This window comes from Cajanus cajan, chromosome 2, assembly GCF_000230855.2.
Source record: "Cajanus cajan strain Asha chromosome 2, NIPB_CcT2T_4, whole genome shotgun sequence".
Taxonomy (NCBI): domain Eukaryota; kingdom Viridiplantae; phylum Streptophyta; class Magnoliopsida; order Fabales; family Fabaceae; genus Cajanus; species Cajanus cajan.
Window position 1 is genome coordinate 24065416 of NC_138518.1, and position 72089 is coordinate 24137504.

The 72089-nt window shown below is 39.8% G+C and overlaps 1 protein-coding gene and 1 pseudogene across 1 annotated transcript; both read right to left on the reverse strand.

Annotated features, from left to right (window-relative positions):
* Positions 1-30719: 30719 nt before the first annotated feature.
* On the reverse strand, positions 30720-31253 carry LOC109794060 (uncharacterized). Its single transcript, XM_020353524.2, has one exon. It carries the CDS (start codon positions 31251-31253, stop codon positions 30720-30722), a length of 534 nt encoding a protein of 177 aa, XP_020209113.2.
* An 11762-nt stretch (positions 31254-43015) lies between these two features.
* On the reverse strand, positions 43016-43519 carry LOC145954846 (secreted RxLR effector protein 161 pseudogene; annotated as a pseudogene).
* Positions 43520-72089: the final 28570 nt, after the last annotated feature.

Genomic DNA, 72089 nt, shown 5'->3' on the forward strand with positions numbered 1-72089 from the left:
CACTAAGGTGTCTTTGTTGGAGTCTTTGGAGCTTGTCCATCAACTCCCTCTCAAAATATGGAGGAATGTGCCTTCTCCTTAAGGCACTTCTAAGCTCATTCCAATATTGAATTGGAGGCTCATGATGAGTTCTTCTTTCTCTCTCGAGGGAGGTCCACCAATACATGGCATACCCTTGAAAGCTTAGGGTAGCCATGGGAACCTTTCTCTCTTCACTCACATTGTGGCAAGTGAAGAGTTGTTCAACCTTCATCTCCCAATCTAGGTAATCATCCACATTATCTTTTCCATGGAAGGGAGGAAGGTCAAACTTAGGCTCTCTAGAGGTTGCTTCATGCCTAGGCCTATGATGCCTAGGGGGTCTTTGATAGTAGCCATCATCATGGTGACTACTATGAAACCCTTCACTTGTTGATGAGTGAGTGTGTGAGTGATGGCTTTTGGGCCTAGATGACCCATCATCATGTGTATGTTTATGGGACCTAGAAGGCCCCTCTCCATCATGTCTCTTGGGCCTAGAATTCCCATGTCCCTCATTGGCATGGGGTTTGCTAGCTTCACCCCCCACCACAAGTTTACTTAACAACTCTCTAATGGTTTCATTATTTTTTTCATTTTCTAAGTCTTTTTTCCTAATATATTCCCTAAGTTTTCTAAGCTCATCTTTAGTGCTCTTATGACTCTTAGGGGAATGATGACCATGCACACTACTCTCATGAGAATGATCACTCATTTTTGCAAGAGAAAAGTTTTTCACAAATCTTTAAAGAATTTTGCAAAGTGAGTGATTAAAATTTTCACAAAGAGTTTTTTTTTTCTTTTGGTGTAATACTAAGTACTTGGAGGTCTAAGTATACAAGTTGCACTATCAAGGGAGGTGAGCTACAAGGAGCCACTTAATAACCAAGCCTTTTCAAGTGGAAATTACTAAACCCCTTTATACTTTTCTTATAAAACAAAGTTTTCACACAAGTAAGCAAAATAGTTGTGTGTGTGTGCACGAAACCCCTATTAGGCAATGGAAGCCTTCTAAACGAACTTAGAAGTGTAGACCCCTAAAATTGTCCGGGTCGGAAATAAGACTCGAAGACTCTCAAAGACCGAAGGAAAGTCAGCCAGAAGGACTCCTGGAAGACCCTAGGATGATTATCTGTAGGTTTAGAGGTCTTAGAGTAGCTTAAAATAAGGATGTGGGAGAATTGAAGCTCAATACGGCCTCTTAGAAGTTCAGTACGGCCGTACTGAATAATTTGAACTACAATACGGCCGTACTGAACCCAAAACGGCCATACTGAAGTTTTTGAACTTCAGTACGGCCGTACTGAAACCAATACGGCCGTACTGAAGTTTTTGAAACTTCAGTACGGCCGTACTGAATTCAATACGGCCGTACTGTAGTTCAAATCTTCAGTACGGGCCGTATTGATGTCAGAGGCCGTACTGCGCCTCACTCCTATATATAGGACGTCATTTGGACGTCATTTCACACTTTTTCCAGACTTCTGGACCCTCTTGCTGAGTATTCTGGGGTTTTTGAGCAGTGTTCTGCCCTAGAATTCTCTCCGAGAGCCGATCCGACGAAGTTCTTGAGTTCTGAGCATTTAGCTTGAGAATTCGAACTAGTCGAAGGGAAATCTTTTTGATTTCCATAGTAAAGATTAATTTTTAGGGAAGGAGCGAGCGAGCGTGTAGTGGGAGGGAGTGCCAAAAAGCCTCCTAACATTTGAATATATAAAAGCACGCTTCAAAGGTTTCTTCTTCAAAATCCTTCCTTTTACTGTTTTCTGATTGTTGCATCGCATGTTTAAATTATTCATCATGTAAATATTTCGCTTATAATCGTTTCTAATAAATAGGGGTAATTTAGTAATTTTACACTGTTATTTATGAAATAATCCGTCATAGGGAACCCGAAAGGGGCGTTGTGGGGTGCTAACACCTTCCCCGCACGTAACCGACTCCCTTACCCAACTCTGGTTGTAATGGCCAAGGTTGATTTGCGAAAATCAATTGCCTTATCCCTTTTTCCAATGTTTTGAGTAAAACATTGGTGGCGACTCCAAGAACCCTTCTTTTTGCGAAAACCACTAATCCATGGAGGGTCCCGCTTGGGATTAACATGGATTGGTGAATCATTTAATAAAATTGTTAGTTCGATGAGGTCTCAGTTTGAGAATAAGTCGTTCCAACAATCCACCACTTTTCAAAACTTAAAAAGAGTCCGACCATCGTCGCGAATGCCAAGGTCCGTTTCGGCGGGTGGCGACAGATGGCGACTCCGCTGGGGAAGCCTCGAGAGTCAGTCCCATTTAGTGATGGATTCATTTCTAAAATAATAGTTTAAAATTACTTCATTACCCCTCACTTGTATGATAGCATGTTTTATCTATTTGGCTTTAATAACTGTTGTATGTTTAAATTTCCGCAATTGTTTGAAATACAAACTGCACACGAACCTTTGCACACAACAGTTCCCTCTATACCCGGGGGCATGAGTGGTAAGCCATAGGGAGTGGATGTTAGTACGGCCGGTTGTCGAATGGGTCCAGGTGCCCGTAGACCGTTGTCGGAAAACATCACTCAAGGTGATAACCATGAACTCGAGTCCGACAGTGCGTTGGAGCTTTCCATCGACTTACGACGAGAGGAATTGGGTCCCTATAATGGGGGCACCTTGGGGGCCTCAGACCGGTGAGAACAATTAGAACCACCTTGAATATGCATTTTTCTGCAGGATACCCCTACCTCGTGATTCGCTCGTGACTGTTCATGGATGAGTGAATTGTTTGTGCATTGTTTATGTGACATTGTTTGAGCATACATTGCATTCTTTAAACATACAACATTCCTTTTTAAAATAAGAATAAATAGGAATAAGAATCTTCCGTTACATGGTGTTAACATCTACCTTCATCACATTCATATAGGTAGTTTCCATTTTCACCCAAAAAATACAAAAAACAAAATACTCAAAGAAAAATATCCAAAAAAAGATATTTATCCAAACCAAGCAATATCATGCATCATCTTAGGAGCATCCCGAAAACATGATAATGCTTAGTTGAATAAACACAATGCATGCATATTCAACGTCATCATCTCATATCATGCATTCTTATCAAAGATCATGGAGGGATCTAGGTTTGCATTTCATACATCCCTCCTAGTAATTCATTAATAAACATTAATAAAAAGAAAGAATTAAATCGATGCGTATGTTCAAAGAATGGATCGCACGCCGTTCGTTATCAAGTGTAAGCCAACAACCGCGCCAAGCGAACACACGTCAACTCCGTTGTTGGTAATCAAGACGAATAAAGGGGAAGGTCCGACACCGTTAAGGATCACTGCTCCAAGACCTTTTCCCTACGAATCGAATAAGGCTGTGCCATGGATATACGACATCCATTCTTCTGCCGACAGCGATATCTCTAACATCGCTGGACTTGGGGGCATGACTAGGAGTGGCAGGATCTACACTCCCGAAGATCTTCATGATAAAGCTCCCAAGAATAAAGGGAAAGAAAAAGAAGAGAAAACCGAGGAAAATAAAGAATCCGAGGAGGAGACTAACGAGCTGTTAAAATATATTCGACAGAGCGAGTACTCCATCATGGATCAACTTCATAAGACGCCAGCAAAGATTACTCTGTTGTCGTTGATCCTATGCTCCGAACCGCATCGGCAAGCTCTGTTGAAAGTCTTGAACGAGGCATACGTGTCGCACACTATCTCCCAAGACAAATTTGAGGGGATTGTTAGTCACATCACGGCTAATGATCACCTCACTTTCACCGATGAAGAAATCCCCGCTGAGTGACCAAACCACAATAAGCCCTTGCACATCTCTGTAAAGTGCAAGGAATACCACATCGCTAAAGTCTTGGTGGATAACGGATCTTCCTTGAATGTGATGCCAAAAAGAACGCTCAATCAAGTGGCAATCAAGGGAATCCAAATGCGCCCGAGCAACATGATCGTCCGAGCTTTCGACGGTTCTAAAAGAGAAGTGGTGGGAGAAGTCAATCTCCCAATCCAAATTGGACCCACCATCTTCAACGTCGAATTTCAAGTGATGGACATTACTCCCGCATACAGCTGTCTCCTCGGCCGACCTTGGATTCATGATGCGAAAGCTATTCCCTCTACGCTCCACCAGAAAGTCAAATTCATAGTGGATGACAAGCTGGTGACCGTACAAGCTGAAGATGACATACTCATCAGCAAGCCATCTGTCATACCTTACGTGGATGCAGCAGAGGAAGCTCTAGAAACCGCCTTCCAAGCATTGGAGATTGCCAATGTCGAAACGTTTCCCCGAGAAATGAAGAAGGTAGCCTCCATGCTCACCAAGAACGGATACTTTCCGGGACAAGGACTTGGCAAGGATTCCCAAGCTACCTACTATCAAGGATAATCCGGGGAAACAAGGGTTAGGATACAACCCTAATAAAGATCAAAGGACGAAGAGGAACCAAGATCCTTCTCGACGTTCTTTAAGCCAGATCTTTAGGAAGGCCGGTTCACAAGCGTTAAGGCCGGTCGTCGTCGTCAAGTGTTTTTCTCCTTCCGATAGGGATGTATAGACCTGATGACTATTAGAGATTACTCCTCGGGGACAGCCCGACCCCCGAGCCTCGATAGGGCACATGTTTCCACTATGATTATAATAAAATCATTCTTTATTATTTCTTATTGCTTCTTTTCTTGCTTGCAATAAATCTCTAGACCGCATTATTTTTAACCCTGTTTGAATAAGCATGAATGAGGTTAAAATTGTCTTAATAACAATAAACCCGCATCATTTTTATGTGGAAGTGTGTGACAACTTGGAGCACCTTTCCTTGGCCTCGACAGGTGCCATCATGGATAAAAAAGAAATCCTAAAAACAAAAAGCTCGGCAGGAAACCCAAAAAGGGGGCTGCGCAAAAATAAGAGCAAAGAACCCGCTAGGAATCCCACAAAAGGGTGACCTAGGCAAAAATTAGGGTTGCAAAAAATAAACAAAAATAAAGGTCCGCTAAGACGCCACAAAGGGGTGTTTTAGGCAAAAATAAGGACAATCAAAAAAGCAAAAGAAACCCATGATGGTACCATGAACCAAATTCAAAAAGAAAGGTTCAAGGAAAGCTATCTAAGTTGTCAAAATCACAACGTCAATAACAAGATTTTCTTAACTTCATAAGTGTTTAATCAAACAAAGCCTAAACACATAAGCCTACCTTGGCCAGCCATTCTTACAAAAACCATTTTCGAAATAATAATCCCCTCTAAAACACAAACTTCTGAACAAAAAATATCTTTCCTTTCTTTTCTCTCTTGTCCCAAACGATTTTAGAATAATCTAGTGGAAACATGGAGATATAGTGGTCAATAGGAGGGTTGACATGTCTTCTAAAGGAAGGGAAGGATCACTTGGTTGATGATACCAATCTCGATATAACACGCATCATTCCTCGGTTACATAAATCGGCAGCGCACAGCCCGTCTAGAGGAATGGCAAAATCCAAGCAAAGAAACGCATCGGTTAATTCTTTTGAAAAAATAAATCAAATAGAATTAGGTGCATCATACCGCATACATGCATACATATGATAGGTGTACTGGAAGATCACTTATTCTCTGTTTATTGAAAAAACAAACCAAAAAAAAAAACAAAAAAAACAAAAAAAACAAAAAAAACAAAAAAAAACAAAAAAAAAAACAAAAAAACAAAAAAACAAAAAAACAAAAAAAAAACAAAAAACAAAAAAACAAAAAAACAAAAAAACAAAAAAACAAAAAAACAAAAAAACAAAAAAACAAACAAACAAAAAACAAAAAAACAAAAAACAAAAAATATAAACTTCAGAAAAAACAATGCGCCCGTACCATGTTCAGTACACCCGTACTAAAATCAGGGTTATGAACAAATTTTCAACCCAATACGGGCGTACCGAAATGAATACGGCAGCATTGGCCATAACGTCCACACCAATACGGGCGTATTGAATTCAATACGGCTCGTATTGGCCCATTCTCATTCATCACAACATCTTCATTCCTCTGCATACTTCATCTGTGAGTGTGTTTGAGATCCTTCCGTACAGAAAAAGCCAAAAATCAACAAAAAAGGCAAAAATACAGAAAAAGCAAAAAAGGCAGAAATTCAGAAAAAACAATAAATCGTACAGAATAACTGAGCCTGGAGAGGCTTGCCGAAATAATACTCCCCAATCGTACAGAATAACTGAGCCTGGAGAGGCTTGCCGAAATAATACTCCCCAAGAGACATCTCAACTTGCACTCTTGGGCTGAACAGAAAATCCAAAAATTGTACAGAATAACTGAGCCTGGAGAGGCTTGCCGAAATAATACTCCCCAGAGACTTCGCAACTAGCACTCTTGGGCCGAATCCCCAGTGAAAGCTATCAAAGCAAGATCAGTAAGATTCCCCAATGGAAGCAATGATCATCCAAACTCAATATCCGAGTCAAAGGACTCAGACTTCCTCAGTGGAAGATAGCTTTCCAACTCAAGCGACGAGTGAAGCTAAGCCTGCAGAGGCTTTCTAAATAATACTCTGGGATACATAAAGTCCTCAAATCCCCATTCGCCTACTCAGAGGCATTCTTTCAGAGAAAATCCAAAAAGATCAATACCCATTCCCCAAGCGGAATTTGGTATTCAACCACATACTGAACGTCAAGATAATCCGCCTAACAAAAGAGGCTAATCAAAATTAACGACAGAATCCCCCAGCGGATAACAGCCTACACAGAGGCAACAAAACCAGAAAATCAAAAGAGTCACCCGAATAAGGATAACCGGGATACTCCACCAACGTCGAAAGGATGTCAGCCAACCATAAGGCACCGCTCACATCAGAAAGAGCATCTTTGTGTCTGCACCCCCAAGGAATCAGAAATTCCCCAGTGGGCACCAACTACGCAATGGAAAGTTGGGACACAAGAACCTATGAGTAACTGCACATCCCCTAGATGGATCCCTACGTTATCCAGCCCTCAGTGGCACAAAAATCAAAAACAATCGTCGAAGCAGCATCGTGGACTGTGGAGACAAAATCATCACAAATCCCTGGAGAGGGCAAACTCACACTGCCACCGTCGTCACAAACACGGAGGTATGCAGCTTCCGGCTCGAAGGCCGAGCGAAGCTAAGCCTGGAGAGGCGGTACTCACGCTACCCCCGTCGTCACAAACACGGAGGTATGCAGCTTCCGGCTCGAAGGCCGAGCGAAGCTAAGCCTGGAGAGGCGGTACTCACGCTACCCCGTCGTCACAAACACGGAGGTATGCAGCTTCCGGCTCGAAGGCCGAGCGAAGCTAAGCCTGGAGAGGCGGTACTCAGCTACCGAGGTTGTCAGAAGCACCGAGGTATGCACGAGCCTAGAGAGGCGACGACTAATACTCAACCTAGAGAGGCTACTCAACAATTTTCCACCGGAAGACACTACAAGTCGGAAGGATGGCTTATTCCCCGGACAATTGGGTCAACTCCTTTACTTGTCAACCGGTACACCAAAAAGCCGTTTGACTAAGTAAAGGGGGGGCAGCTGTAGACCCCTAAAATTGTCCGGGTCGGAAATAAGACTCGAAGACTCTCAAAGACCGAATGAAAGTCAGCCAGAAGGACTCCTGGAAGACCCTAGGATGATTATCTGTAGGTTTAGAGGTCTTAGAGTAGCTTAAAATAAGGATGTGGGAGAATTGAAGCTCAATACGGCCTCTTAGAAGTTCAGTACGGCCGTACTGAATAATTTGAACTACAATACGGCCGTACTGAACCCAATACGGCCATACTGAAGTTTTTGAACTTCAGTACGGCCGTACTGGTTTCAGTACGGCCGTACTGAAGTTTTTGAAACTTCAGTACGGCCGTACTGTAGTTCAAATCTTCAGTACGGGCCGTATTGATGTCAGAGGCCGTACTGCGCCTCACTCCTATATATAGGACGTCATTTGGACGTCATTTCACACTTTTTCCAGACTTTTGGACCCTCTTGCTGAGTATTCTGGGGTTTTTGAGCAGTGTTCTGCCCTAGAATTCTCTCCGAGAGCCGATCCGACGAAGTTCTTGAGTTCTGAGCATTTAGCTTGAGAATTCGAACTAGTCGAAGGGAAATCTTTTTGATTTCCATAGTAAAGATTAATTTTTAGGGAAGGAGCGAGCGAGCGTGTAGTGGGAGGGAGTGCCAAAAAGCCTCCTAACATTTGAATATATAAAAGCACGCTTCAAAGGTTTCTTCTTCAAAATCCTTCCTTTTACTGCTTTCTGATTGTTGCATCGCATGTTTAAATTATTCATCATGTAAATATTTCGCTTATAATCGTTTCTAATAAATAGGGGTAATTTAGTAATTTTACACTATTATTTATGAAATAATCCGTCATAGGGAACCCGAAAGGGGCGTTGTGGGGTGCTAACACCTTCCCCGCACGTAACCGACTCCCTTACCCAACTCTGGTTGTAATGGCCAAGGTTGATTTGCGAAAATCAATTGCCTTATCCCTTTTTCCAATGTTTTGAGTAAAACATTCGTGGCGACTCCAAGAACCCTTCTTTTTGCGAAAACCACTAATCCATGGAGGGTCCCGCTTGGGATTAACATGGATTGGTGAATCATTTAATAAAATTGTTAGTTCGATGAGGTCTCAGTTTGAGAATAAGTCGTTCCAACAATCCACCACTTTTCAAAACTTAAAAAGAGTCCGACCATCGTCGCGAATGCCAAGGTCCGTTTCGGCGGGTGGCGACAAGAAGCTAAACAAGTAAAAGGAAAGCAAGTAAAGCATATACTAGTCGTAGGGTCCTAATGTGGAAGTCCAAGTGGCACTTGAAGCTTTTTGGGACACTTCCACAAGTCTAAACGAATTATGAAAGCAATAAAGCTAGGCGTGTCCTAATGGAAGCCCAAATGGCACTTAAAGCCTTTGGGGACCCTTCCACATGTACTAACCGAGTATATTAGACTTTATTTAGAACTATTTAGGAAGTGGTGGAACTTAAACAATGTTCCAAACAACCACTCCTAAATGTAGGTTTGTATACAATAGCAAAATTAAACAAAACTAACCCAAGGTAGGGTTAATGAGTTACAAGACAAGGAAACTAAACAAAACAAAATCTTCTTGAAGAATTTTCCACCAAGGGCAGCTAGGACAGGTTTGGAACAGCCTTGAAGTCAAGGGGAAGCTTCCCAAATTGGTCTCCACCAAGCCTTCACCAAGTTAGCCAAATCCGTCACTAATGGCTTCAAATCCGTCACTAGTTTTGTTTCCAAATCCGTCTCTAATTTGTGACCTAAAATGAAAACAAGTCTTGGCTGCAAAACAACAAAAAAATTAGCCTATCCAAAGGTGTTTCACTCAGGTTGGGTGTACCTCAATCTCCTTCAAGTATAAACTCCTTTGAGATGATCCAATATGTCTCAATTAAGCCTTCCTTCCAAGTGTGATGGCTTGAAGAAAAATTATGTCTCACAAGGAATAGCAACCAAACAAGAGAGAATAGAGGCCAATGAATGAAAACTGAAAAGCACAATTTAGAAAAGGCTATACTCTAATAGGAATTAGTGTGACAAAACAAAGAGAGCCAAGAAGACACAAAGCAACAAATAAAGGCAATTTTCAAAGGCTAGCACACAAAGGATTAAACCTAAGAATGGCACTAGAATGGATTACAAAAATTAAAACAAAAATTTGTGCAATGTTTTGATGGTTTTAAATTCTTTTTCCAGCCACTGGACAGCAAGCAAACCTTACAAAAATTCACACAAAAATTCAAGGCCAAGTGCTACAAAATTTGCTTTGTTTTCACTTTAATTTTTCTAGATTTTCTCTTTTGTTTTCTTTTCTTTTCCTTTTCTTTTTGTCACTTTTCTTTCTTTCTTTTCTTTCAATACAGAGTGTAAGCACTTCAAACAGAGGCCAAACAATTAATAAAGAGGTTTCCAAGTGGTGGAGAAAAGAAGAACAAGAAGAGTAGAAGTGTAAGTGTACTAGTCAAAAATTTCAACACAAAATGTTACTAGTTTTAGTACTAGTTTGTTATCTTCTTTTGTACACTTTAATTTTCGTTTTCAATACACTTCTACCTCTGTTTTCTTTTATCAAAACAAGCACAAGACACACTAGGAATTTCTGGTCACAAATTGCTAAGAAACTATTAGCAAAAGAAGTTCACAAAAATTGACTCTAGAACATGTTAGGTCTAATAACATGCATTGGAATCTTTTATGAGCACTCTAAGATTTATTTAATGTCCAACCAGCAATAACACCATACAAGAACAGAGGTTAACACATTAAGATTCAAAAAGAAAAAGGCACAACAAGAATTTAATGACAAGTAAAAGAACTACACATGACTCTAAGACAAAACTAGTAGATTAAGAAATATAAAAAGCTTGTAATCTTGTTTCTTTTTAGGAATTTTTTTTTATGACCGAATATTATAGGAGTCCAAAGAAAGATATAAGCAGTCCTAAAACAATTAAAAAGACATACAAAGAATACCTAAGGCACACACAAATATTGATTCACAAGAAATTATAAAATGAATCAAGAAAAGCAAGACAAAGTGAGTGTGTTCTATAGATTTATGGTTGTGACACAAGAACCACTCAAGGCACACAAACTCAAGACTCAAAAAGGAAATACATGGAGGAACAACAAAGACACATAACAAGATGATATTGGACGAACAAACACAAGACAAAAAGCATAGGAACGAATTTACCAAGGAGACCTAGCTCTTGATACCAAATGATGGAAGACTTGTAGAAGAAACCCGGATTGATGTGAGTCTCCTTCAAGCTCCTCCCTAGACCTTGAACTCCTTGATCCTTCCTATGCTTGGTTAAGGCTTCCTATGGAGGAGGAAGCCTTAAATCCACCATGGTTGGTGGAGGAACACTCCCAAGAGGCGCCACTCCTTGAAGAAGAGATAAGCCCCTTCAATTCTCACCACACTCTTCTATGGAAGGGATAAGAGAATTGGATGCACTCAAAGAGGTTTAGGGACTTTTGGAAGAGAGAAATCTGAACTCAACTCAGAAAATGCAATCTCTAATTCATCAAAAGTGTCTAACAAGGTTAGGTTTACAAGTATATAGGAGTAGGAAGCTTAGAGAGCAAGCTAGTCTTGACCATGGTTCACTAGGAACCATGGTTGAGTCTAGCTATAACCGTCCAAGTTAAGAAGGCTTGGAGAGAAAGCTTCTCACTTGGCTTGCTTGGTAAGCTAACCAAGGAGAAGCTTGTGCTTCAAGCTTCCAAGCTAAGAATGCCTCAAGCAATTCGGCCAAGGAACCAAGTGTGAACACAAATCCGGCCAAGTGTGAACACACTCCAAGGTGGGCGGCTTTTTGGTCTTAAGTTACTCCATCCATTTCTAAAAAGGTTAATTTGGTTTAGTTAGGTTCATCCAATGTGAATGAAACCTAGCTAAATCAAATCTATGAAAAATTAGGAGTAAAATGAGCCCAATATTAAAATTTTAGCCTAGGACCACCTTTGGCTAAATTGCTAGGAGCACACTCTAGCTTACTAAGGACACTCTCTATTTTGCTATTGCCACTCCTACTAGAAAACTAAAAAGGAATGTATTTCTAGGTTAGGTTAAATGGAGTCAAAGTGTCCAAGTAACCTACCCTAGAATCTATGTACAAAAGCTACTAGAAAAGAAAACAAAGTGCCTTACAAATACAAAGGCAAAAATGCACCTATACAAGTATCTACTATATACAAGGTACAAAGAGACAACTATACAAGTATATACAATGGAAACTTAAGGGACTAATAAGAGGAACTATAATCAATGCTCATGATGAGCAAAGGTCTAAGAAGCACCTCCTCTTTAGAAGCCTCCTCTAGCTTCCTAACCATGGACCTAGTCAAAGGTCCAATGGCCTTCAAGTGTACATCTTCCTTGGATGGTCCTCCATCATCTTATCTCCTCGTTAGAGTGAGTTTAGGGATACCTTGAATGGCCTTCACCTCCACTTAGTGAAGAGAGCCAACTAGAACACCCAAAACACCATCCTCCCTTCATTTCTCATATTCGCCCAAGCCATCACCATCTACGCCCACCTTCCTTTTTGCCTCACCCTTGAAGGACATCCACCCCCTAAGGTCACCATCTTAGCCTTGGCAAGGAGCTCCTCTTCACCATTGACATTTGTTCATCCCCTTGGTGGAAGGAGTCCATCATAAACTCCTAGAACAGAACATGAAACTCCTAAAAACATAGCACCAGCCAAGCATGTCACTCCGAATCCCCTTGAATTCCCAGCTGAGTACATGGATAGGTCCATCCACTAGAATGAAATTTCTTGTTATTCTTCTCATTCTTCCTCATGAACCTCCTCTTGTTCACTTTCCACCACTCTCCTTACCTCATCAATTTGTCCATTCTCAACTAAAATTAAAACCCTCAAATTCTTTTATGGACAACGATGACTAGGCCCATATGCTAACCCACATCAGAAACATCTGCCCTCTTCTCTCCTTTTCACATACTCAAGATAAGATAAATTCCTTGTAGCTCCTTTTCTTGACCAAGAATTCACACTTTCACCTAGTTTTGTTCTTGAAGACATGACCATAGCCTTACTTCCTCCTTGTGCATTATGAACCATTCTATTAGATGCTTGAGAATTAATAACACCTCCTCGAAGGCCCACTCGTGACACAATCCCCCCTCCTGCTTGGTACCGTAAACCTGAATTATTGCGATTAAAAGGACCCCCATACGTGCGCGCTTCTTTCATCGCCTTTTCCACATCATGCGCTACCTCCATGGCACATGTTAGATCCTTAAGGTTGTGAGGAAAAACTTGACCCCTGATGTCTTTATGTAGTCTTTCTAGGAAATAACCCAACAACTAATCCTCTAGTGTAGAAACTTCTTGTGCTACTAAGAGTTCAAATTCTTATACATAATCGTCCATGCTCGAAGTCTATCTTAGTGCTATCAACCTTTCATACACCGTGCTACGACCATCCACCAAACCTCCTCAACAAAGTTGTAGAAAACTTCTCCCAAGAAGGGTTCTTGGACTTTTGGCGCCAAAAATAGAAATAATGAACAACATTCCCTTCCATCCTTATGAATGCCAGACGCAATTTCTCTGTAGGTCTAACTTATTTCACCTAAAAATTTCTCTACCCTTGCTGATGGAATCATGCTTTGGAGTGCAAGAGGTGACATACTCAAAGATCCAAGAGGAGTTGGCTAGACATGAAGGTTTGGGCCAGCCAGGGCCCAATGGGTCTTATGGGCCTGGGAAGGCCCAAGTTGAACTTTTCATGGGCCATAGTTTGTTATAGCTATTTTCATATGTTTTGTATACATCATGTTAGTATAGGTATCATATATTTTGGTCTTGTATTTTGGACCACATAGAGTAGCATTTTAGGTTTTAGGCTAGTTGGGCCTAGTTTTGGGCTTCATGGGCCTTTGGGCTTTTGGTACCCAATATTGGGCTCATTTTCATTCTTGTAATTTTTCCTTTCCATTGTAATTGTTGAACCAATGTAATTAGGTCATTAGAATAGGAAAATACAAGGAATACTAAAGTAAGCTAATTAGGTTAAATTAGGTTTCATTTGGAAGCCATTTAAGTTACATTTGAGTCACATGTTTTGCACCTTTGGTGGCTGAACATGTGACCTCAAATTAACCCTAAATGACACTCCAAATTACACTTAGATGCACCTTAGGTACCTGAATTTTCGGAGTAGCACATGGGAGCCAAAATTTGAATTCAAATTTCAAATTTGAATTCAAATTTTGGGCGCCACATGTCATCTTTTGATTTAGGCGCCCAAAGAGTGCAAAACCGTGCTTACTTAAGTGTTCTTTCACATCTTTGTATTCACTTTGAATGATTAATGAAATTTGTGAGCCATAGTGCCGTGTTTCCCTCTCAAAGTCTCCTTGAGTTCAACTTCAAAAACCTTAGGAATTCACCTAGAATCCTTCTCTTTGAAGTGTGCTCTCCATTGATGCTTGAGCTTGGATGCTTCCATCCAAGTCTAGTCCTCATTCCACTCGTGTTCCTTCATCATTCCAGAGTTCTCCATCTTCGGATTCAAGCTCCTTGAAGAAGATCCAAGCCTAGGTGAAGAATAGGAGAAGAACAACATTCACTCCTCCTATCTTCTTCCATCACTTGCTATCCTCCTTAGAATCATGTTCTTTCTTGTTCATACTCTCTAGAATCAGCTCCTTGATTTGTTTCATGTCTGGCATATTGTCTTTAATGTAAACAATGTCATGCTTCAACCCTGTCAATTTCATCCCCTGCTTGCTGGTCAACTTCTCCAAAGCTCCCACTTGATTCTCCATCATGTTCTTGAAAGATCTGGTAGGCTGTACCTATCGTAACCCAAAAATTTTCAATCTCACGACTAATGATTTAGACATCCTTTTGAAAATCTCATCAATTAAGGAATGCCCGGATACTAGACTAATCCTTAATTAATGGTTTTGAAAAATGAGTTCATGGAGTCACCACCAATGTTTTACTCAAAACATTGGAAAAAGAAAAGGTTTTTAAAAGTTTGATAATGGACTTGATAACCAGAATTGGGTTCGGGGTTGGTTACGTGTAGGGAAGGTATTAAGCACCCCTAAAAGGCCCTTAATCGGTACCCTATGATGAAGTTAGCATAATAAGAATTAATAGTTAAATATTTAATCCCTTTTAATAATAGTTATTTAAATGCTTGAAATTTAAATTATGATTGATCCTAAAATGTCTACACAATTTCTTTTATTATAACGATATTTAAATTGAGAGAATAGAGAAAAGATAAGAGAATTGACTGAAATACCTCTTAGACGAGCTTTACTGAATCTTCAAATATGAGGATCTATTAGGCACTTTTTGGCGACCTAACACACTACAATATGCCTCACAAAAATGTCAAGAAATACAAAAAGAGAGAGAAAGAGAGAATTTTCGAGCTATAAAAAGATCTGGATTGATTTTTTGGTCACGAGAACTATGCCCGAGTCTGTTATTTATAGACATCAGAAATTACCAAAATGGTCCGTTCTAGATTCGAAACGGGCCATTCTGGATCTGTACGTTATGTGTTAATTCTACATCTTGGAACGACCCATTTTGAAATCAGAATGACCCGTTCTAAAATTGAGTTTTAACACATAACTACCACGTTGGAACGGCCCGTTCCAAACTAGGGTTTTAGGCCTTTTTGGTGGTTTGGAACGGCCTGTTCCAATTTTAGAACAGGCAATTCCAACTTGAGAATAACTCGTTCTAGTTTGGGAACAGTCCATTCCATTTTGGGAACAGCCCGTTCTGGGCTACTAAGTCACCCTTTGTTGGGCTTTAGGCCTTCTGATGTCATGTCCTATTGTTTCCATGCTTTGGGAGCTCCTTTCCTTGATAATAGACGTCCATTTCATTGCTTTTGTGAGATCAAACAAAATTGGGTGTCTACAACTGCCCCTCTTTACTTGTCCTTTGGAATAGTTATGTGTTGCTTTTCCAAAGGCAAGTAAAGATGTAGATATTTCATCCAGGTCTTCTCTTCATCTCTTTGGTGCTGGTGTTTCTGAGTTGTTTCCCTGGGATAGGTGTATCTGCTTGTATCCTCACCTTTTAGAGCAGTTGAGTGTTGGGTTGCGTACTCTATTGGGTTACAAGGCTGACAAACTATATATATGATCTTCAGTCTTCAAGTAGATGCTCCATGCTATGGCTTCTCTTGTGATAGTGAGGTAGAGATCCGGGTCTTCGCTTTTGTTTTGACAATAGATACCTTCACGTTGTTTCCTTTAGATAGACGATGCTTACTTGTATCCTTGCCCCTTGGAGCAATTGAGTGTTGGGTTGTATGCTCTGTCGGGTGTCAAGGATGGTAAACCAAATCATTTTGGCTTCAAAATCCATGTAAATGCTTCATGTCGCTTCTTTTGTTGTTGTGTCTGAGTCTTCCCCATTGCTTCAATAGTGTAGATGCCCCCACACCATTTCCTTTGCATAGATGGTGTTTACCTATATCCTTGTCCCTAAGAGCAACTAAGTGTTGGTTTGTATGCTCCATCGAGTGATAAGGATGGTAAACTTGTACCATCTAGGCTTCTGGCTTTGATGTCGATGCATCCTACTACTTCTACTTGCTTCATGGTAGTGTGTTTCTTCATTTGTAACTTGTTGAAGAGGGGGTATATTTTGAGCTCAGCCTCTCCAAGCTAGTCTGACATTTAGGGCTTCAGCTGGCCCAATGCTAGTTTTAGGGTCTAGCAACCCTTACTGATCTTATACTAGTTTTGGGGATCTAGCAACCTTTACCGATCTTGTACTAGTTTTGGGGATCTAGCAACCCTTACCGATCTTGTACTAGTTTTGAGGATCTAGCAACCTTTACCAATCTTGTACTAGTTTTAGGGATCTAGAAACCCTTACCGATCTTGTACTAATTTTGGGGATCTAGCAACACTTACTGATCTTGTACTAGTTTTGAGGATCTAGCAACCTTTACTAATCTTGTACTAGTTTTGAGAATCTAGCAACCCTTACCGATCTTGTATTAGTTTTGGGGATCTAGCAACCCTTATTGATCTTGTACTAGTTTCGGGGATCTAACAACCCTTTTCGATCATGTACTAGTTTTGGGGATCTAGCAACCCTTTCTGATCTTGTACTAGTTTTGGGGATCTAACAACCCTTTCTGATCTTGTATTAGTTTTGGAGATCTAGCAACCCTTACTGATCTTGTACTAGTTTTGGGGATCTTGCAACCCTTTCCGATCTTGTACTAGTTTTGGGGATCTAGCAACCCTTTCCAATCTTCTACTAGTTTTCTCATTGGTGTTGTTGGATGAAAAACTGCCCCAAGGAGGATGGGCAGGAGACGCTTGATGTGCCCTTGTGTTGGTGGGCAGAAATAGATGGATGACAAGGATTCTGGTGTTGCCCCTACCATGTGAGTATTGTAATGCCTCTCCAGGCATCAACTTTTGGTAGATTTTTTTTTAATTTCATTTTTGTTTAGCTTCGGCTTTTTCATGCCTGAAGCTTGCCTTTTTCTGCTATTTTTCTAGATGCTTTGGCTTTTTCAACATGTATGAAGCTTGCCTTTTTCTACTTTATCTTTTGTTGTCATCATTGGTGGAGGGATCCCATCCCTTGACGATGTTATTTGCTGAATCTTTATTGATAAGTATTATTTTCGAAGCCACTCTTGGCTTTGGTAGGAAAGCATTCCTGGTCTTGGCATTTTCATGGATCTTCCATCATTCGATTGAGGAGTATAGCTCTTCAAGATAGAATAAGGCTTGGTGGTTTCTTCATGCTTGTAGACTTGATTATTCTTCCTCGTCCAATTCTATCCCATCTTGTTGTTGACATGTCTTTCTTTTCTTGGTGGCTATATGAAACCACTTGTATGGAATGCCCTTGTTAGGGCTAGGCTTTTTGACATGAACTTGGCTCTTAAGGCACTGTCTAGCTGTTGATTTTTTTTATGAGTGCTTCGGCCTCTTGGTTCCCTTAACAAGTGATGGATAGACAAACACAAAGAATGCAAGAATGCAAAAGAAAATGCAAAGCAGGAATGGATTGGATTTTTTTAATTTTTTTTAGTGAACTTATACCCTTTTTTTCAAACTTCTACCCTATGCATGTTATGGAATGATGCTTCTATGCTAATTCTTAAAATGCAAATTTATTTTTACATTCAAGAAAATAATCTATGTGCATTGATCAATGACATGGATTGTTAGCCTTTAGCCCTGTCGAATTTAGTGTTGCTTCTTGAACCTGAGGTTTGTGTAGTTTGCCCCTCTCGTTTGTACCAAATATGATATGTTAGCCCTTAGATCAGGTGTACCTAGACTCTATTCTAGGACACCTCCATCTTTTCCTTGTGAGTGTTCACTATGCATATTCCGTGTATCTCTCAAATTTATCTTAATGTCATATAGGTCAAGAGGAAAGAGAGGAAGGGGATATATACATATATTTTTTTGCAGAAGTTTTGTTAGAAAGGATTTTTTTTTCAAAAATGGATTTTAGAAGAATGGTTGGTCGAGGTAGGCTAGTGGTTTAGGCTGATGAACAAGCACATTCAAAGTGAGGAAAACATTTTCTGCGTTAGCTCATTATTTCCTTCAAAGTTAAGCGATGACTTGGGATTGCATATTGATTAAATGATCTTCCCGAGCTGCCTTTCAGTTTTCAGCTTGGGATGCTGCTTTGTCCTACCTTTTTCCTAGGCTACCCTTTTTGTTTGTGGATCTCCTAGCAGACCTTTCCTATTTGATCCTCACTTTTTCCTAGGCTACCCTTTTTGTTTGTGGGTCTCCTAGCGGACCTTGCCCTAATCTTTGCACTGCCCTCTTAATGGGTTTCTTACGGGGCTTTTGTCTTTGTAACATTTGTGATCATCTTTCATTCCTTCATTAAAGGGGGATGCCCCTTGCACTGATTTCGTTTGGACTTCAAGTCATGCCAAATTTTATTGATCTTTATGTATTTTTTTATTGCGTATTAAGCCATTGTTTCTAATGACGTCCTTATTTCAAATGTACTTGTTCATTTAAGGTTTGTTGACGAGGCTTAGAGTAGATAAAAGGGAGAAGAGAAATGAAGTAGAAAAGTGTATGGCATTAAAATAGAATTTTCAATTTACACGTGCCCATTTAATGTAGCTCGAGGGCCCTGGCATGCCCCGAGTTCGTGATTCATACACAAAGAAGTAGAGGAGGTTGCCCCTTAGAGAGGCCTAGGTCATCTGACTGTAGAGCTAGTCCTCCACTTGCTTGGATGTGGTGCTTCAGAAGATCTTGTGTAAAGGGAGGTCCTTTGGCTTCTTCTCTCATAAAGGTGTTGTCAACACATATCCTGAGCCTTTCCTAAGAAGTAGGAATAGGTAGAAGCAATGATAGAGCTTTCCATAGAGTCTTGCTTCTCAAGAGGAACATTCAAGTTGTCTATCGATTTTTAGGTCGAACAAACATTTCTCTTTTCTTCTTCTTTTTGGCCTAGAATTCCCTTTGCAGGTTTTCATTCTAGTAGCTTCTTAACAAGAAATGCTTCTTTCTTTTTGAAATCATCTTTCAAGAAAGCTCTATTCACTTTGCCTTAGTGTTTGAGGGATTCGTCCTCCTCAGGTTCTCTTTATTGGCTTGCAACTTGTTAAGAGTGTGGATTCATCCATTCCTAGCCATTTTTCCTATTCCGATTGGATTTCACGGCTGAACGACATGGCTTTGTCCTCTTAGGGAAAAATTTGGCGTTTTGATAATTATGGAGTTCTTTACCCTAAACTCTTTATGCATGGCTTACTTTCCATTACTTCTGACTAACGCACATAGGTTAATTTCCCTTTTTATTCTCGTTTATTCTTTTACAAAGAAGGATATGTTCTAAATGAATGTAATGCAGAATGCAGAGAAAGTTGAGAATAATAAAATCAGTCTCATTGATTTGTTTATCTATGAATGATTTTGACAATATTAAACAAGAATCTATATTAGATTCTAAGAAGACTTACTTCAACACACATATCAAAGCAAGGGCCCAACCATAGTATTTTTTAAAAATGGATTTGGGATTTTCTTTAGAGTGCAGATACTGTCGTATATTAGAGCATTCACTTTTCTTAACTTTCTATACATACTGCAACCTAATAAAATAAAATGAATGAAATTAATGAACTAATCTAGAATGCATGTCATTTTTTTTTGCCTAATCTTTATCATGTTTCTATTATCTAAAGGGGAATAATGCATGGTAAAGATGAGATTTCTTTTATTCATTTTTTTAAAAAAAAGAGGAAACTACGCATATGATGTTAATGGAATGATAACTTAAGAATGTACAAGGGGTATAAAATTTTTATTGTTAATATTTTTATTTCTTTATTATTTGTTTGCTTATTTTAAAATTCCAATCCATCTTATTATAACAAAATAATACAAACAAATGCACACACATGCTCAATCAACGTATACCCATGAACGATTATGTTCAAATCCTTGGTCTATGTTCCCTGTCGAGAAAAGTGTGTTGTATAGGACGGTTCTAATCTCACTAGTCTTTAAGGCCCCCAAGGTGCCCCCATTATAGGGACCTAGTATCTTTGTTGCTGTCACCTGACAAACTCTATGGTCTGTCACAATATTTTAGGCTAGGGTAACCGGTTATCACCTTGAGTGTGATTATCGACAAGGCTCGCAAGCTCCAAGGCTAAACTTGGGCTAGTCGTACGTCAACCAATCCCTATGTTTAATACCCTTATGCCCCCGGGTGTAGGGGAAACTATTGTGTGCAAAGGTTTGTGTACAATTTGTATTCAAAAAGATGTAGAATTTAAACAGGAAAAAAGATATTAAAGCCATACAAGTAAAACAAACAAGTGAAGGGGATGAGATATTTAAAATATAATTGTTGTTATGATAATTTCATCATATATTTGGGCTTGACCCTCTTTAAACTTCCCTAGTGGAGTCGCCATCTGTCGCAACCCGAAAATTTTTGATCTCGCGACTAATGGTTTAGACATCCTTTTGAAAATCTCATCAATTAAAGAATGCCCGGACACCAGACTAATCCTTAATTAATGGTTTTGAAAATTGAGTTCATGGAGTCACCACCAATGTTTTACTCATAACATTGGAAAAAGAAAAGGTTTTTAAAAGTCTAATAATGGCCTTGATAACCAAAATTGGGTTCGGGCGTCGGTTACATGTAGGGAAGGTATTAAACACCCCTACAACGCCCTTAATCGGCACCCTATGATGAAGTTAGCATAATAAGAATTAATAGTTAAATATTTAATCCCCTCTATTAATAGTTATTTACATGCTTGAAATTTAAATTACGATAGATCCTAAAATGTCTACAAGGTTGCTTTTATTATAACGATATTTAAATTGAGAGAATAAAGAAAAGAGAAGAGAATTGACCTAAATACCTCTTAAATGAGCTTTATTGAATCTTCAAATATGGGGATCTATTAGGCACATTTTGGCGACCTAACACACTATAATATGCCTCACAAAAATCTCAAGAAATACAAAAAGAGAGAGAAATAGAGAATTTTCGAGCTATAAGGAGCTCTGGATTGATTTTTGGGCCATGAGAACTGTGCCCGAGTATGCTATTTATAGATATCAGAAATTTCCAGAACGGTCCGTTCTAGATTCAGAACGGGCCATTCTGGATCTGTACGTTATGTGTTAATTTCACATCTTGGAACGACCCGTTTTGAAATCAAAATGGGTCGTTCTAAAATTGAGTTTTAACACATAACTACCACGTTGGAACTTCCCGTTCCGAACTAAGGTTTTAGGCCTTTTTGGTTGTTTGGAACAGCCCGTTCCAGTTTTAGAACAACCTGTTCTAATTTTAGAACAGGTCGTTCCATCTTGAAAATAGCTCGTTCCAGTTTGGGAATGGGTCGTTCCATTTTGGGAATAGACCGTTCTAGGCTACTAAGTGACCCTTTTTTGGGCTTTAGTCCTTTTGATGTTATGTCCTATTGTTTCCATGCTTTGGGAGCTCCTTTATTTGATAATAGACATCCATTTCATTGCTTTTATGGGTCCAGATGAAATTGGGTGTCTTCATCACCAAACTATTAGGACCCTTTATTTGGTAGAAAGGAACACCTAGAAAACAAAATAGGAAAGAGAAAAGTGTATTTCTTTAATAAACTGGAATCAGTAAAATTGAAATTTTTAACAAAATGTACTCAAAGAAGCACTTTCCTTTCACACTATAAAACCCAGTCGTCTAAAATATATCACTCCAAAAACTCCCTTCCTCTTAAATTAGAGGGTTATTTATAGTAAAAATAAACAATTACAACTAACCCCTTACACCCTTGTGAAATACATTTGTAATAAATTCCTAACAAACTAATGAGGTTAGCGGAAATACACACTGAAGGGGGGTTGAATGTGGGTGTTTAGATTCAAAGGAAAATTTTAGATTTATTTCACAAGAGTACTTTTGGCAAATTTTAGATTTAACAAAACTAATTTTCAATGTAGAAAATTAAGTAAACTGGTTTTTAGTCTGGAAAACGTTATCGTTTGGTAAAATAGTTTTAACAAGGTCAAATAAGTTTTCGTCCAAAGTTTTGTTGCAAAACGAAGTAGATCAGTTATACTGGTTCACTCAATCTAAGCTATATCCAATTTCCTTCCGCAAAAAGGTTCCACTAATCACAAAAGATTACAAGTATTCTCAGCCACTTCTGGCTCGTCAACTAGACGCTAATATTCTTAACCACTTCTGGTTCTACAAGTACTCTCGACCACTTCTAGCCCATCGGCTTCGCTCACCAACGCTAGTATTCTCAACCACTTTTAGTTTTACAAGTACTCTCGACCACTTCTGGCCCGTCGGCTTCACTCACCAACGCTAGTATTCTCAACCACTTCTAGTTCACAAGTATTCTTTCTACCAGCCTCTTCAGGCTTTACAACAGTTGTGGGTTTTGAGTGTGTGTATTACTCTCACAGAGAGGATTGGATAATTTCTACAATCACTAAGGTGTGTAACCTTTATTTTTCTGAGATAGGTGTCTGAGTGTTTGGTTACTCTCGTAGAGAGGATGAACTATTGGCAACACTCACTAAGATAAGATATCTTAGTTTTTACATAGATATACAAGAATTTCTTTAAAAAGAAAAAAATTGGTTTATACTCTTGATTTTCTTTTTCGTATTGCACGTTTTTCTCTGCTTCTTCTGTTCTTCTTCTTCTTGGCCTCGATACTTATACACTTTTTGATAAATCTGCCCGTTGCTTTTAATTTGAATTTTTCCATTAGAGCGTAGGCTTGTGATGGAGCTAAGTTGAAGAAGATTGGTGAACTTCAACTTCTCCATGCTTGGATCGAATGTTCTTGAGGTTATCCTTTGGAAGAAGCTTGAAATCTCCATGAAGAAACCTTCAATGGAGGAGAAGCCTTGGAAGGAAGTTCGGTTACTCCTAGCTTGTTGTAGAAGCTTGAGGAACCAATGCAAAGTTTGAAGAAACTTTGGTGAGAAACCTTGAGAGAGAATTCTCTTCGGTTTTGGTAAGGGACTCTTGAGAGAGAAATCAGAATTTTATTTCTCATATGTTCAAAAGTGAGTACAAGAGTAGGAAAATCAAATATATAGGGGAAGGTAGCTTGTAGGAGAAGCTATCCCTAACCATGGTTCACTAGGAACCATGGTAGGGTAAGCTTTAACTCCCACGGTTTAGGTAGCTTGTAGGAGAAGCCAACCTTGACCATGGTTCACTTAAGAACCATGGTAAGGTTGTCTTAACCTCCCTAGGTTTAGAAGCTTGCAAGGCAAGCTTCAAAACCTAGAGGTGCTAGTTCAAAAATTCGGCCAAGGAGGAGAAGGAGAGCTAGGCGGCCTTTGGGTCATTTTGCTCCTTGATTTAATTTGAAAAATCTTGATTTGGTTTAGTTAGGTTCATCATATGATGATGAGACCTAGCTAAATCAAATCTATGAAAAATTAGGAGCAAAATGAGTCCAATATGTAAAATTTTGCCTAGGCCCAACTCAGGCCCAATTTCTAAACACACACCCTAGCTTTGCTAATTGTCACCCCTTTTTCCCTACTAAAAAAATACAAAATGAATGTATCAACTAGGGAGGTTAAATGGAGTTAAACTCTCCAAGTAGCCTACCTTAAAAACAATATACAAACACTAGGAAAAAGCAAGTAAAGTGCCTCACAAATACAAAGGCAAAATAACCTATACAAGAGACTATTTGAAGCTATACAATATATACAAGTAGAACTAGGCTTCTCTTCATGATAGAGCATTCCAAATGAAGACTACCTTGGGCTTGGCAAGTCCACTAGTCTTTACAAGGTCTAACTCTTCCTGTATTCTTCTAGCCATAGCTCTGGTAACTGGGCCCTTGGCCCATGGTCTATCAGCTTCTGTCGTAGCAGATGGACGCTCCGTTCATGTTCATGCAGATCTTCTCATTTAATGCATTTGATCTTGCATTAAATGCTTGCTTGCATTTGTGGAGCTTCTCTGACGCAGTCGACTTTGAGTTGTGAATGCATTCTTGCCTAATTTTTTTTATTCACGATGATGTCCTCTTGTGTTTCTTGTATAATTCATTTCAATGTGATTAGCGGACTTCAGACATGTTTCAAAATTATCGACTTCGTCTGGTTACAAGATACTACGTCTAATCTTGACGACCCTTTTCGTCTAAGTGTGGAAGTTATAACTTCGTCTTTTATATTGGTTCTTTCTGATGGTCACTTCATGTTGATGTATTGGCCAATTTGCATTTGATGCCTCAGGCTTCTATTGATAGACTTTGTATTGGATTTGAATTTGAATCAACCTTAGCCTTGATGCTGGCCCTTTCTATCGTCTGACATTTTGTCTAGCCAGATTATGCTTGAACATATTCCAGTGTTTGAACTTCGTTATCCGACTGAAACACTAATGAACATGTTAGTAATAACAATATGTATTATATTTGTCATATTCAAAACCTTAGTGAGAATTGCGAATGCGCTTCATCTGACTTAATAATCTCCCCCTTTTTGATGATGACTGTGAGACCCGTGGCTGGTATATACACACTTCCCCTCCCAACTCTCACTATAAAAAATTCTCTTCCCCTCTCAAGGCTCTCACTTCTCCTTTTCTTCCTCTTGCTTGTGGTGATATTTGGCAGCTGAAGGTGCTGATCAAGCGTAGGTAAGGGCTAGCTGAAGATTTCCTCCTTTCTTCATTCAAGTTTCTCTTCTTCTCCAATCTCCGCAGACCCGAAACTCGGATTTTCTTCAAAACTGAGGTAAGGGAAGTTAGTATTTTGGTTGCATTTTTGACTGGAAAATAGGTGTAGGAACTCATCTGGCTTCTGGTATTTGATTGAGTTTTGGCTGGGTTGCTGGAAAAATTGGGGGTTTTGGGGTTTTATGGTTTGGAGTAAAAATTTGGGATTTCTTTGATCTGTTGTTGCATGCGTATAAAGCTGGAACTTTCGAGCTCCTTGAAAAAAATGTAGCATTTTGAACCGTTTGCATGTGAGTTTGCTGTGAAATTTTGCAGGTTTTGGGAATTTTTCGAACTTGTGAGAGTTACTGATGAGTTCGCGCTGGGCGTTGTTCTTCGCGCCGGGCGCGCGACCACCAGGAGACTCTGTTTAGGCAAGTCCGCCGCGTGCAAGGCTATGTGCGCTAGGCGAGCTTGTAAATGGGAGTCTCTGGTTGGCCTGTGCCGGGCGTGGCTCGAGCTACGCTGGGCGCTCCTTGAACTCGCTGGGCGCGGAGGCTCCTTTGGAGTCTCTGCCAAGAGCACGCCAGGCGCAATTGCGAATTGCGCTGGGCGCGAGACCTTGGTAGGTCTCTGCCTTCCCCACGCTGGGCGCGGGTTAGGCCCTGCTGAGCGCACGAGACTCCTTGAGTCTCTGCCAGGCAGGCGCTGGGCGCAATTTGGAATTGCGCCAGGCGCGGGAGAGCCTTGGTGCTCTCGGGTTGAGTCTCGCTGGGCGCGAGTACTCCTGCGCTGGGCGCGCTGGTCCTGGTGCTCTCGGATCAAGCCGCGCTGGGCGCGCCCTCGAGTGCGCCGGGCGCGCAAGGAGATGATGATCTATATGATGTTGGCTGTTGAGTTGTGCCGAAATTGTTAATCAATGATGTTATATGCTGAACCAAGTTGAATTTGATGAATATGCTGTGATAACTAGGGGATAAAGCTGAGATATATATATATATATATATATATATATATATATATATGTTAGTTGTATTAGAGGTGTATTGTTGAGCTGGAATCAATGGATTAATAAGATAAATTATATAGTATAGCGGAATTATAGACTGTTGGGCTGAATTGTAGAAAATAATAATTTTGTTGAATGGCTGTGCTGTGTTATGCTGTGTTGTGCTGTGCTGTGCTGTGCTGAGCTATGCTGGATTGGGTGATATTATAGCCGCTAAGTCGGTGCTGTTGTTAGCCACACATGTGGTGCTGATTCTAACCGCTAAGGCGGTGCTGTTGTTGCCGCTGCGCGGTGCCGTTATAGCCACTCGAGTGGTGCTGTTGTTGCTGCTTAGCAGTGCTGATATTGCCGTATTGCAGTGCTGATATCGTTGAGTGGTGTAAGCTGTACAAGTGTGTGATAACTGTATCTGTGGTTATTCATATTGATATTATATAATTGTATGTTGAATTTTAATTTCACTAGCTTACCCTTTTGCTGTTTTCCATGTTATTGGACTGCGATGATCATACTATGTATGGGAGCAGGGCAGGAATAGGTGGGCGTCTTGCAGTGAGTCTCCGGCGGACCTTGTAGCTATTTTGCTTGTGTGGTTGTTTTGCTTGTAGCTACTTGGGATAGTAGCATTTGGTTGTAAACTTCTTTGGTACACTTTAACTCTAGTCAGACTGGAACTTGGTATATTTATATATTCTAGATCCTATATTTAGATACTTGTTCTATCTGTCTGGTGTTTCTAGTGTGCTATGCCGTGTGTAGTGACCAGTCGGTCGTTACAATGACAAATATAATCTATCAAGTTCATATCAGATACAGAGCATAATATCATTTAATGTAGGGGATACTATAATCATTCCGTTTCCTGAAGTTCCTCCCCCTAAGTTAATGCTCTCCTCCTTACTACATGATTGGTTTAGTTTGATAGATTTTTTTAATTCTTTCTCTCTCGCTTTGTAATCAGCAAAAAGAAATAGAGGGTGAGTATGACATTCTAGTGATCATCTATCAATTCTATTCCTAGCCTATCTCTCAGCCAAACATATTTATCTTCTTGAAGGGGTTTCGTGAAGATATCAAGAAGTTGTTCTTCAGTTTTAACATAAATCAGTTCAAATGTTCCGTTTTGCACATGATCTCTAATGAAATGATGTTTAATCTCTATATGCTTAATCCTAGAATGCAAAACAGGATTTTTGGAAATATTAATAGTGACAGTGTTATCGCAAAGTACAGGAATACTACTTTCGTAAATGTCGTAGTCTTCTAATTGATGTTTGATCCATAGTAGCTGCGTTAGACATTGTCCTGCGGGAACATACTCAACTTCACAAGTGGATAGGGAAATCGTGCTTTGCCTCTTGCTAGTCCATGAAACTAAGCAGCGACCAAGAAAATGGCTTCCTCCGCTAGTGCTCTTTCTCTCCCATTTGTCTCTTGCATAATCTACATCACAATATCCTAGAAGAGAAAAGTTCTGGCTTCTATAAAAGTTGATGCCTAAGTTCGGTGTTCCTTTTAGATATCTTAAAATTATTTTAATTGTTTGCAATTGTACCTCTTTAGGTCGTACTTGGAACCTAGCACAAATGCAGACGCTGAACATGATGTCGGATCACGACGCTGTTAGGTACAAGAGAGAACCAACCATTCCTCGGTATATTGTGCTATCAACATCTGGTGATTCTTCGTCTAGACGAAGAGTTGTTGAAGGATGCATTGGTGTCTTCATTGGTTTCACATCTTCCATCTTAAACTTTTGTAGCAGTTCTTTGGTGTATTTCGTTTGATGAATTTTAACACCTTCGTCTAACTGGACGATTTGAAGTCCTAAGAAGAACTTCAATTTTCCCATCATGCTCATTTCAAATTCATCCTGCATAAGCTTGGAAAATTCTTGGTAAAGATTTTCATTAGTGGCACCAAAAGTTATGTCATCAACATAGATTTGGACTATTATGAAATCATCCTTGATTGTTTTTCTAAATAGGGTGTTGTCAATTTTGCCTCTTATAAAGTTATTATCCATTAGAAAGGAGCTTAGTTTTTCATACCATGCACGTGGTGCCTGTTTTAATCCATATAGATTCTTATTTAATTTTAAAACATAATATGATAGTAATTCATTTTCAAAACCAGGAGGTTGACATACATAAACTTCTTCTAAAATTGTTCCATTTAAAAATGAACTTTTAACATCCATCTGATATAATTTCATACCAGTACATGTAGCAAAAGCAAGTAAGATTCGAATGGCTTCTATTCGAGCAACAGGTGCAAAAGTTTCAGTAAAGTCTATACCTTCCTGCTGAGAGTACCCTTTTTGCAACTAACCTTGCTTTGTTTCTTACCACATTTCCAGATTTGTCCAATTTTTTTTGTATACCCATTTTGTTGCTATGATTGTCCTGTCCTTAGGCATTGGAACAAGTTTCCAAACATCATTCTTCTGGAATTGACTCAGTTCCTCTTGCATGGCTTGAACCCAACTTTTGTCTAATAATGCTTCATCCGTGGTTCTTGGCTCTGTTTGAGATAGCAGAGCAATTTGTGCTTGCGTTTTGAACGAACTTCTAGTTCTTACTACATCCTTTACCTCTCCAATGATTTGCTCTTGCAGATGATGAGCCTTCATCTACCAGTTGCGATTGACTGGCTCTATTCTCTCTTCCATCTTATTGAGTTGCTATTTCTTCAGACTCAGGCTTTCTCGATTGATCATTGTTGACCTGCATATTCTCAAAGAAATTGCCTAGCTCTGATGTTTCTTTATCATGCATGTGTTCATAAAATTTAACGTGAATGGCTTCCTCAACAGTTTTAGTTCTATTGTTGAACTCTATAGGCTCTTGACCTCTCAGAGTATCTAAGTAGGATACCTTCGTCGGTTTTTGGGTCAAATTTTCCTAAATTATCTTTGGTATTTAGGATAAAGCATTTACATCCAAACGGATGAAAATATGATAAGTTGGGCGCTCTCCATTTCCACAATTCATAAAGAGTCTTTTTTAGTAAGGGCCTAATATATATCCTATTTTGAATATAACAGGACGTATTAACTGCTTCTGCCTAGAAATGTTTAGGGGTACAGAAATCGTCTAGTAAGGTTCTTGCCATTTCTTGTAAAGAACGATTCTTTCGTTCTACAACTCCATTTAGTTGTGGAGTTCTAGGTGTTAAAAATTGTGTTATTCCATTTTCTTCACAAAATTCTTGAAACTGTTCATTTTCAAATTCTCTCCCATGATCACTTCTGATAGATGCAATTGATATTCCTTTTTCATTTTGAACTCTTTTGCATAATACATGGAATACCCTAAAAGACTCATCCTTGTGAGTTATGAACAATACCCATGTCCATCTAGTGTAATCATCCATAATGACCAATCTATATCTTTTACCACTCACAAATGTTGTTCTAGTGGGATCAAATAGATCTATATGGAGCAGTTCAAGAGGTCGTGAGGTGGAAACATGATTTTTGCTTTGAAATGAACTTTTAACTTGTTTCCCCTTTTGACATGCTTCACATACACAGTTCGTCTAATGCACAAGATTCGGTAGTCCTCTTACGAGGTTATGCTTTTTCAATTTTGAGATTAATCTCTGACTTGCATGACCAAGTTTCTTGTGCCAGATCCACTGATTTTCATATGAAACTAAGCAATCAACATTTTGATTTTCTAGTTTATTAAGCATTATTTTGTACAAGTTTTTGCATCTGTTAGCCATGAATAATATGGATGAATCAGGTTGACTAACAGTACATTTATCTTTGTTGAAGGATACTTCATAACTGTTATCACACAATTGACTTATGCTTAGTAGATTATGCGTTAATCCTTTAACATACAAAACATTATCAATGGAAATAGAGGAGTTTATACCTATTTTACCTATTCCCATGATATATCCTGTCTTTCCTCCTCCAAATGTGACTTGCCCTCCTTTCTTGAACTTGAGGTCTAGGAACATAGATCTTTCGCCCGTCATGTGTCGCGAGCAGCCACTGTCCAGGTACCATGATTGGGCACTTTTTATTTTTGTTGAACAAATCTGCAACAGGCACTATTTCAGTTTTAGGTACCCAAATGGATTTGGGTCCATGAGTGTTAGTACTAGAGGTTTTGGAGTCCCTCTTCTTATGCATGTGACTGCATTCGGACATAAGTCCATTCTTTCCATACAAGGAAGATGCATAAGTTTTTGTCTTGATCTCGGACTCAGTTTCAACAAATCCTAATCCTTTCTATCTTTCCCACTCCTAGAGTGCTTTAGAAGATGCTCAAGATTTTTAGTTCCCAGTGTGAATTTTGACAAATCAGATTTTAATAAATCATTTTCTTTGGTTAATTTGATTACTTCTTCAGAAGTTGAAAGAAGCTTTGTATTTTCGTTTTTCAGTAGACGATTTTCTTCAAGTAATTCCAAAATTCTTTTCTTTTGTTCCTTATATGCTATAGAAATATTTGTTGAATCTGATAGAAGTTAATTATATGCATGCTTAAGAATTTTTAGGTCAGATTCAGTTACCTCCTCATTATCTGATTCTGATGATGAGTCTGCGTCTGCCATGAGATAGATGTTTGCTTCTTTGTCTTCCTCTAACGATGTTGTGTGAAGATCCTCCCTGGTGGCCATCATGGCTTTCTTCTTTTTGAAGGGAATCAACTTCTTCTTCTCTTTTTCCTTTTCTTTTTCGAGTTTCGAACATTTTATTTTGTAATGTTCAGGTTTCTTACATTCATAGCACAATGGTTGTGCCTTTTCTTTGGAAGGTCTGCTATATTTTCTCCATCGTATTCCTCCCTTTTTCTTCATCATTGAATGAATCTTCCTTGACAGGAAGGATATTTCATCGTCTGTGTCATAGGTTTCCTCACTGCAGCTATCATCGGTCGTATCATTAATCTTTAGCAGTTTTGAGGAGGATGATGTTGACTTTGTCTTTTTCACATTTAACGCAATAGACTTCTATTTTCTCCCAGCATCATCTTCTTGTAACTCCAGCTCATGAACTTTAAGGAGTCCAATGAGTTCCTCCAGAGAGAGCTTTTCCAGATTTTTGGATGCTCTTAGAGCAGTGACTTGTGGTCTCCATTTCCTGGGTAAACTTCGAAGTAATTTATGGTCAAAATTATCATAAGTTCTACCTAGGAAGGAAAGTTCATTTACGATGGTTTGGAATCTTCCAAACATAGTCTGTATAGATTCTCTTTCTTCCATCTCAAAAAGTTCATACTTACGTGCCAACAAGCTTAGCTTGTTGCGTTTTACCTCTAGGGACCCCTCGTATGTTAGAGCTAGGGTGTCCCACATTTGTTTGGCACTTCTGAAGCTGTGAACTTTGGTGTAATGCTCTTCAAACAGAGCACACATGAGCGCATTGCGTGCTTTGGAGTTCAGCATGAATCTTTGTTTTTGCTCTTCAGTCCATTGTGCTCTGGGTTTCTCGTTTTCAGCTTGATCTAGGGGAATGTAGTTTCCTTTCTCAACAACGTCCCACATGTATATATGACATGCATCAAAGAATGAAATCATTCTTTGCTTCTAGTAGTCATATTTTTCTCCTTTGAAGAGGGGTGGTCAGTTTACGGCTTGTCCTTCGTTTTCCATGATCGTTTCCCCTGCAATGTTAGATGGTCAACCCAAGTGGTCAAGCTCTGATACCAAATGAGGTTAGCGAAAATACACACAGAAAGGGGGTTGAATGTGTGTGTTTGGATTTGAAGGAAAATTTTAGAGTTATTTCACAAGAGTACTTTTGGAAAATTTAAGTAGAATCTTCGTCTAGTGACTTTTGTTTTAACAAAACTAATTTTCAACATAGAAGATTAAGTAAACTGGTTTTCAGTCTGGAAAACGTTATCGTCTGGTAAAATAGTTTTAACAAGGTCAAATAAGTTTTCATCCAAAGCTTTGTTGAAAAGCGAAGTAGATCAGGTGCAAAGTATGTAATGCTGAAAAGTAAAAAGAATGCACAGACAGTTATACTGGTTCACTCAATCTGAGCTACATCCAGTTTCCTTTCGCAGAAGGTTCCACTAATCACAAAGGATTACAAGTATTCTTAGCCACTTCTGGCTCGTCAACTAGAAGCTAGTATTCTTAACCACTTCTGGTTCTACAAGTACTCTCAACCACTTCTGGCCCATCGGCTTCACTCACCAACGCTAGTATTCTCAACCACTTCTGGTTTTACAAGTACTCTCGACCACTTTTGGCCCGTCAGCTTCACTCACCAATGCTAGTATTCTCAACCACTTGTGGTTCACAAGTATTCTTTCTACCAGGCTCTTCAAGCTTTATAGCAGTTGTGGGTTTTGAGTGTGTGTATTACTCTCATAGAGAGGATTGGATAATTTCTACACTCACTAAGGTGCGTAACCTTAGTTTTTATGAGATAGGTGTCTGAGTTGTTGGTTACTCTCATAGAGAGGATGAACTATTGGAAACATTCACTAAGATAAGCTATGTTAGTTTTTACACAGATATATAAGAATTTCTTTGAGAAGAAAAAAATTGGTTTATGCTCTTGGTTTGCTTTTTCGTATTGTATGTTTTTCTCTGCTTCTTCTGTTATTCTTCTTTTTGGCCTCGATACTTATACACTTTTTGATAAATTTTCCCGTTTCTTTTAATTTGAATTTTTCCATTAGAGCGTAGGCTTGTGTCATAGCAGATGGACGCTCCATTCATGTTCATGCAGCTCTTCTCATTTAATGCATTTGATCTTGCATTAAATGCTTTCTTGTATTTGTAGAGCTTCTCTGTGTAGTTGATTTCTTTGATATCTTACTCCAATCATGATCTATGTATATTTGTACTTTTCTCATCAGTTTAGCCGCTGCGGTGCTTTCTTTTTCTGAAAAGTAGGTGTCTTTTCTCTGACGCACTCAATTTTGACTTGTGAATGCATGCTTGCCCAATTTGTTTTTATTCATGATGATGTCCTCTTGTGTTTCTTGTATAATTCCTTTAAATGTGATTAGCGGACTTCAGACGTGCTTCAGCATTCTTGACATCGTCTAGTTACAAGATACTACATCTGATCTTGACGACCCTTTTCTTCTGAGTGTGGAAGTGATAACTTCGTCTTTTATATTGGTTCTTTCTAATGGTCACTTCATGTTGATGTATTGGCCAATTTGCGTCTGATGCCTCAAGCTTCTATTGATAGACTTTGTATTGGATTTGAGCCTGAATCAACCTTAGCCTTGATGCTAGTCCTTTCGATCGTCTGACATTTTGTCTAGCGAGATTATGCATGAATATATTCCATTGTTTAAACTTTTCATTATCTGACTGAAATACTATTGCACATGTTAGTAATAACAATATGTATTATATTTTTCATATTCAAAACCTTGGTGGGAATTGCGAATGCGCTTCGTCTGACTTAACAACTAATTCACTCTGTTATTCTTCCTCCTATATTTGTAGGGTGTGTCTTGGAGGTTCATTCTCAAGCTAGCCTAACAATGTAGTTGTCCAAATAAATGTAACAATAAACATGATGCTTAATGTTAAAAATTCATGTTTAACGTTCACAATTTAAGCATTGTTGAAGATAATCAAAACTATGATTGACTCGAGAAAACAATATAATAAGGAACATAGTAATTCTTGAGATTGTGCAAGTGGCTTGGATTTGAAGTTAGTGAGAAAACACATAGAAGGGGGGTTGAATATGTGTGTGTGTGAGAACGAAGGAATTTTAAAACCGTTTTCACAAAGGGACTCATTTTCGTATGATGAGAATATTACTTTGAACACTTAGAGACGATGTAAGGTTGGCTTAGAAAAAAAAAAATTTCTTCTGAGGGTTTATCGTCTGCTTGAAGAGAAAGTTTCTTATGAGAAAAATATTTATTTTAGATCATGAGTTGAACAAGTGTGTTTTTCATCTGAAAATAGTTACTGTAAAAACGATTTAACAATGGACAAAATTTTCAATATGATCTATAAGCTAACCAAAAATTACGTCTCAAGAAAAGATAAGAAGTGCGAAAAGTTTTATACTTGTTTGCTCGACCTGAGCTATGTCTAGTCTCCTTCAACTGAAGGGTTCCACTAATCACAATAGATTACAAGTATTCTCAATCACTTCAAGTTTGCCAACTTCACTCGTCGACGCTAGTATTCTTAAACCACTTCTGGTTCCCCAAGTATTCTCAAATACTTTTGGTTCGTTAACTTCACTTGTCAACGCTATTATTCTTAAACCACTTCTAGTTTTCCAAGTATTCTTTCACTAGCCTCTTCAAGCTTTACAAACGATAGATGTTTTGAGTGTGTATGCGACTCTCACAGACAGGTTAGTATGGTTTCTACACTCGCTAAGGTATTCGACCTTAGTTTTACAAGGATATGTGTTTAGAGTGTGTGTGTAACACTCGCAGAGAGAATAGGATAGTTTCAACACTCTGATCAGTGTCGTACCCGATCAAATAAAATACGAAATTTGTAGTACTAGGAAGTGACTCCTAGGTCATCTCTCAAGGAGAAACAATGCCAATCCGAGGTTCATGTAATACAAACAAACACATAGTATGGGGGCGTTTCAGATTCAAATGAACAAAAATGTCAATAGTAATCAATGAAATAGTACACTTTCCAACTCAGTCATCACACACACATCATTGGTTCAAAATATTATCTTTAATCGTTTTAAACCTTGGTTCAATTTCTAGTAATCACTAAATGTCATTACTCTTGTTTTGAACGCATACAAATGAAGCATTAGCATACATTCATTTCTCTGTTTCACGGGATTATGCAAACCATGAACAAAAAATTCAATCTTGATGAACAAATACTATTAAGCATGGAAAATACAAGGCTTAGAACAAGAAGATGCAGTGAAATAAATAGACCTCAATGAGCATTAAATTAAGTTAGAAAGTGTTACAAGTTTAGGGTTCCATGGAGGAAGACAAAGAAGAAAACAAAGAGAGAAATGGAAGAAGAAAACGAAAAATGAGTAATCTGTATTCTCAATACAACCAGAGAAGAAAAACGTGAAGAAAGAGTTCTAGAACAGGGAAAACATAAGATAAGAAGGAGAGAAACGTGGTCACATCAAGTCTGCCCACTTGGTGGCTGCATGGTCAGCCCTCACGACCTAAAAGAAACATGGTCAAACCCTAAAACGAAAGTCGGCCTCCTTCCCATTTGTCTGGCCCAAAAAAGACTAAAACAAGGTTAACAAAAATGTAAACATGTAGCTGATGTGGCACTGATGTGGCATGTTGATGCTGACATGGTGCTTACGTGGCCCTTTATCTCTTGAAGTCCAAAAATAATATCTAAGCCCGAAAATGCTCCACAATTAACCTGAAAATAATTGATAAGCAACAATTAGACCAAGTGAATCAGAATTAATTAAAATTCGAATTACTGGCCCAATGAAGCCCAAATAGTGAAACTGTACAATTAATAAGCGATTAAGCCCAAATCAAGAATTAAAATAAGTAAAAGAAGATAAATAAATATGGGAAAATAATGACCTATCAAATTCCCCCAGACTTAGCCTTTTGCACTCTTGGGCAAAATCACGAAGCAAAGCAATGGATATATAAATTCAGAAAAACAAAGAGAGCCACATGGAGAAGAAAAAAATCAAAAACAACAACACCCAAACAACAGAGTTACATACTCCTTGTTGAATCCTGGGGAAGGAGAGGGATAAACAACATGCAACACACAAGGAGCCAAAGAAGCCAGATGCCTATGAACATCATCTAAGTATTTCTAAACATGGCAAGGAGAGCAGTCAGTCCAAGAGGTGAATGAAAAGCAACAAAACCTCACAAGATATGCACTGTATCTCTGTATCTCTCAAGTGTCTAGGCTACTATATACTCTTAAAGAACTCATGAAAAACAAACAACAGATAGACTTGGCAAGCCTCTAGAATCAACACCCAAAACACATGCACAAAAGGATCAAAAGGTCTTTTTAGGGTTGTAATGAGGCCAAGGACAGGGTAGAGGATAATATATGGGATAAGTAACTGCAACCTAGAGGAACCAGAGGAGCAATTGGGAATAAGTCAAGAATAAGCATAAGAAGTAAACCCAGAAACTTCTAATGACCTCTACAATAATCAATCCTCTTTCCTTTGCCTCAGATAACTTCTTTTTTTCATTTTTCTAAGAATTGTGAACAGTACACACAAAATTTTTAAATGAGATAAGATAAGATGCTCAGAGAAGTAAAATGTAAAGCATGAGGAATCAACTAGCCAATATATATCATCCAATGAAACACACACACACCCTTACACTTATTCAAGAACTCATTCCCAAAATAATTCCAAAGCTCCAATACTCACTAAGGTTAAGGTAATCATGGTTTTTCACTTAAGGCTTGTAATGAGCTTTCAAAAAAGAAGGGGAAATAGGCTCAGCAGGGGTTATCAGAGGAGTTAATTCAAGGTAGGCTTATTTGGCTAGAGGCTTATTAGAATCAAAATGCCTTAATCTTTTCCAAACATGCATGTGGACCAAGAAATATCAAACAGAGTCAAGCCAAGGATATTGTGCAAGCAATCAAGAGGCAAAACACACAAGAAAGAGCAAAGAAAGGGTCAAAACCTCACACAGGGTAAATTTATCACATTCAAATCAACCTTTCAAACCTCATAATCAACTTGCCAAGCAAAGAAAGGAAGGGATTTCAATCCATAAAACATCAAGTAACTCATATCCAAGGGTGAAGCAAGTGCCTACAAACTATCCAAACCCAGAAATCAAAGAGAAGCATGCAAAATTGTGCATAAAACTTAAAACCTAAACATAAAGCCTAAACCAAAAATGAAAAATAAACCCTAAAATCATATAACCAAAACAGTCCCCCCCACACTTAAATCAGACATTGTCCCAATGTGGCACACACATAAGATCAAAGCAATCAGAACAATCAACAGAATTGGACACGTGCAATAAAATTAAAGAAAAAGGGAGGGAAAGAAAACTCCCTAAGTCATGGTGGGAGAGTAGGAGGGTCGAGCAGAGACATCTCCTCTTCAAATGCATTCAACAGGGAAGGAATGCTGAGGAAAGGCTTCAAACGGTGCCCATTAACTTTGAAGCTCTTGTCTGTGGGTTCACTTTGGATCTCAATTGTACGATAAGTAAAAATATTAGTAACAACAAAAGGTCCAATCCACTTAGAATGTAACTTACCACCCATGAGACCGAGCCTTGAATTATACAGTAAAACTTTCTGCCCAACCGTGAAGTCCTTTCTAGCTATCAAACTATCATGGAACTTCTTGGTTTTCTTCTTGTAGAACTTAGAGTTCTCATAGGCTTCCAGGAAGATCTCATCAAGCTCACTCATTTATAACTTTCTTTCTTCTCCAGCCTGATCAATACAGAAGTTGCAAGTTTTCACAACCTAGTAGGCTCGGTGTTCTATCTCTATAGGAAGATGACATGCTTTGCCAAAGACAACCCGATAAGGAGACATCCTTATGGGTGCTTTGTAAGCAGTCCTATGTGCCCATAGAGCATCCTCTAGCCTATTGCTCCTATCTTTCATGTTTGGCTGCACAATCTTCTCTAAGATCCTATTCATCTCCCTATTTGAAATCTCGGCTTACCCATTAGTTTGGGGGTGGTAAGGTGTAGAGACTCTATGAACAACCCCATACTTCCTGAACAAGGCCTGCATGGATCTGTTACAAAAATGGGTGCCCTGATCACTAACAATAGCTCTGGGTACTCTAAACTTGCAAAATATGTTAGATCTGAAAAAATCCACAACAACCCGAGCATCATTAGTTCTGGTGGCTTTGGCTTCCACCCATTTCGAAACATAATCAACAGCTAGGAGAATATATGAAAAACCAAAAGAGACAGGAAAAGGACCCATGAAATCTATACCCTAGACATCAAAGACCTCATAGAATAGCATGGGTTGTTGAGGCAGCTGCTGTCTCCAAGAAAGGGCTTCTCCTACTTTCTGACACTACTCACAAGTACTACAAATCTTCCACGCATCATTGAAGATGGTGGGCCAGTAGAAACCACAGTCAAGCACTTTGCGAGCAAAAGTTTTCCTAATTCTGATAGCTAGAGCAAAAGTTATGGTCATTTGACATTTTGCTGAAAACTATTTAAAAAAATTTTAGTATCTGCAAATTTGGACAAAAATGGGTGCCCCTGCTATTTTTTACACAAAATATAGGTTGAAAGAAGCTACCACACAAAATTTGAGGCAAAAATAACAAGTCTAGCTATCAAAACCAAAAATCACAATTAATTGGAAAATTTAGCTTCTATTCAGCACTATTCACGCACCACATTTTGCACCACATTTTGCACCAGATTTGTAACACTTCCGCACCATTTTCCCACAGTTTTAGAACCTGAATAGATGACTAGTAGGGAGAGAAAAAAGAGTATGCCTACACACACTAAAATGAAAATAGAATACACATTAAAATCAAAACAAAGTATGGCGCACCAAAATAGAGCAAAAGCTACACCAAATATGCACCAAAACCGCACCAAAAAAAGCACCATAATGCACCAGAACGCACCAAAAAAATAGAGTTACCCTACTAACTCACCACACTTCACAATAAACACACGGACAGAGACACACTAACATACACAAACACAAACACAAAAATAACACAACATACACCATATTATGAACCTTTGGTTGGAGCGTTGCTCCCCGGCACCGGTGCCAAATTTGATCGGTGTCGTACCCGATCAAATAAAATATGAAATTTGTAGTACTAGGAAGTGACTCCTAGGTCATCTCTCAAGGAGCAACAATGCCAATCTGAGGTTCATGTAATACAAACAAACACACAGTATGGGGGGTTTTCAAATTCAAATGAACATAAACGTCAATAGTAATCAATAAAATAGTACACTTTCCAACTCAGTCATCACACACACATCATTGGTTCAAAAAATTATCTTCAATTGAAGCATTAGCATACATTCATTTCTCTGTTTCACGGGATTAAGCAAACCGTGAACAAAACATTCAATCCAAATGAACAAATACCATTAAGCATGGAAAATACAAGGGTTAGAACACGAAGATGTAGTGAAATAAACAGAGCTCAATGAGCATTAAACTGAGTTAGAAAGTGTTACAAGTTTAGGGTTCCATGGAGGAAGACAAAGAAGAAAACAAAGAGAGAAATGGAAGAAGAAAATGAAAAATGGGTAATTTGTATTTTCGATACAACCAGAGAAGAAAAATGTGAAGAAAGAGATCCAGAATAGGGAAAACGTAAAAGAAGAAGGAGAGAAACGTGGTCACATCAAGTGATGGAAAACTTGTTGGAGACCCGGATTGATGTTGAGTTTCCTTCAAGCTCCTCCCTAGATCTTGAACTCCGTGATTCTTCCTATGCTTGGTTAAGGTCTCCTATGGAGGAGGAGGCCTTATGACCACCACGGTTGGTGGAGAAACTCTCCCAAGAGGCGCCACTCCTTGAAGAAGAGATAAGCCCCTTCAATTCTCACCACACTCTTCTATGGAAGGGATAAGAGAATTGGATGCACTCAAAGAGGTTTAGGGACTTTTGGAAGAGAGAAAATCTGAACTCAATTTCAGAAAATGAATTCTCAATACATCAAAAGTGTTTTACAATGAAGGAAAAACGAAAATATAGGAGTAGGAAGCTTGGAGAGCAAGCTAGTCTTAACCATGGTTCACTAGGAACCATGGTAAGGTCTAGCTAACCATCCATGGTCTAGAGGCTTGGAGAGCAAGCTACTCACTTAGCTTGCTTAGTAAGTAAGCTAAGGAGAAGCTTGTGCTTCAAGCTTCTAAGCATGAGAAGAACCAAGCAATTTGGCCAAGTGTGAACACAAGTGTGAACACATCTAGGTGGGTGGCTCTTTGGAATTAATTTACTCCAACCGGTTTTGAAATTGTTAATTTGGTTTAGTTAGGTTCATCCAATGTGAATGGAACCTAGCTAAATCAAATCTATGAAAAATTAGGAGTAAAATGAGTCCAATATGTAAATTTTAGCCTAGGACCACCTTTGGCTAAATTGCTAGGAGCACTCTCTAGCTTACTAAGGACACTCTATTTTGCTAATGCCACTCCTACTAGAAAAACTAAGAAAAGAATGTATTTCTAGGTTAGGTTAAATGGAGTCAAAGTGTCCAAGTAACCTACCCTAGAAACAATATACAAAAGCTACTAAAAAGGAAATAAAGTGCCTCAGAAATACAAAGGCAAAAATGCACCTATACAAGTATCTACTATATACAAGGTACAAGAAAACAACTATACAAGTATATACAATGGAGACTCCTTAGCTCAACCTTCACCCTTCTTGGTCTTACCTCTTCCAAAGGGATCCTTGGGGATTAGATTTCCATCATCAAGTCTGCCCACTTTGTGGCTGCATGGTCAGCCCTCGAGGCCTAAAAGAAACATGGTCAAACCCTAAAATGAAAGTGGTCCTCCTTCCCATTTGTCTGGCCCAAAAAAGACTAAAACAAGGTTAACAAAAATGTAAACATCTGGCTAATGTGGCGCTGATGTAGCAAGTTGGTGTTGACATGGTGCTTATGTGGCCCTTTATCTCTTAAAGTCCAAAAATAATATCCAAGCCCAAAAATGCTCCACAATTAACCTGAAAATAATTGACAAGCAACAATTAGACCAAGTGAATCAGAATTAATTAAAATTTGAATTACTGGCCCAGTGAAGCCCAAACAGTGAAACTGTACAATTAATAAGCGATTAAGCCCAAATCAACAATTAAAATAAGTACAAAAAGATAAATAAATAAGGGAAAATAATGACTCATCACACTCACTAAGAGAAGTTATCTTAGATTTACACAAATATACAAGGCTATACAAGAAAAGATGTGGGTTTGGTTTGATGTTTACTTTTTCTTATTGCTCGTTGCTTCTCTTTTATCTTCTTCTCTTATTTTGTCTTGATATTTATAGCCTCGTGGTAAATCTGCTCATTGTTTGAATTTGAAAGTGTCCTTTGGAGCAGAGCTTCCCGTTGGTGCAGATAACAGTTCGTTCATGGTTATGTAGATCTTTCATTTAATGCATTTGATCTTGCATTAAATGTTTTCTTGTCAAATCTGTGTTACGTGATGTCTTTTGTGTAGTTTTTTTTACTTTTATGTCTGACTTCAATCATAACCTAGCTTTGTTTATCATTTTTTCGTCATTATAGCTATAGAGGCATTGTCTTTTTTTGAAAAGTAGGTGTACTTGCTCTAACACACGCAACTTTGACTTGTGGATTCATGCTTGCCTATTTTCCTTCTTATTTTCACACTTTTGATGACTTCATGTGCTCTTCTATGAGTGTAGACGATATGTGATATTCTTCGTTGTGAATAGTGGACTTCAGACGCTTTTCAATATTCTTCGTCTGCATCTTGAATTTAAGTCTTTGTCTACGAGATAGACTTTGACTTTTCCTTTCATTTGATCAGTCGTGAAGATGGAAGACCTTGGTTGCATTTGGAACGCTTCTTCTTCTTTATGTTATCCAACGTCTGATACTTTTGTTGACCTTTGACAAGTAGAGTGTTTCATCTTTTATGTATTGTATTTCGTCTAGCTCTTGATCGTCTGATGTTTTGTTCAGCTCATGCAGGCTTCATATGTGTAATGATGCGTACTTCGCTCTTCAGTTTTTCCTATCCTTATATTTATCTGAAGCACTAACATGTTAGAAATAACAATATGCATTATATTTGTCATGTTCAAAACCTTGTTGGGAATTTTTTCGTCTGACTTAACAATCTCTCCCTTTTTGATGATGACAAATATAATTTATCTATTTTTTTATAATCTATCAATTTGATTCAGATACAATATAACATTCATATAGGTTTATGCATATCAAATGATTTATCAAAGTTCGTATGATACATATAAAGCATTTAAGAGTTCTAAGGCTCTCTGCCCCTTAGTATATGTTCTCCCCCTCACTTGATTATTTTATAGACAAGTTTGATAGATTTTTCTACTTCTCCCCCTTTGTAATCATCAAAAAGAAATAGGGGTAGACAGAACAACAATTTATTGTTCACCTATCAATTCCATTCCTAGCCTATCTCTTAGCCAGATGTATCTATCTTCTTGAAGGGGCTTGGTAAAGATATATGCTAGTTTTCCTTTTATTTTAACATATATCAGTTTGAAAGTTCCTTTTTACACATGATCTCTAATGAAATGATGCTTTATCTATATGTGTTTATGATGGCATCCTAGCTTGCATGAACATGAGATGGTGAGCAAGGAAGAGGACGCCTACTCCAAGGATCAAGTTCTTCAAGGTGGGGCGTGATTTTAGGAGGGATTGTGAGAGAATGGACGAAAAGGGAAGATGTGGAGGAGGTGTTTGATGAAATGTGTGAGAGGGCACTCTAGGGTTTGGCTCACTCCAAGGTAGTTGAAGGCCACTTCTAGGGTTTGCTCTCAAGGTAGAGATAGGTATTGTATTGGCCGAATTTAGCCAAGGGAGACTAAGGATGATATAAAGGCAAAAATGCTCTCTTTATATTCAATATCTAAAGTATTTACATGATGCATAGCCTAGGGTATTTATAGGAGTGAGAGGCATCTAGGGTTACATTTAGGGTTGCATTGGCCGAAGTTCATAATGCCAAATGCACACTAAATGAAACTCAAATGAACCCTAGATGCAACTTGGTGGCCAAGGATGGAATCTTTTGGTTTTGTTAGGCTACATCTAGGTACATGATAAGACCATGCAACCTTTGCCCTCCACTTGGGCCTAAGCCTTTCTACACCAAAAATAGGTCCAATAGCCACAAAAATACGTCTAGGTTTTTGTTCCCACCCTAATCAAATACCTTAGCCCAAAAAGAAAAACCTATGATCTAAAGCACCCCATAATACAAGGGTAAAATGGAAAATACAAAAGAAAATAAACCCTATGACTAAAATACCCCAAAATACAAGGGTAAAATTGGAAATACAAGTAAAATAGATTCTATGTCTAAGATACCCCAAAATACAAGGGTAAAATAGGAAATCAAAGACAAGGGTAAAATAGGAATAAAAATAAATGCTATGCTAATAAAAACTTAGGAGCTAAGGTCCAAAAGTGGCCTCACTCCTCCTATGGTTTTTCAACACTAACCCATTCCTTTTGCTTCCTTGAATACATCACCTCTTGGAATTCTTGGCCTTAATGTTATTCCATTAGTTTAGTCCTAGGGATTTTTAGAGATGCTAATTGCAATAGTGTTATCGCAAAGTATAGGAATACTACTTTCAAAAAATGTCGTAGTCTTCCAGATGATGTTTGATCCAAAGCAATTGCGTGAGGCATTGTCCTGCAGCAACATACTCAGCTTCGCAAGTTGATAAGGCAATCGTGCTTTGTCTTTTGCTAGTCCATGAAACTAAGTAGCGTCCAATAAAATGACATCCTCCCCTAGTGCTTTTTCTCTCCCACTTGTCCCCTGCGTAATCTGCATCACAATATCCTAGTAGAGAAAAGTTCTGGCTTCTATAGAAGTTGATCCCTAAGTTAGCTGCTCCTTTGAGATATCTCAAAATACATTTAACATCTTGTAAATGTACCTCCTTAGGTCTTACTTGAAATCTGGCGCAAACGCAGACGCTGAACATAATGTCAGGTCTGGATGTTATTAGATATAAGAGTGAGCCTACCATTCCTTGGTACATGGTACTATCTACATCTGGTGATTCTTTGTCCAGACCAAGAGTAGACAATGGATGCATTAGAGTCTTCATTGATTTTGCATCTTCCATCTTATACTTTTTTAGCAACTCTTTCGTGTATTTCGTCTAATGAATTTTGATCCCTTCGTATGACTAGACAATTTGAAGTCCTAAATAGAACTTCAGTTTTCCTATCATGCTCATCTCAAATTCATCCTGCATAAGTTTAGAAAATTCTTGGCAGAGCTTTTCGTTAGTGGCACCAAATATTATCTCATCTACATAGATTTAAACGATTATGAAATCATCTTTTAGTTCTTTTCTAAATAGGATGCTGTCAATTTTCCTCTTATGAAATTGTTGCTTATTAGAAAAGAGCTTAGTTTATCATACCATGCTTGTGGTGCCTGTTTTAGTCCATATAAAGCTTTGTTTAGTTTGAAAACATGTGATGGTAGCAATTCATTTTCAAAACCAAGGGGTTGGCTTATGTAAACTTCTTCTGAAATGTTTCCATTTAAAAATGTGCTTTTAATGTCCATTTGATATAATTTCATATCAGTACATGCGGTAAAAGCAAGCAATATTCTAATTACCTCTATTCTAGCAATAGGTGCAAAAGTTTCGGTAAAGTCAATACTGATGGAGGACCATCCATGGAGCTTCATGTGAGACCCATCACTAAGCCAATGGCTAGGAGAGTGGAAGAGGATAGGGAAGTCAAAACCTTAGAAGACATGCTTCTCAAGATTAAAATACACTAATCACTCTCCTAAGCTTTGATAGCCTTGAATTTATCATTATGCCTATTTTGCCCTTGTCTTTGATTTTCCATTTTTACCCTTGTATTTTGGGGTATCTTAGACATAGGATCTATTTTACTTGTATTTCCAATTTTACCCTTGTATTTTGGGGTATTTTAGTCATAGGATTTATTTTCTTTTATATTTCCCATTTTACCCTTGTATTATGGGGTGCTTTAGATCATAGGTTTTTATTTTTGGGCTAAGGTATTTGATTAGGGTGGGAACAAAACCTAGACATATTTTTTGCAGCTCTTGGACCTATTTTTTGGTGTTAGAAAGGCTTAGGCCCAAGTGGAGGGCAAAGGTTGCATGGTCTTATCATGCACCTAGATGTAGCCTAACTAATCCCAAAGATTCCATCCTTGGCCACCAAGTTGCATCTAGGATTCATTTGCATTTCATTTGGTGTGCAATTGGCTTGTGAATTTCGTCCATGCACTCTCCAAATGCAACCCTAGATGCCTCCCACTCCTATAAATACCCTAGGCTATGCATCATGTTAATACTTTGGAAATTAATGAATTTGAGTGAGCCTTTGTGCCTCTTCATTCCTTCCTTAGTCCCCTAGGAACTCCATGGCCCCCTATCCTCTCCTCTCTACCTAGAGTGAGCTTGGGTCTTCCTTGGTTGGCCTTCATCATCCTAAGTGAAGTGAGCTAGCCTAAAGGAGCTACACCACCAAACACCATCCATTTCTGTCCTTCATTTTGTGCGTCACCCTTCACCTTCTCAAACACCAAATCCTCCACTTCTATACCCTTGAAGAGATCATCCTTCACATCATATCAACCTTGGAGAAGAGAAGGAATCAACCACTAACTCTCATGGAGAAGTTGGTTCCATCAAATACATTCTTGCTGTGAATACCCTTTTACAACTAACCTTGCTTTGTTCCTTGTGACATTTCTTGATTTGTCCAGTTTGTTTTAGTACACCCATTTCGTACCAATGATCGTTCTATCTTTTGGCGCTTGAACGAGTTTCAAGACGCCATTTTTCTGGAATTGGGTGATCTCTTCTTGCATGGCTTGAACCCAGCTATCGTCCGATAGTGCTTCGTTTGTGGTTTTTAGTTCAACTTGGGATAGTAGTGCAATCTGTGCCTGTGTTTTGAATGAGCTTCTAGTCCTTACTGCATCCTTAGCCTCACCAATGATTTGCTCTTGTGGATGATGAGCTTTCATCTGCCAATTTCTATTGACTAGTTCTTTTTCCTCTCTTTCATCCTGTTGATCTTCAGTTTCTTCAAACTCAAGCTTCTTCATCTGGTCTTTATTTACCTACATGTTCTCAAAGAAATTTCCCAGCTTTGATATTTCTTTATTAGGCTTGTTTTCATCAAATTTCACGTGAATAGCTTCCTCAACAATTCTGGTCCTGTTGTTGTAGACTCTATAGGCTCTTGACCTTTTAGAGTATCCAAGTAGAATACCCTCATCAATTTTTGAGTCAAATTTGCCTAAATTATCTTTGGTATTTAAAAAATGAAGCACTTGCATTCAAAAGGATGAAAGTACGTAATGTTGGGTGCTTGTCCCATCCACAATTCATATGGAGTTTTCTTCAAAATAGGCCTAATATATATTCTATTTTGAATATAACAGAAAGTATTAACTACTTCTGCCCAAAAGTGTTTGGGAGTTGAAAAATCATTTAATAAAGTTCTTGCCATTTCTTGTAAAGATCGATTCTTTCTCTCTACAACTCCATTTTGTTGTGGAGTTCTAGGTGTTGAAAAATTATGTTTAATTCCATTTTCTTCACAAATATCTTGAAACTGTTCATTTTCAAATTCTCCCCCATGATCACTTCTTATAGATGCAATTGATATTCCTTTTTTGTTTTGAACCTTTTTACGAAATACATAGAATACCTTGATGGGCTCATCCTTGTGGGTTATTGTAGACCCCTAAAATTGTCCGGGTCGGAAATAAGACTCAAAGACTCTCGAAGACCGAAGGAAAGTCAGCCGGAAGGACTCCTGGAAGACCCTAGGATGATTCTTTGTAGGTCTAGAAGTCTTAGAGTAGCTTAGAATAAGGGTGTGTGAGGATTGGAGCTCAATACGCCCTCTTAGAGGTTCAGTACGGCCGTACTGAGCCATTTGAACTACAATACGGCCATAATGAAATCAAGATTCCCAGAGACATCTCAGCTTGCACTCTTGGGCCGAATTCCCAGTGAAAGCTATCAGAGCAAGATCAGCAAGATTCCCCAATGGAAGCATGATCATCCAAACAAAATATCCGAGTCAAAGGACTTAGACTTCCTCAGTGGAAGATAGCTTTCCAACTCGAGCGACGAGTGAAGCTAAGCCTGAAGAGGCTTTCTAAATAATACTCTAGGATACATAAGATCCTCAATCCCCATTCGCCTACTCAGAGGCACTCCTTCAAAAAGAGAAAATCCGAAAAGATCAATAACCATTCCCCAAGCGGAATTCGGTATTCAGCTAAACACCAAACGTCAAGATAATCCGCCTAACAGAAGAGGCCAATCAAGATCAATACGACAGAATCCCCCAGCGGATAACAGCCTGCGCAGAGGCAACAAAACCAGAAAATCAAAAAAGTCACCTGAATAAGGATAACCGGGATACTCCACCAACGTCGAAAAAACGTCAGCCAATCATAAGGCATCGCTCACCTCAGAAAGAGCATCTTTGTGTCTGCATCCCCAAGGAATCAGAATTTCCCCAGTGGGCACCAACTACGCAATGGAAAGTTGGGACACAAGAACCTATGAGTAACTGCACATCCCCTAGACGGATCCCTGCGTTATCCAGCCCTCAGCGGCACCAAAATCAAAAAACAACCGTCGAAGCAGCATCGTGGACTGTGGAGACAAAATCATCACAAATCCTTGGAGAGGGCAAACTCACGCTACCAAAGTGACCAGAAGCACGGAGGTATGCAACCCTGGGGAGGGCAAACCGCAGACCCTGGAGAGGGCAAACTCACGCTACCGAGGTCGTCAGAAACACCGAGGAATGCACGAGCCTGGAGAGGCGACGACTAATACTCAGCTACCGACGTCGTCAGAAACACGGAGGTATGCAGCTGCCAACGTCATCAGAAACACGGAGGCATGCAGACCCTGGAGAGGGCAAACTCACGCTACCGAGGTCGTCAGAAACACCGAGGTATGCACGAGCCTAGAGAGGCGACGACTAATACTCAGCTACCGACGTCGTCAGAAACACAGAGGTATGCAGCTGCCAACGTCGTCAGAAACACGGAGGCATGCAGACCCTGGAGAGGGCAAACTCACGCTACCGAGGTCGTCAGAAACACCGAGGTATGCACGAGCCTGGAGAGGCGACGACTAATACTCAGCTACCGACGTCGTCAGAAACACGGAGGTATGTAGCTGCCAACGTCGTCAGAAACACGGAGGCATGCAGACCCTGGAGAGGGCAAACTCACGCTACCGAGGTCGTCAGAAACACCGAGGTATGCACGAGCCTAGAGAGGCGACGACTAAAACTCAGCTACCGACGTCGTCAGAAACACGGAGGTATGCAGCTCCCAACGTCGTCAGAAACACGGAGGCATGCAGACCCTGGAGAGGGCAAACTCACGCTACCGAGGTCGTCAGAAACACCGAGGTATGCACGAGCCTGGAGAGGCGACGACTAATACTTAGCTACCGACGTCGTCAGAAACACGGAGGTATGCAGCTGCCAACGTCGTCAGAAACACGGAGGCATGCAGACCCTGGAGAGGGCAAACTCACGCTACCGAGGTCGTCAGAAACACTGAGGTGTGCACGAGCCTGGAGAGGCGACGACTAATACTCACCCTGGAGAGGGCAAACTCAACCTGGAGAGGCTACTCAACAATTTTCCCACCTGAAGACACTACAAGTCGGAAGGATGGCTTACTCCCCGGACAATTGGGTCAACTCCTTTACTTGTCAACCGGTACACCAAAAAAGCCGTTCGACTAAGTAAAGGGGGGGCAGCTGTAGACCCCTAAAATTGTCCGGGTCGGAAATAAGACTCAAAGACTCTCGAAGACCGAAGGAAAGTTAGCCGGAAGGACTCCTGGAAGACCCTAGGATGATTCTTTGTAGGTCTAGAAGTCTTAGAGTAGCTTAGAATAAGGGTGTGTGAGGATTGGAGCTCAATACGCCCTCTTAGAGGTTCAGTACGGCCGTACTGAGCCATTTGAACTACAATACAGCCATAATGAAATCAATACGGCCGTACTGAAGTTTTTGAACTTCAGTACGGCCGTACTGAATTCAGTACGGCCGTACTGTAGTTCAAAAACTCAGTACGGGCCGTATTGACTCCTTAGGCCGTACTGCGCCTCAATCCTATAAATAGGACGTCATTGGCTCGTCCTTCCACACATTTGGAGCATTTCTCCACCCTCTGGCTGAGTATTCTTGGGTTTTTGAGCTATTCTCTGCCCTAGAAATCTCTCCGAGAGCTGATCCGACTAAGTTCTTGAGTTCACGAGCCTTTAGCTTGAGACTCGAACAAGTCGAAGGGAAATCTCTTTGATTTCCATAGTTAATATTTATTTTTAGGGAAAGGAGCGAGCGAACGTGTAGTGGGAAGGAGCGCCAAAAAGCCTCCTAACTCCTTTTTTGAATATATAAAAGCCCGCTCCGAAGGTTTCTTTCCAAATCCTTTCTTTTACCGCTATCGCTTTTTTGATTGTTGCATTGCACGTTTAAAGCTTTCATCATGTAGATAGTTTACTTATAATCGTTCTAATAAATAGGGGTAGTTTAGAAATTTTACGCTATTATTTATGAAATAATCCGTCATAGGGAACCCGAAAGGGGCGTTGTGGGGTGCTAACACCTTCCCCACACGTAATCGACTCCCTTACCCAACTCTGGTTGTAATGGCCAAAGTTGATTTGCGAAAATCAATTGCCTTATGTCTTTTTCCAATGTTTTGAGTAAAACATTGGTGGCGACTCCAAGAACCCCTTTTTGCGAAAACCACTGTCGCCACCCGCCGAAACGGACCTTGGCATTCGCGACGATGGTCGGACTCTTTTTAAGAGTTTGAAAAATGATGGATTGTTAGAACGACTTATTCTCAAACTGAGACCTTGTCGAACTAACAATTTTATTAAAATGGTTCACCAATCCATGTTAACCCCAAGCGGGACCCTCCATGGATTAGTGGTTTTCGCAAAAAGGGTTCTTGGAGTCGCCACCAATGTTTTACTCAAAACATTGGAAAAAGGGATAAGGCAATTGATTTTCGCAAATCAACCTTGGCCATTACAACCAGAGTTGGGTAAGGGAGTCGGTTACGTGCGGGGAAGGTGTTAGCACCCCACAACGCCCCTTTCGGGTTCCCTATGACGGATTATTTCATGAATAATAGCTTAAAATTATTAAATTACCCCTATTTATTAGAACGATATTAAGTGAATTATCTACATGATGAAAGCTTTAAACATGCAATGCAACAATCAGAAAGCGATAAAGAAAGCAATAAAAGACGAGTTTTGGAAGAAAACCTCTTGAAGCGTGCTTTTATATATTTAAAAGAACTAGGAGGCTTTTTGGCGCTCCTTCCCACTACACGCTCGCTTTCTCCTTTCCCTAAAATAAAATTTTTACTATGGAAATCAAATAGATTTCCCTTCGACTCGTTCGAATCTCAAGCAAATGGCTTATGATTCAAGAACTTCGTCGGATTGGCTTTCAGAGAGATTTCTAGGGCAGAGCACTGCTCAAAAACCCAAGAATACTCAGCCAGGGGGTCCAGAATAGCTGGAAAAAGTGTGGAATGACGTCCAAATGACGTCCTATTTATAGGGATGAGGCGCAGTACGGCCCCTGGGTTCAATACGGCCCGTATTGAGTTTTTGTACTTCAATACGGCCGTATTGAATTCAGTACGACCGTATTGAAATACAGAAACTTCAATACGGCCGTATTGGTTTCAGTACGGCCGTATTGTAGTACAAAATGTGCAGTACGGCCGTACTGAACTCCAAGGAGGCCGTATTGAGCTCCAAACCTCCCACTTTCTTATTTTTGGCTACTCTAAGACCTCTAAACCTACAGATAGTCATCCTATGGTCTTCTGGGAGTCCTTCTGGCTGACTTTCCTTTGATCTTTGAGAGTCTTCGAGTCTTATTTCTGACCCGGACAATTTTAGGGGCCTACAGCTGCCCCCCCTTTACTTAGTCAAACGGCTTTTTAGTATACCGGTTGACAAGTAAAGGAGTTGACCCAATTGTCCGGGGAGTAGGCCATCCTTCTGACTTGTAGTGTCTTCCGGTGGAAAATTGTTGAGTAGCCTCTCCAGGTTTTGCTTCGCTCGCCGCCCGAGCCGGAAGCTGCATACCTCCGTGCTTCTGAACACTTTGGTAGCGTGAGTACCGCCTCTCCAGGCTCAACTTCACTCGACGCCCGAGCTGGAAGTTGTGAGTACCGCCTCTCCAGGCTTAGCTTCGCTTGCCGCCCAAGCTGGAAGCTGTGAGTACCCGCCTCTCCAGGCTCTGCTTCGGTGCTTCTAACATCCTAGGCAGTTGAGTTTGCCCTCTCCAGGGTTAGCTTCGCTTGCCGCCCAAGCTGGAAGCTGTGAGTACCGCCTCTCCAGGCTCAACTTCACTCGACGCCCGAGCCGGAAGTTGTGAGTACTGCCTCTCCAGGCTTTGCTTCGCTCGCCGCTCAAGCCGGAAGCTGTGAGTACCCCGCCTCTCCAAGCTCTGCTTCGGTGCTTCTGACATCCTAGGCAGTTGAGTTTGCCCTCTCCAGGGTTAGCTTCGCTTGCCGCCCAAGCTGGAAGCTGTGAGTACCGCCTCTCCAGGCTCAACTTCACTCGACGCCCGAGCTGGAAGTTGTGAGTACTGCCTCTCCAGGCTTTGCTTCGCTCGCCGCCCGAGCCGGAAGCTGCATACCTCCGTGCTTCTGTACACTTCGGTAGCGTGAGTTTGCCCTCTCCAGGGTCTGCGGTTTGCCCTCCCCAGGGTTGCGTACCTCCGTGCTTCTGGTCACTTTGGTAGCGTGAGTTTGCCCTCTCCAGGGTCTGCGGTTTGCCCTCCCCAGGGTCTGCCTCCGTGTTTCTGACGACGTTGGCAGTGTGAGTTTGCCCTCTCCAGGGATTTGTGATAATTTTGTCTCCACAGTCCACGATGCTGCTTCGACGATTGTTTTTGATTTTTGTGCCACTGAGGGCTGGATAACGTAGGGATCCGTCTAGGGGATGTGCAGTTACTCATAGGTTCTTGTGTCCCAACTTTCCATTGCGTAGTTGGTGCCCACTGGGGAATTTCTGATTCCTTGGGGGTGCAGACACAAAGATGCTCTTTCTGATGTGAGCGGTGCCTTATGGTTGGCTGACGTCCTTTCGACGGTGGTGGAGTATCCCGGTTATCCTTATTCGGGTGACTCTTTTGATTTTTCTGATTTTGTTGCCTCTGCGTAGGCTGTTATCCGCTGGGGATTCTGTTGTGATGATTTTGTCTCCACAGTCCACGATGCTGCTTCGACGGTTGTTTTTTGATTTTGGTGCCGCTGAGGGCTGGATAACGCAGGGATCCGTCTAGGGGATGTGCAGTTACTCATAGGTTCTTGTGCCCCAACTTTCTATTGCGTAGTTGGTGCCCACTGGGAAATTCTGATTCCGTGGGGATGCAGACACAAAGATGCTCTTCCTGAGGTGAGCGATGCCTTATGATTGGCTGACGTCCTTTCGACGTTGGTGGAGTATCCCGGTTATCCTTATTCGGGTGACTCTTTTTGATTTTTCTGATTTTGTTGCCTCTGTGTAGGCTATCATCCGCTGGGGGATTTTGTCGTTTTGTTGTGATTAGCCTCTTCTGTTAGGCAGATCATCTTGACGCTTGATGTTTGGCTCGATGCCGAATTCCGCTTGGGGAATGATTATTGATCTTTTTTTGATTTTTCTCTTTTTGAAGGGGTGCCTCTAAGTAGGCGAATGATCTTGATGTTCGGTGTTCGGCTGAGTGCCGGATTCCGCTTGGGGAATAGTTATTGATGTTTTTGATTTTTTTGCTTTTTGAAGGGGTGCCTCTGAGTAGGCGAATGGGGATTGAAGATCTTATGTATCCCAGAGTATTATTTAGGAAGCCTCTGCAGGCTTAGCTTCACTCATCGCTTGAGTTGGAAAGCTATCTTTCACTGAGGAAGTCAAAAGTCCTTTGACTTAGATATTCTGTTCGGATGATCATTGCTTCCATTGGGGAATCTTGCTGATCTTGGTTTGATAGCTTTCACTGGGGAATTTGGCCCGTGAGTGGAAGCTGAGATATCTCTGGGGAGTATTATTTCGGCGAGCCTCTCCAGGCTCAATTATTTTGGAGAGTATTATTTCGGCAAGCCTCTCCAGGCTTAGTTATTCTGTACAATTGGGGAGTATTATTTCGGCAAGCCTCTCCAGGCTCAATTATTCTGTTATGATGAGAGAGTATTATTTCGGCAAGCCTCTCCAGGCTCAATTATTCTGTACGATTTATTGATTTTCTGTTCAGCCCAAGAGTGCAAGCCGAGATGTCTCTTGGGGAGTATTATTTCGGCAAGCCTCTCCAGGCTCAGTTATTTTGTATGAGTATTATTTCGGCAAGCCTCTCCAGGCTCAGTTATTCTGTATGATTTTGGGATTTTCTGTTCAGCCCAAGAGTGCAAGCGGAGATGTCTCTTGGGGAGTATTATTTCGACAAGCCTCTCCAGGCTCAATTATTCTGTGTGATGAGGGAGTATTATTTCCGCAAGCCTCTCCAGGCTCAATTATTCTGTGGGAGTATTATTTCGACAAGCCTCTCCAGGCTCAGTTATTCTGAGAGAGTATTATTTCGGCAAGCCTCTCCAGGCTCAATTATTCTGAGAGAGTATTATTTCGGCAAGCCTCTCCAGGCTCAATTATTCTAAGAGAGTATTATTTCGGCAAGCCTCTCCAGGCTCAATTATTCTGCATGATTGCTGGATTTTTTGATTTTTTGATTTTTTTTTTTTTTTTTTTTTGTCGATTTTCGGCTTTTTCTGTATTTTTGCCTTTTTTGTTGATTTTGGCTTTTTCTGTACAGATTTCCTTTTCGTCAATTTTTCTGCTGTCATACACAAGCAATTTTTCCTATTTTTTCTATTTTATGCGATTGCCTCATGATGAGGTCTTTGAAAATTTCTTTATGGCCAATACGGCCGTGTCCATTTCAGTACGCCCGTATTGAGTTGAAAATTTTTTCGTAACCCTAATTTCAGTGCGGGTGTACTGAACATGGTACGGGCGCATTGTTTTTTCTGAAGTTTATTTTTTTGTTTTTTTGTTTTTTTGTTTTTTGTTTTTTTGTTTGTTTTTTCAATAAACAGAGAATAAGTGATCTTCCAGTACACCTATCATCTGTATGCATGTATGCGGTATGATGCACCTAATTCTATTTGAAAAGAATTAACCGATGCGTTTCTTTGTTTGGATCTTGCCATTCCTCTAGACGGGCTGTGCGTTGCCGATTTCTGTAACCGAGGAATGATGCGTGTTATATTGAGATGGGTGTCATCAACCCAATGATCCTCCCCTTCCTTTAGAAGATGTGTCAACCCTCCTATTGACCACTATATCTCCATGTTTCCACTAGATTATCCTAAAATCGTTTGGGACAAGAGATAAAAGAAAGGAAAGATATTTTTGTTCTGAAGTTTGTGTTTTAGAGGGGATTTATTTTTCAAAAATGGTTTTTGTAAGAATGGTTGGCCAAGGTAGGCATATGTGTTTAGGCTTGTTTGATTAAACACTTATGAAGTTAATAAAATCTTGTTTATTGACGTTTTTGACAACTTAGATAGCTTCCCTTGAACCTTTTTGAATTCGGCTCATGGTACCATCATGGGTTTCTTTTGCTTTTTTGATTGTTCTTATTTTTGCCTAAAACACCCCTTTGTGGCGTCTTAGCGGACCTTTATTTTTGTTTATTTTTTGCAACCCTAATTTTTGCCTAGGTCACCCTTTTGTGGGATTCCTAGCGGGTCTTTTGCTCTTATTTTTGCGCAGCCCCCCTTTTTGGGTTTCCTGCCGAGCTTCTTTTATTTTAAAGGATTTCTTTTTATCCATGATGGCACTTGTCGAGGCCAAGGGAAGGTGCTCCAAGTTGTCACACACTTCCACATAAAAATGATGCGGGTTTATTTAAGACAATTTTAACCTCATTCATGCTTATTCAAACAGGGTTAAAATAATGTGGTCTAGAGATTTATTGCAAGCGAGAAGAGAAGCAATAAGAAATAATAAAGAATGATTTTATTATAATCATAGTGGAAACATGTGCCCTATCGAGGCTCGGGGGTCGGGCTGTCCCCGAGGAGTAATCTCTAATAGTCATCAGGTCTATACATCCCTATCGGAAGGAGAAGAACACTTGATGACGACGACCGGCCTTAACGCTTGTGAACCGGCCTTCCTAAAGATCTGGCTTAAAGAACGTCGAGAAGGATCTTGGTTCCTCTTCGTCCTTTGATCTTTATTAGGGTTGTATCCTAACCCTTGTTTCCCCGGATTATCCTTGATAATGGGTAGCTCGGGAATTCCTTGGGAATCCTTGCCAAGTCCTTGTCCCGGCAAGTATCCATTCTTGGTGAGCATGGAGGCTACCTTCTTCATTTCTCGGGGAAACGTTTCAACATTGGCAATCTCCAATGCTTGGAAGGCGGTTTCTAGAGCTTCCTCCGCTGCATCCACGTAAGGTATGGTGGATGGCTTGCTGATGAGTATATCGTCTTCAGCTTGTACAGTCACCAGCTTGTCACCCACAATGAATTTGACTTTCTGGTGGAGCGTAGAAGGAATAGCTTTTGCATCATGAATCCAAGGTCGGCCGAGGAGACAGCTGTATGTGGGAGTAATATCCATCACTTGAAATTCGACATTGAAGATGGTGGGTCCAATTTGGATTGGAAGATTAATTTCTCCCACCACTTCTCTTTTAGAACCGTCGAAAGCTCGAACGATCATGTTGCTCGGGCGCATTTGGATTCCCTTGATTGCCACTTGATCAAATGTTCTTTTTGGCATCACATTCAAGGAAGATCCATTATCCACCAAGACTTTAGCGATGTGGTATTCCTTGCACTTTACAGAGATGTGCAAGGGCTTGTTGTAGTTCGGTCCCTCAGCGGGGATTTCTTCATCGGTGAAAGTGAGGTGATCATTAGCCGTGATGTGACTAACAATCCCCTCAAACTTGTCTTGGGAGATAGTGTGCGACACGTATGCCTCGTTCAAGACTTTCAACAGAGCTTGCCGATGCGGTTCGGAGCATAGGATCAACGACAACAGAGTAATCTTTGCTGGTGTCTTATGAAGTTGATCCATGATGGAGTACTCGCTCTGTCGGATAAACTTTAACAGCTCATCAGTCTCCTCCTCGGATTCTTCGTTTTCCTCGGTTTTTTCTTCTTTTTCTTTCCCTTTATTCTTGGGAGTTTTGTCATGAAGATCTTCGGGAGTGTAGATCCTGCCACTCCTAGTCATGCCCCCAAGTCCAGCGATGTTAGAGATATCGCTGTCGGCAGAAGAATGGATGTCGTATATCCATGGCACAGCCTTATTCGATTCGTAGGGAAAAGGTCTTGGAGCAGTGATCCTTAACGGTGTTGGACCTTCCCCTTTGTTCGTCTTGATTACCAACAACGGAGTTGACGTGTGTTCGCTTGGCGCGGTTGTTGGCTTACACTTGATAACGAACGGCGTGCGATCCATTCTTTGAACATACGCATCGATTAATTCTTTCTTTTTATTAATGTTTATTAATGAATTACTAGGAGGGATGTATGAAATGCAAACCTAGATCCCTCCATGATCTTTGATAAGAATGCATGATATGAGATGATGGCGATGAATATGCATGCATTGTGTTTATTCAACTAAGCATTATCATGTTTTTAGGATGTCCCTAAGATGATGCATGATATTGCTTGGTTTGGATAAATAACCCTTTTTTTCTTTTTTTCTTTTTTTGGGTATTTTGTTTTGTATATATTTTTATTTTTTATTTTTTTGGGTGAAAAGGGAAACTACCTACATGAATGTGAATGTGATGATGGTAGATGTTAACACCATGTAATGGAAGATTCTTATTCCCATTTATTCTTATTTAAAAAGGGAATGTTGTATGTTTAAAGAATGCAATGTATGCTCAAACAATGTCACATAAACAATGCACAAACAATTCACTCATCCACGAACAGTCACGAGCGAATCACGAGGTAGGGGTATCCTGCAGAAAAGTGCATATTCAAGGAGGTTCTAACTGTTCTCACTGGTCTGAGGCCCCCAAGGTGCCCCCATTATAGGGACCCAATTCCTCTCGTCGTAAGCCGATGGAAAGTTCCAACGCACTGTCGGACTTGAGTTCATGGTTATCACCTTGAGTGATGTTTTCCGACAACGGTCTGCGGGCACCTATAGACCCATTCGACAACCGGCCGTACTAACATCCACTCCCTATGGATTACCACTCATGCCCCCGGGTATAGAGGGAACTGTTGTGTGCAAAGGTTCGTGTACAGTTTGTATTTCAAACAATTGCGTAAATTTAAAAATACAACAGTTATTAAAGCCAAATAGATAAAACATATTATCATACAAGCGAGGGGTAATGAAGTAATTTTAGACTATCATTTTAGAAATAATCCATCACTAAATGGGACTGACTCTCGAGGCTTCCCCAGTGAAGTCGCCATCTGTCGCCACCCCGCCGAAACGGACCTTGGCATTCGCGACGATGGTCGGACTCTTTTTAAGAGTTTGAAAAATGATGGATTGTTAGAACGACTTATTCTCAAACTGAGACCTTGTCGAACTAACAATTTTATTAAAATGGTTCACCAATCCATGTTAACCCCAAGCGGGACCCTCCATGGATTAGTGGTTTTCGCAAAAAGGGTTCTTGGAGTCGCCACCAATGTTTTACTCAAAACATTGGAAAAAGGGATAAGGCAATTGATTTTCGCAAATCAACCTTGGCCATTACAACCAGAGTTGGGTAAGGGAGTCGGTTACGTGCGGGGAAGGTGTTAGCACCCCACAACGCCCCTTTCGGGTTCCCTATGACGGATTATTTCATGAATAATAGCTTAAAATTATTAAATTACCCCTATTTATTAGAACGATATTAAGTGAATTATCTACATGATGAAAGCTTTAAACATGCAATGCAACAATCAGAAAGCGATAAAGAAAGCAATAAAAGACGAGTTTTGGAAGAAAACCTCTTGAAGCGTGCTTTTATATATTTAAAAGAACTAGGAGGCTTTTTGGCGCTCCTTCCCACTACACGCTCGCTTTCTCCTCTCCCTAAAATAAAATTTTTACTATGGAAATCAAATAGATTTCCCTTCGACTCGTTCGAATCTCAAGCAAATGGCTTATGATTCAAGAACTTCGTCGGATTGGCTTTCAGAGAGATTTCTAGGACAGAGCACTGCTCAAAAACCCAAGAATACTCAGCCAGGGGGTCCAGAATAGCTGGAAAAAGTGTGGAATGACGTCCAAATGACGTCCTATTTATAGGGATGAGGCGCAGTACGGCCCCTGGGTTCAATACGGCCCGTATTGAGTTTTTGTACTTCAATACGGCCGTATTGAATTCAGTACGGCCGTATTGAAATACAGAAACTTCAATACGGCCGTATTGGTTTCAGTACGGCCGTATTGTAGTACAAAATGTGCAGTACGGCCGTACTGAACTCCAAGGAGGCCGTATTGAGCTCCAAACCTCCCACTTTCTTATTTTTGGCTACTCTAAGACCTCTAAACCTACAGATAGTCATCCTATGGTCTTCTGGGAGTCCTTCTGGCTGACTTTCCTTTGATCTTTGAGAGTCTTCGAGTCTTATTTCCGACCCGGACAATTTTAGGGGTCTACAACCACTAATCCATGGAGGGTCCCGTTTGGGATTAACACGGATTGGTGAGAATCATTTAACAAAATTGTTAGTTCGATGAGGTCTCAGTTTGAGAATAAGTCGTTCTAACAATCCATCATTTTTTCAAAACCAAAAAAGAGTCCAACCATCGTCGCGAATGCCAATGTCCGTTTCGGCGGGTGGCGACAGATGGCGACTCCACTGGGGAAGCCTCGAGAGTCAGTCCCATTTAATGATGGATTATTTCTAAAATGATAGTTTAAAATTACTTCATTACCCCTCGCTTGTATGATAATATGTTTTACCTAATTGGCTTTAATAACTGTTGGGTATTTAAATTTTCGCAATTGTTTGAAATATAAACTACACACGAACCTTTGCACACAACAGTTCCCTCTATACCCGGGGGCATGAGTGGAAAGCCATAGGGAGTGGATGTTAGTACGGCCGGTTGTCGAATGGGTCTATAGGTGCCCGTAGACCGTTGTCGGAAAGCATCACTCAAGGTGAAAACCATGAACTCAAGTCCGACAGTGCGTTGGAGCTTTCCATCGACTTACGACGAGAGGGATTGGGTCCCTATAATGGGGGCACCTTGGGGGCCTTAGACCGGTGAGAACAGTTAGAACCTCCTTGAATATGCACTTGTCTGCAGGATACCCCTACCTCGTGATTCGCTCGTGACTGTTCGTGGATGAGTGAATTGTTTGTGCATTGTTTATGTGACATTGTTTGAGCATACATTGCATTCTTTAAACATACAACATTCCCCTTTTAGAATAAGAATAAATAGGAATAAGAATCTTCCATTACATGGTGTTAACATCTACCCTCATCACATTCATGTAGGTAGTTTCCCTTTTCACCCAAAAAATACAAAAAACAAAATACCCAAAAAAAGTTATTTATCCAAACCAAGCAATATCATGCATCATCTTAGGAGCATCCTGAAAACATGATAATGCTTAGTTGAATAAACACAATGCATGCATATTCAACGCCATCATCTCATATCATGCATTCTTATCGAAGATCATGGAGGGATCTAGGTGCATTTCATAGTCATTCATTTGCATACATCTCTCCTAGTAATTCATTAATAATAAAAAGAAAGGATTAATCGATGCGTGTGTTCAGAATGGATCGCACTCCGTTTGTTATTAAGTGTAAGCCAACAACCGAGCCAAGCGAACGCACATCAACTCCGTTGTTGGTAATCAAGACGAATAAAGGGGAAGGTCCGACAGCGTTGAAGATCACTGCTCCAAGACCTTTTCCCTACGAATCGAATAAGGCTGTGCCATGGATATACAACATCCATTCTTCTGCCGACAGCGATATCTCTAACATCGCTGGACTTGGGGGCATGACTAGGAGTGGCAGGATCTACACTCCCGAAGATGTTCATGATAAAGCTCCCAAGAATAAAGGAAAGGAAAAAGAAAAAGAGAAAATCGAGGAAAATAAAGAATCCGAGGAGGAGACTGACGAGCTGTTAAAATATATCCGACAGAGCGAGTACTCCATCGTGGATCAACTTCATAGGACGCCAGCAAAGATTACTCTGTTGTCGTTGATCCTAAGCTCCGAACCGCATCGGCAAGCTCTGTTGAAAGTCTTGAACGAGGCGTACGTGTCGCACACTATCTCCCAAGACAAGTTTGAGGGGATTGTTAGTCACATCACGACTAATGATCACCTCACTTTCACCGATGAAGAAATCCCCGCTGAGGGACCGAATCACAACAAGCCTTTGCACATCTCTGTAAAGTGCAAGGAATATCACATCGCTAAAGTCTTGGTGGATAATGGATCTTCCTTGAATGTGATGCCAAAAAGAACGTTTGATCAAGTGGCAATCAAGGGAATCCAAATGCGCCCGAGCAACATGATCGTCCGAGCTTTCGACGGTTCTAAAAGAGAAGTGGTGGGAGAAATCAATCTTCCAATCCAAATTGGACCCACCATCTTTAATGTCGAATTTCAAGTGATGGACATTACTCCCGCGTACAGCTGTCTCCTCGGCCGACCTTGGATTCATGATGCGAAAGCTGTTCCCTCTACGCTCCACCAGAAAGTCAAATTCATAGTGGGTGACAAGCTGGTGACCGTACAAGCCGAAGATGACATACTCATCAGCAAGCCATCTGCCATACCTTACGTGGATGCAGCAGAGGAAGCTCTAGAGACCGCCTTCCAAGCATTGGAGATTGCCAATGTCGAAACGTTTCCCCGAGAAATGAAGAAGGTAGCCTACATGCTCACCAAGAACGGATACTTGCCTGGACAAGGACTTGGCAAGGATTCCCAAGGAATTCCCGAGCTACCCATTATTAAGGATAATCCGGGGAAACAAGGGTTAGGATACAACCCTAATAAAGATCAAAGGACGAAGAGGAACCAAGATCCTTCTCGACGTTCTTTAAGCCAGATCTTTAGGAAGGTCGGTTCACAAGCGTCAAGGCCGGTCGTCGTCATCAAGTGCTCTTCTTCTTCCGATAAGGATGTATAGACCTGATGACTGTTAGAGATCACTCCTCGGGGACAGCCCGACCCCCGAGCCTCGATAGGGCACATGTTTCCGCTAGAATTATAATAAAATCGTTCTTTATTAGTTCTTATTGCTTGTTTTCTTGCTTGCAATAAATTTCTAGACCACATTATTTTTAACCCTGTTTGAATAAGCATGAATGAGGTTAAAATCGTCTTAATAACAATAAACCCGCATCATTTTTATGTGGAAGTGTGTGTGACAACTTGGAGCACCTTTCCTTGGCCTCGACAAGTGCCATCATGGATAAAAAAGAAATCCTTTAAGGACAAAATCCTAAAAACAAAAAAAGCTCGGCAGGAAACCCAAATAGGGGGCTGCGCAAAAATAAGAGCAAAGAACCCGCTAGGAATCCCACGAAAGGGTGACCTAGGCAAAAATTAGGGTTGCAAAAATGAACAAAAACAAAGGTCCGCTGAGACGCCACAAAGGGGTGTTTTAGGCAAAAATAAGGACAATCAAAAAAGCAAAAGAAATCCATGATGGTACCATGAGCTGAATTCAAAAAGAAAGGTTCAAGGGAAGCTATCTAAGTTGTCGAATCACAACGTCAATAACAAGACTTTCTTAACTTCATAAGTGTTTAATCAAACAAGCCTAAACACATGAGCCTACCTTGGCCAGCCATTCTTACAAAAACCGTTTTCAAAATAATAATAATCCCCTCTAAAACACAAACTTTTGAACAGAAATATCTTTCCTTTCTTTTCTCTTGTCCCAAACGATTTTAGAATAATCTAGTGGAAACATGGAGATATAGTGGTCAATAGGAGGGTTGATACGTCTTCTAAAGGAAGGGAAGGATCACTGGGTTGATGACACCAATCTCGATATAGCATCATTCCTCGGTTACAGAAATCGGCAGCGCACAGCCCGTCTAGAGGAATGGCAAAATCCAAGCAAAGAAACGCATCGGTTAATTCTTTTGAAAAATAAATCAAATAGAATTAGGTGCATCATACCGCATACATGCATACAGATGATAGGTGTACTGGAAGATCACTTATTCTCTGTTTATTTCAAAAAAAAAAAAAAAATATAAACTTCAGAAAAAACAATGCGCCTGTACCATGTTCAGTACGCCCGTACTAAAATTAGGGTTATGAACAAATTTTCAACTCAATACGGGTGTACTGAAATGAATACGGCCGTATTGGCCATAACGTCCACACCAATACGGGCGTATTGAATTCAATACGGCCCGTATTGGCCCATTCTTTTGTACATCAACAGTAAGGTCAGTACGGCCGTACTGAATTCAGTACGGGCCGTACTGACCTAATTTTTTCTATAAATACGTCCCTCCTCCTCTCATTCATCACAACATCTTCATTCCTCGGCATACTTTATCTGTGAGTGTGTTTGAGATCCCTCCGATTCCGAAAAAAGCCGAAATCGACAAAAAAGGAAAAGATTCAGAAAATCCAACAATCGTACAGAATAACTGAGCCTGGAGAGGCTTGCCGAAATAATACTCCCCAGAGACATCTCAGCTTGCACTCTTGGGCCGAATTCCCAGTGAAAGCTATCAGAGCAAGATCAGCAAGATTCCCCATTGGAAGCATGATCATCCAAACAAAATATCCGAGTCAAAGGACTTAGACTTCCTCAGTGGAAGATAGCTTTCCAACTCGAGCGACGAGTGAAGCTAAGCCTGAAGAGGCTTTCTAAATAATACTCTAGGATACATAAGATCCTCAATCCCCATTCGCCTACTCAGAGACACTCCTTCAAAAAGAGAAAATCCGAAAAGATCAATAACCATTCCCCAAGCGGAATTCGGTATTCAGCTAAACACCGAACGTCAAGATAATCCGCCTAACAGAAGAGGCCAATCAAGATCAATACGACAGAATCCCCCAGCGGATAACAGCCTGCGCAGAGGCAACAAAACCAGAAAATCAAAAAAGTCACCTGAATAAGGATAACTGGGATACTCCACCAACGTCGAAAAAACGTCAGCCAATCATAAGGCATCGCTCACCTCAGAAAGAGCATCTTTGTGTCTGCATCCCCAAGGAATCAGAATTTCCCCAGTGGGCACCAACTACGCAATGGAAAGTTGGGACACAAGAACCTATGAGTAACTGCACATCCCCTAGACGGATCCCTGCGTTATCCAGCCCTCAGCGGCACCAAAATCAAAAAACAACCGTCGAAGCAGCATCGTGGACTGTGGAGACAAAATCATCACAAACCCTTGGAGAGGGCAAACTCACGCTACCAAAGTGACCAGAAGCACGGAGGTATGCAACCCTGGGGAGGGCAAACCGCAGACCCTGGAGAGGGCAAACTCACGCTACCGAGGTCGTCAGAAACACCGAGGTATGCACGAGCCTGGAGAGGCGACGACTAATACTCAGCTACCGACGTCGTCAGAAACACGGAGGTATGCAGCTGCCAACGTCATCAGAAACACGGAGGCATGCAGACCCTGGAGAGGGCAAACTCACGCTACCGAGGTCGTCAGAAACACCGAGGTATGCACGAGCCTGGAGAGGCGACGACTAATACTCAGCTACCGACGTCGTCAGAAACACAGAGGTATGCAGCTGCCAACGTCGTCAGAAACACGGAGGCATGCAGACCCTGGAGAGGGCAAACTCACGCTACCGAGGTCGTCAGAAACACCGAGGTATGCACGAGCCTGGAGAGGCGACGACTAATACTCAGCTACCGACGTCGTCAGAAACACGGAGGTATGCAGCTGCCAACGTCGTCAGAAACACGGAGGCATGCAGACCCTGGAGAGGGCAAACTCACGCTACCGAGGTCGTCAGAAACACCGAGGTATGCACGAGCCTAGAGAGGCGACGACTAATACTCAGCTACCGACGTCGTCAGAAACACGGAGGTATGCAGCTGCCAACATCGTCAGAAACACGGAGGCATGCAGACCCTGAAGAGGGCAAACTCACGCTACCGAGGTCGTCAGAAACACCGAGGTATGCACGAGCCTGAAGAGGCGACGACTAATACTTAGCTACCGACGTCGTCAGAAACACGGAGGTATGCAGCTGCCAACGTCGTCAGAAACACGGAGGCATGCAGACCCTGGAGAGGGCAAACTCACGCTACCGAGGTCGTCAGAAACACCGAGGTGTGCACGAGCCTGGAGAGGCGACGACTAATACTCACCCTGGAGAGGGCAAACTCAACCTGGAGAGGCTACTCAACAATTTTCCCACCTGAAGACACTACAAGTCGGAAGGATGGCTTACTCCCCGGACAATTGGGTCAACTCCTTTACTTGTCAACCGGTACACCAAAAAAGCCGTTCGACTAAGTAAAGGAGGGGCAGCTGTAGACCCCTAAAATTGTCCGGGTCGGAAATAAGACTCAAAGACTCTCGAAGACCGAAGGAAAGTCAGCCGGAAGGACTCCTGGAAGACCCTAGGATGATTCTTTGTAGGTCTAGAAGTCTTAGAGTAGCTTAGAATAAGGGTGTGTGAGGATTGGAGCTCAATACGCCCTCTTAGAGGTTCAGTACGGCCGTACTGAGCCATTTGAACTACAATACAGCCATAATGAAATCAATACGGCCGTACTGAAGTTTTTGAACTTCAGTACGGCCGTACTGAATTCAGTACGGCCGTACTGTAGTTCAAAAACTCAGTACGGGCCGTATTGACTCCTTAGGCCGTACTGCGCCTCAATCCTATAAATAGGACGTCATTGGCTCGTCCTTCCACACATTTGGAGCATTTCTCCACCCTCTGGCTGAGTATTCTTGGGTTTTTGAGCTATTCTCTGCCCTAGAAATCTCTCCGAGAGCTGATCCGACTAAGTTCTTGAGTTCACGAGCCTTTAGCTTGAGACTCGAACAAGTCGAAGGGAAATCTCTTTGATTTCCATAGTTAATATTTATTTTTAGGGAAAGGAGCGAGCGAACGTGTAGTGGGAAGGAGCGCCAAAAAGCCTCCTAACTCCTTTTTTGAATATATAAAAGCCCGCTCCGAAGGTTTCTTTCCAAATCCTTTCTTTTACCGCTATCGCTTTTTTGATTGTTGCATTGCACGTTTAAAGCTTTCATCATGTAGATAGTTTACTTATAATCGTTCTAATAAATAGGGGTAGTTTAGTAATTTTATGCTATTATTTATGAAATAATCCGTCATAGGGAACCCGAAAGGGGCGTTGTGGGGTGCTAACACCTTCCCCACACGTAATCGACTCCCTTACCCAACTCTGGTTGTAATGGCCAAAGTTGATTTGCGAAAATCAATTGCCTTATGTCTTTTTCCAATGTTTTGAGTAAAACATTGGTGGCGACTCCAAGAACCCCTTTTTGCGAAAACCACTAATCCATGGAGGGTCCCGTTTGGGATTAACACGGATTGGTGAGAATCATTTAACAAAATTGTTAGTTCGATGAGGTCTCAGTTTGAGAATAAGTCGTTCTAACAATCCATCATTTTTTCAAAACCAAAAAAGAGTCCAACCATCGTCGCGAATGCCAATGTCCGTTTCGGCGGGTGGCGACAGTTATGAACAGTACCCATGTCCATCTTGTGTAGTCATCAACAATGACTAGTCCATACCTTTTACCACTGACAGATGCAATCTTGGTGGGACCGAATAAATCTATGTGGAGTAGTTCAAGAGGTCTTAAGGTGGAAACATGATTTTTACTTTCGAATGAACTCTTAACTTGTTTCCCATTTTGACATGCTTCACACAAACTATTCGACTGATATACAAGACTCGGTAGACTGTTGAGATTCATAGAGTGGTGAATCAGCTTAAACTTGGAGAATGAAGGTTTTGATGATAACAAAGTGTTGATTCTGAGAATCAAAGCTGACCAAGGACATCAACAAGTCAAAAACAAAGTCAAGAAGAAAATATGGCTATTATGATATGTAATAGGAGTAGCTCATAAGTTGTGTTGTTGTGTTGAGCTTATTTTTTCATGTGTGTGCTTTGTGCATAGGTTAATCTTTATCTAATCTGATTAAGAATGAGTATGATGATGAGTTAGAAACTTGAAAAGTTATTTTGAGACATAAAACAGAGTTTTTGAAAATTGACTCAAAATAATCAATTATCATTAAATATAATCGATTATTCCAGAAACAAGTGGAAAAGATGCTTTGCTGTGATAATGGATTATTTGTGAAATAATCGATTATCCCAAGAGTCACTCTCTGGAATAATTGATTATCCTTCAAAATAATCGATTAATCTATTCTTGGTTGATTTCCAGAAATCATGAAGAACAAATTAATCGATTATCCTTTAAAATAATCGATTATCTGGTTCTGAAAATGTTATAAATAGTTTTCACATTTTCAAACTTCAGAACAAGATAGAACAGAGAATCAAAAAGATAAAAAACGTTATTGTGAAGTCTTTGTGACTTTCTTGTAGAGTTTTCTTTGTGAAACCAAGAAGTAAAATGTTTTTGAAATGCTTTGAGAAAAGATCATCATCATCATGACATTCTTGAAAAAGAAAGATTAAGATTTGCTTCTAAGTTCACTGTCTAATTTATTCAGTTTCCAGGTGAATTTCTTCCTTTAATTCTTTGTGAATAATTATAAATCTTGAGTAGGTGTCTCAAGTGGTAAGGAATTCTTGTAGTGGGTTTCTACAAGGGGTGCTTTCTTGGGGTCAAGAAAGTGATTATCTTGAATGTAAGAGTGTATGCATGTGTGGTATGCTTGTAAAACTTCTTCATTAAGATAGTGGAACAAATCTTGATTAGGTTATGATTGAGGACTGGATGTAGGTCACATGTGGAGTGGCTGAACCAGGATAAAAGACTTGTGCAATCTTCTCTTACCCTTATCTTTTACTTTGAGTAATATCTTGGTTGTCTGTTAAAGAGATTATTCTTGATTAACATGTTTGTATGCAAAACATAGCTTTAAACTGAATCAAAGTGTTGCATATTGATTGCTCTTAACTTTGAAGTTTATTAAAGTTTAATCATGAAAGCATATAGGACTCATTTTCATTAACAAGTCTTTTAAGGATCTTCTTTGAAAATTCATATTAGAAAAGTTTGAATTGAAATAAAGATCCTAAGAACTCTAAAAAATTTTAAAGTGTCATAGAATCCAATTCACCCCCGTCTTGGATTGAGCCATTCTTTTCTAACAATTGGTATCTAGAGCAAGGTTCTTGAGTGTTATTCAAGATTTCAAAAATGGCCAATAGCAACCTACCTTATGGTGAGGGTGTGTCTATTCATAGACCTCCTGTTTTCAATGGTGAAAACTATGTCTACTGGAAAATTAGGATGAGAATTTTCATTGAAGCAATAGACATTGTTATGTGGGATGCAATTGAAAATGGACCCTATATCCCTATGACCAAAGATGATGATGGGAAGAGAGAAAAACATTGGAGTGATGATGAGAGAAAAAAACCCAATATGACTATAAAGCAAAGAACATCATTACATCTGCATTGTCTATTGATGAATTTTTTAAAGAAATGTGGGACACTTTGCAAGTCACTCATGAAGGAACAAGTGATGTAAAGAGATCCAGAAAGCATACTCTCATAAGAGAATATGAATTATTGATAATGAACAATGGTGAAAATCAATTTCTAATTTTCAAAAGAGATTTACACACTTGATAAATCACCTTGTTGATCTTGGCAGGAAATTTGAAGAAGAAAAATTAAATTTGAAAGTGTTGCAATGCTTGGATAGATCATGGCAAGAAAAGGTTACTGCCATAGAAGAATCAAAGGACTTGACTTCATTGACCCTTGCTACTCTCTTTGGAAAACTGAGAGAGCATGAGCAAAAGCTGCACATATTTGAGGAAAGTGAACAGCCGGACAAAAAGGGCAAGGGAGTGTCACTAAGAGCCTTGAAATCAGTCAAAGGCAAAGAAGTGTGTGAAGAATCAAGCTCCGAAGATTCTGAAACAGAGAACTTCAACTTGCTAGTAAAGAAGTTCAGAAAATTCCTAAGAAAGAAGAGGAATTCCCCCTACAAGTTCAACAAGAAGACTAACAAGAAAGAGGAAGCAAGTACATCCTCTTACAATTGTTTTGAGTGTGGGAAACCAGGACACATAAAAGTTTAATGTCCAAACCTCTTAAAGAAGCAACTAGAGGAAAAGAAAGTGAAGAAAAATGGCAAAGGAAAGAGAGCCTACATTGCTTGGGAAGACAATGACTCAAGCATAACAAGTGATGAATCTGAATTTAAAGAAACCAATTTATGTTTGATGGCTGGAGCTGATCAAGACACAATAGTAAGTGATTCTGACCTTGAATCTAATCCGGACTATGATCAACTTCAAGAAGCTTTCATTCAAATTCACAAAGAGGCTGTGAAATTAGATGCTTTAAATTCAAAGCTTAAAAACAAGCTGTCATGGTATGAAAATGCTTTAATTAAAGCTGAACAAGAGCTTGAGGATTTGAAAAATGAGCATGACAATCTTCAAACTATTTTGAACTTCAATGAAGCTTATTGTGAAACCTCCCCTTCTTCAAAAGGTGTTTGTGAAAATTGCAAGACTTTGGAAAAGGAAAATGCTGATTTGAAAATTACTCTTGCAAAGTTGACAAATGGAAATGCAAATTTGAATATCATTTTGGGAAGAAAAAGAAATACTTTTGATAGAAGTGGACTTGGTTTTAATCAAAGCATGAACATGCCATTAAAATCAAATGAAGGAGTTTTTAAGAAAAACCAAGTTTTCAGAAAATACAAAGGCAATTTCATAAGACAAACAACTTACCTTTATTGTTGTAAGAAAGGTCATACAATAAGGAATTACTACTCTAGGAAGTATGGAGTTCCAAGTGGAGAAATGGTTTGGATTAAAAAGATCCAAAGGCTAAGAACTAACCATCAAGGACCCTTCACATGGGTACCTAAATCATTTTTCTGATCTTTGTTGTAAGAATGCTTGAGATCCAAAAGCTTTTTATGGTATCTTGATAGTGGCTGCTCAAGGCATATGACTGGAGATCCTTAAAAATTCTCAAGTCTGAAATTGAAAAATGAAGGGTTTGTTACTTATGGTGACAACAAAAAAGGGAGAATTCTTGGTCATGGTAACATTGGTAACTCCTCCTCCTTAGCATTGATTGAGAATGTATTGTTTGTTGAAGGGATGAAACATAATTTGCTGAGTATAAGTCAACTTAGTGATAAAGGTTTTAAAATTGAATTTGATAATACTTGTTTCTTGATCTGTGATAAAAAGACAAAAGAAATTAGATTCATTGGAAAAAGAATTGACAACATATACATGCTTGACTTAGAAAACTCAATAGCAATTTCCAACACCAAGTGCTTAATAACCAAAGAAGACAATATTTGGCTTTGGAATAGAAGAGCTGCACATATTCACATGGATCACTTAAACAAACTAAGTCGAAAGGAGTTAGTGATAGGATTACCTAAACTCAAGTTTAGTAAGGACAAACTATGTGATGCTTGTCAAAAGGGTAAGCAAGTGAAGGCTAGCTTTAAAATCAAAATTCATATTTCAACTACTAGACCTTTACAATTAATTCACATGGATTTGTTTGGTCCTTCAAGAACCATGAGTCTAGGTGGGAACTACTATGGGTTAGTTATTGTAGATGACTATTCAAGATTCACATGGGTTATGTTTCTTGCAAACAAAAATGAAGCTTTTCATGCCTTTAAGAAATTTTCCAAGCTTGTTCAAAATGAAAAGAACACAAACATCACCATAATTAGAAGTGACCATGAAGGTGAATTCCAAAATATTTTGTTCCAAAAATTCTGTGAGGAGCATGGTATTAATAATAATTTTTCAGCACCTACAGCACCTCAACAAAATGGGGTTGTTGAGAGGAAAAATAGATCTCTTGAGGAATTAGCTAGGACTATGTTGAATGAGACCAAATTACCAAAATATTTTTGGGCTGATGCTATTAACACAGCTTGTCATGTGTTAAACAAAGTTCTGATTCAGCCTATTCTAAAGAAATCACCCTATGAGATTTATACTGGGAGGAAGCCAAATATTTCATACTTTAGAGTATTTGGGTGTAAGTGTTTTGTGCTGAACAATGGCAAAAAGCAACTTGGAAAATTTGATGCAAAAGCTGATGAGGCAATCTTTTTAGGATATTCTACAAATAGCAAAGCCTATAGAGTATATAACAAGAGAACTCTAATTGTTGAAGAATCATTTCATGTTGTGTTTCATGAGACTAACAAACAAGAGACAAAGCAAACTGAAATAGAAGACTTGACTGATTTGCTTGATCAACCTCCATTAGAAAGTGAACCTAATGAAAAGCCTAAAGAGAGTGAATCAAATGAAACCACTGAGAATACAAGTGAACAATTGCCTAAGGAATGGAAAACTTCTAGGGACTTATCAATGGAAAATATAATTGGAAATATTGGTAAAGGAGTTTCAACTAGAAGATCCATCAAGAATATTTGTAATGTTATGGCTTTTGTTTCACAAGTTGAACCTAAGACTATAGATGAAGCACTACAAGATGAACATTGGTTAATGGCTATGCAAGAGGAACTAAGTCAGTTTGAATGAAATGAAGTATGGGATTTAGTGCCATTACCAACTGATTATCCAATTATAGGAACCAAATGGGTTTTTAGAAATAAGCTTGATGAATCTGGAATTATTATAAGAAATAAGGCAAGGTTAGTGGCTAAGGGGTATAATCAAGAAGAGGGAATTGATTATGATGAGACTTTTTCCCCTGTAGCAAGGATAGAAGCCATTAGATTACTTCTTGCTTATTCTTCTATAATGAATTTCAAGCTTTATCAAATGGATGTGAAAAGTGCTTTTCTTAATGGTTTGATACAAGAAGAAGTGTATGTGGAGCAAGCACCTGGTTTTGTTGATTTTAAGTATCCTAATCATGTGTACAAACTTAAAAAGGCACTCTATGGCTTGAAACAAGCTCCAAGATCATGGTATGACAGGCTGAGCAAATTTTTAATTGAGAATGACTATGTAAGAGGGAAAATAGATAATACATTGTTTGTGAAAAAGTTTAAAAATGATACAATATATGTTCAAATCTAAGTGGATGACATTGTTTTTGGATCTACTAATATCTCTCTATGTAAAGAATTTACTAAGACCATGTAAGGTGAATTTGAAATGTCAATGATGGGAGAACTTACATTCTTCTTGGGGTTGCAAATCAAACAAATGAGTGATGGAATCTTCATAACTCAAAGCAAGTATTGCAATGAACTATTGAAAAAGTTTGGTATGGAAGGGTGTAAGGAGGCTGCAACACCAATATCAAACACATGCAATCTTGACTTGGATGAGAAAGGCATAGATGTTGACAACTCAAAGTATAGAGGTATCATTGGATCACTTTTATATTTAACAGCTAGTAGGCCTGACATAATGTTTGTTGTGTGCTTGTGTGCAAGATTTCAGGCAAATCCAAAAGAATCTCACATGAAATCTGTAAAGAGAATTCTTAAATATCTAAAAGGAACAACTAATGTAGGTTTGTGGTATCCAAAAGGGGTCTCACTAAGTCTGATAGGCTACTCAAATTCAAACTATGTTGGGTGTAGACTTGATAGGAAAAGCACAAGTGGTACTTCTCACCTACTAGGAAGTGCACTAGTCTCATGGCATAGTAAAAAAGCAAGCTTGTGTTGCTTTAAGTACAGCTAAGGCTGAATATATAGCTGCCGGAAGTTGTTGTGCTCAAATTCTCTAGATGAAACAATAACTAAGAGATTATGGAACTGAGTTGAATAAAATTCCCTTGAGACGTGATAATACAAGTGCAATAAATCTAACCAAAAATCCAATTTTGCACTCTAGGACAAAACATATATAGATAAGGCACCACTTTTTAAGAGATCATGTTCAGAAAAATGATTATGTTGTAGAGTTTGTTGAAACTAGTAAGCAATTAGCTGACATATTTACGAAACCTCTACCAAGAGAAAGATTTAATTAATTAAGAATTGAACTAGGAATAATCAATGAGTCTTGTTTGAATTGATTATGAATGTGAACTTGGGATTGACTGTTTGATTGAAAAATTGGTTGATGTATGTGTAAAACATTGATGTATAATGCATAAAAGAGAGAAGTTTAAGAGTTGAAATAGATTAGGAAAGGTTTAAAAAGTTAGAAATAAGAGAAGCAAATCTTCTCTGGAATAATTAATTATTTTAAAATTTAATCGATTATTGTAAGTGAGCCTAAGAGAATAATCGATTATCTGGGAGAAGAGGAATTCCAGAAGTCTCTGGAATAATCGATTATTGCCCAAATAATCGATTATCTGAGAAGCAAGAATACAAAGAGACTCTGGAATAATCGATTATTTGGGAAATAATTGATTATCTGGGCAAGTTAGAGGAAATAACCCTCTGGAATAATCGATTATTCCAACCATAATCGATTATTTAGTGCAGAAAGGGTTTTTCAAAGGATTTTACTGATACAAATAATCGATTATTTGCGTGACCCTTGG

Excerpts from the sequence above, each read along its gene's own strand:
- LOC109794060 (XM_020353524.2), bottom strand. The coding sequence starts at position 31,253 with ATGTGGGACGTTGTTGAGAAAGGAAACTACATTCCCCTAGATCAAGCT.